This window comes from Lactuca sativa, chromosome 2 (genome assembly GCF_002870075.4).
Source record: "Lactuca sativa cultivar Salinas chromosome 2, Lsat_Salinas_v11, whole genome shotgun sequence".
Taxonomy (NCBI): Eukaryota; Viridiplantae; Streptophyta; class Magnoliopsida; order Asterales; family Asteraceae; genus Lactuca; species Lactuca sativa.
This window is the reverse complement of record NC_056624.2, coordinates 165,356,003-165,428,091: the sequence shown is the minus strand read 5'-3', so window position 1 is coordinate 165,428,091 and position 72,089 is coordinate 165,356,003. Positions and strand designations below refer to the sequence as shown.

The following is a 72,089-nucleotide window of genomic DNA, read 5'->3' as shown; positions in this document are numbered from 1 at the left end:
TATGACATACGTTGCATTAGATACATCATAGAGGCGAATGGATTCATCATCACTAGCAGTCACCAAATAATTTGATGTCCTGTGAAAATCCATTGAACTTATTCTACCATTCTGCAAGAAATGAAGGTTTTGTTTCAGTGTTTTGCTTAAAAGGACATGAAAAAATGTAGTGCAAGTTTATGACCATAAATGAACTTATGTATCGAGAAAGTGTCATGGAAAACAGAAGCTACATACAACAATCATGATAACAAAAATGAAAACCACATTAAGCACACCTCAAAAGCAATAACCAGTTTCCTATATGAGTCTCAGCATGGCAACAGAAAAAAAGAATATGGAAAACAATGCATATAAACTTCAATTGCAATACAAATTCAGGAGGTTGAAAATGCATTCATTGATATGATTATATTGAACACAGTAATATGATAACACAGTTGCTGATATATGATAATATAGATGAAGATATGGTAGGTGTTTTTGCAATAGAAGTTTGACCCCCCCCCCCCCCCCAAACACACACACACAGACACACAATTTTGTGTGAATTTCAACCACATGTTGCAGATGAAATGAAGCAGGCATTGAGCTATATATAGGTCTCAGTTATGGCATTGATTACGAATTGTAAATTAGTAAGGGCTCCAATCTCAACGCTATAATACTACATTCGTCGGAAAAGGCAAATTGCGTGAATTAACCATAGTTTTTTAGTTAGAAATGAAATCTATAGGGAGAGAGGTGTACATAATCACGGAAGGCCATGCCTACTTCCATGCTCTGAATGATTTCTTCTGTGAGCTCCAATGATACCTTGTCTTCTCCATCTGTTTGTCCACCTACACACAATACGAAGACGATCATACAACCCATTCCATCATCATTTCATCAACTAGACACTACTATCATGTTCAAGTTCAAACAAATTCGATTAAATTACTCACCTGCCATGGACAAGCTTCTTATGGAAAAGCGATCGGAATACCTCTATTCTCGACCTGAATTTTTCTCAAAACATATAACGACGTCTTCAATTTTCGAAAACGAGGGCATTAGACGGAACAAGGGTTTTATCCGCCGGATTCCACCGTGTCGCCGTCGTTTGACGTCTCCTCCGTGGTTTGGAAAAAGTAGATGGGTCAAGTCGATAGCTTCATTTCTTGATTCAGATAGTTAAGGCTTCAGCCCATGTAAAATGTAGCCCAATAAGGTCTAAGAATTCACACTCTGTATAATGACCATAAGTGTGACTATTTTTATTGTTATTGACAACAAGATAATAAATGCATGTAAAATTTCTAGCAATGGTATTATATTAATTTTCATAAATTTCCAATACATTACAAAATGGGAATTGACATAGAACTCAAAGAGAATGAAAGAAAACATTCTGGTTGATTGGTTTGATTCGTCTCATTTTCGATTTTGTTTTGTAAATCCCAACATTTTTTATACGAGACATACATATGATAGAAAACAAACCAAACCAAATCGATATTTCAAGTTGAAGTAACAAACTTGGGTGGAAAATCTTAATTTGACAACTTTCTTCTTGATCACCCTCTTTTGGAGAAAATCCCACTAAGTAATGGAATTAGGGTTTTCTTTTTTGCTTTCTTGGTCTTGAAGGAGGAAGGATTTATCTCTTGCATTTTTGGCACTTCAACAATCACTTTGGTTGGTGGAGAATCATCAAACTTAACCAAATTGTTTTGTTTGGATTCAAACAAATGTTGATCATCATGTGGTTCGTTTTTGACATTTGTTAGTGGTTTCATAGGAGTTGGTATTGGGTTTTCCATGAATTTGATTTCTTCTGTTTCAAGGTTAATGGGTGTTTGATAATTTGGATTGGATCCTCTTGTTGACTTTAGTTGGTCGAGTTCTGATTTTGTCTCTTCAAGTTGTTGTTTAAGCGATGTAAGATAACAAGTCATTAAATTTGCCTCGTCTTTTGCCTTTTCTAAGGTTTGTTTTACTTCTCCGAGTCCGACTTTTGTTCGTTGTTGGTTGTTTTCCCTTTCTACACTTTCCATCTATAAAAAAAATTATTATTCACAGCAATTATAACTTCCCAATTCAATGAATCATATAATGATCTGGCCAAGATACATTCCTAATTCAAGTAAAATAAGTTTTGTACTATAAAAACAATTACATATCCAAGGATTAATTGTAATTACAGGTTTGCAAGTTACAATGTCAACCATTTTTTACTTGTTAACTTAACCTTTGGCAGATCAAGAAAATGATTTTATACAAGTCTTGTATTTATATTACACCCATATTTGTTTAAAAATGATATATAAAATGTCGACCTTTTGCTATTATGCAATAGTGAGCACAAAATAATCAAATAAAGTAAAATGACAAAAGATGTTTTTGAAGTACTTCAACAAATTACGTAGTTTAAGAAACATAATGCACAATTAGAATAAAAATACGAGAAAAAAAAAACATATTTTTTTAATTTAGGGAACAAGAGTACCTCTTTGAGTTTGTGGGCGTAAACCTCGCCGACTAAAACCTTTTCTCCAAACAAAGAAACAGCCTCTTTTACTGAATTGAATGGTTTTCGTGTATCAATTTCCACCCTCCCTCTCACCACTAATCCCTCCTTCATGTCCATCTTCTGAAACTCAAGTTTTAGTGTTGTATAAACCTTAAAACAACATGCATGCAAAACACACAATACAAGATGTTTCATAAAATCAATGAGATAGTGAGAGACTTATAAGAGAGAAAAAAGATTAAATTAACTATGAGCATTTCTTGGCTTCCACTACACTAGAATTCTGTTAATTGAAGTTGATGTTTTTGTTTTTGGTTGTTGCACCATCTTATTCTTACTAATCATTTATATAATAATGTGATATAACTAAAATGTAACACATTTGAAAGGGAAATCAGACCCCCCTAATCTGTCCACCAGCTTGGTCCTTGGTCATTTATTTTTAATAATAATTATTATATGATACTTTTATATTAAAATAATCATCAGCGATAAAGTATATTGAAATAATTATTAATAAGAAATTATATTAAAATAATCGAAATAATAGTATATTTTATTTTAATTTTCTGGATTTCAGTTTTTAGCATAAGATTTTTTATTTGTAATACAACGTGTGTTTTTATAGATACTCAACATGGTATATTGCACAACGATAATGAAATGTAAATAGATTTTTATAGGGAAAAATAATACAATACATTATCATTATAAACAAAAATAAAAATATATATTAAATAGTCTATATTTGTTGCAAAATGAGCATATATAGTTATTTATAGCATTTCTAATAGGAACTTTTAATATCTTATTATGTTATAAACTAGTATATTATAACAAATCAAAATAACATAAAAAAAAAGTATTACATTCCTAATGTATTGTTAAATTTTTTAATTCAAATTAATTTCCAAATTTTATTATTCCTTAATGGAAAATTAAAAATTTAAGCTCTTTAAAATATGAGATTTATATCAAATGAAATAATAATAATAATAATAATAATAATAATAAATACTAAGAAAATGACATGTTATGCTTAAAAATTTGACATTTAACATATTTAGGTTTCATGATAGATAGATTATTGTTAACTTTTTATATTAATTAATTATTACCATTTGTATGGTTGTAAATAAACCAAACATTTGATGAACCATTAGACAAAACGTTTGTTTATGTTTGTTTGTTATATAAACAAACAAACATGAACATGACTTTTTGTTTGTTTCGTTAAACAAACAAACATAAACAATGTTCTCGTTCGTTCAGTTATGTCCGTAAACGTTCGTTTATATTTGTTTGTAAACGTTCATTTACTTTTGTTCGAGAATATATTTGGATTAAGATCATATTTCATCTTTATATTTGAGGTCTTTCATTATTTTGGATGTTTTGTATTCTAGGATTTACATATAACTCTTTTAATTATGTATGATTACATGTTTGAATATTTATGTTATTTGTGTTTGTTTATGCTTGTTTGTTTATATTTGTTTGACATCTTAATAAACAAACATAAACAGTATAATTTTTAAACAAACAAATACAAACAAGAAAATATGTTTGTTTATTGTTCGTGTTCGTTTGTTAGTTCGGTTAAATTTAAACAAACAACAAGAAAAAGTTTTGTTTGTGTTCGTTTGGTTTGTTTACATCCCTAACCATTTGAACTTGTATTTATCGATGATAGTTTGAAGAGGAAAGCAATGGAGAATCAAGCATCGGGTTAAAGAGGATGTTCGAAGGGAGTCTGAAAGGCATTAAAAAACATTCTTTCAATAAGGCGAAATCATGACACATGTATGATAAAAAATGATGAAGAAAGAGCAATGATCACCCTCGAGAGAGTCGAAAGAAATATAACTTTGAAAATCCATATAATGGTGCTCGGGTTGGTAAGCCCCATAATTGGTGCCCAAATGTGTGAACCTCCATAGAATGGTGCTTAAGGTGTTATACCCAATGATTGGTGGATAAAGGTATAAACCTCCATATAATTGTTCTTAGGGTGTTATTCTATATGATTGGTGCCTAAAGGTGTAGATCTCCATAAAATTATGATCGGGGTGTTATTCCTTATGATTGGTTCCTAGTGGCATGGAGTTCCTTAAAATGGTGTTTGGAGTGTTATCCCCCATGATTGGTGCCTAGAGGTGTGAACCTCCATAAAATGGTGTATGGGTGTGTACTCCCCAATTGTTTACACTACATGGAAATCTTATGTGTTGCTGATGTTAGGAGAGATATAGGCCGCTGGGAGTAAGGATGACTTCAATGCCAAGAAAAACAGTGAAGATATCCAAGATATTTGATAGAGAAACGAGTGGCACGTGTAGTAAGGAAGTGGGTGAGAAAGGCAAGATTATTGCTAGTGATAACTGTTGGGTTTTGGTCCTAAGAACATCCTATGTGCTTATACAAACCCTAATGCTTGGATCTAGGTTTCTCTATTGTACATGCAAGTTATCCAAGACTATAAACCCTAATTCTAGCATTCAAGTAATCATATTAACATGAGAATAGGTTTAAGATGTTACCTTGATTGTTATATAGCAATAACGATCTCAAATCTCCTTGTATTGACTTTAGAAAGCTTAGAGTCACAAATGTCACTCGTCTAATGGTTCACAAACACCATAAGCAAGAGGATGAAGAGGAGAGAGGATGGAGGCTGCCCAAAAACGTCTACAAACCCTAGAGAAGTCTTGTCCACGTTTTTGGGTCATAAGGGATCCATATATATAGGAGGCAATTAGGGTCATCTAACAAGGAAACCCTAATTGGATGCTTAAGCCCTAAGCAACCCATGGACTCCTTTAATTAGGGCCTTGGACGATTTCCTTATGGGCTTCCCATAGAATTCGTCCACTCCTTAATTTAAGGCAATCCATGGCCCAAATTGCAATTATCTTATAATTACAATTCCAGTCCCTTAATTTTAATTAATCTCTTTTAGTCACAAAACTAATTACCAATTAATTATTGACTAATATTAATTAAACAATATGATTTCTCCTTTAATATATTATTCCCATAATATATTAATAAATCATATTTAATCATTTCTCTCCATAATTCATCCTATCAAGTTGCTTTGGTGAAGGCAACCCAAAAGGACCATGCACCATCGGGTCAAGTACATACCAAAATAGTTATGGACTTAGAAACTAATCCAACAGTCTCCCACTTGGATAAGTCTAATAACTATTCTGCGTATGACTTCAAATCCTGATCTGCAATCGTAGCTTTCCAAAGCCGCTGTCAACTCTGATCCTATCAGATACGCGTGTCCTTAGATAAGGGATCATATATTCCTCCATTCTAGATATCATATGAGACATGATTTCAAATCATTCTCTTTGTATTATATCTCGACTTCCGATTTATGACGACTGACTAATTGAACAAATCAAATTAGCCCTAGCCCGGCCGAGCATTTACGTTTGTCATCACTAAATCATCGAGGGGGCTCAAAGATATCGCTTTTATCCTACCTTGGATAAAAGGAACGGATAAACTTTGATACAATGCTTGCTTGCACTTACTCACCGAATCACACACAACAATACGTTTTATAACACCAAGTTACTAGTGTGTTTACATATTATCAATGTGTAACCGATTTGCAAGATACAACTCACACATCTCGGTTTTAAGAATATAAGATGTTATCGTCTCGCCAATCACTCGTGATACAATTCATGGAGTGATCCAAGTGAGCGTGGGTTTGATCCAATACTCAAATCATATTCATAAGCACTCATGAACATTGCAGCAAACATTTGCTTATGTCTAATACTCTTTTAGACAATCCACACACCAATTCACGACAGTCTTCTTTCATGTCTACTTCCAACATATGAACGACTGTGGCCCGTTCGAATAATTCAATTATTCTTAATAAATTCAATTATTCTGGAAGTCAAAACATGCAAATGTGAAACACAAGAATAATATTAATCCCATATGGCCTCAAACCTTTGAGTATAAATAAAACTCTTTTTATTTATCACCATATCGATTACTCATTATTTGTCATTTCGGGTAATCAACTTCTTACTTGAATTATTACACTTGTCCCATGCTCTTAGCATGCACACAATGTTTACCTATGGTTCTTACTTTTGTGAAATAGATCAAATTGAACACATTTCCAATCATTCTTATTTCACAACTCCAAATCTTTTTTCATAAGTGTGAGAATATCAAATTCTTGTTACTTATAATATATGATAGATTCTAACATTCTATGCAATGATCCTTTCGTAATGTCACTGCACCAAAGTCACAAAGACTATTGCCAATGATATTACAAAGTCCTCTATCGGACATTGTTACAAGACAATTCCTTAGATGTGATGTCTCTCACTCAAAGTACATTCCTTTGAACATCCTTTTGCATAAAAGTTTCTAATCTAGACATAGATTTTCAATATTCAATTCCCAATATGGACACGCTTCCATATTTTCCATATGACAACTCATTCTTAATAGAATCTTATCTATTCGTAAAGATGTCGATATGGTCCATCCAATATGGAAACATTTCCATAATTTCCATATGACAACTCATTCTTAATAGAATCTTTTCTATTAATAATAATGTCAATATGGTCCATTCAATACCATGCTTCCAACTACTCACAAGCAACGAATCCTCGTCGAACTTTGGATTGTCCTTTGATAGTTGTTTAATTATTTTAGTCAAAACCGATTCTAGTCTTTTTTCCCTCTAAATGCGCTAGACATTTGGAAAATTTTAGAATGGTCAAATATTAAAGCATTTGCAATCGATCCTATACCCGAAGCGTATGAGACACGACGCATAATGTTTTATTTGTTATGTTCTCAAAATTCGAATTGTGAAGAGGAATGCCGTAATCATAATCGGAATTTTAAGAACACACTATGTACCCTTGACTAAATTTATTAACATTTCTCAACCTAATCCTTTAGATTTGAAATGAAGCATAATATTTTCTCCCTTAATTATAGCAAAACAACTTTACAACCCTAACGACTTTGCAAGGTATAACTCTTGTTTTCTATAATTAATATTGCCAACTTGCAATACGTGCCTTAATAATCATACAATCATAACATTTATGCTCCCACTATCATGATGATTATTATAAAACATAACACTTATGCTCCCACTAGCTTTGACATGTATTCAGAAACAGCTTAACTTTCAGAAAAACAATGTTTATTGAATTTCTTAAGTTCATGTTTCTAATACTTAGTGCTTTGATAATCTTTTATCAAGGCTTAGTGAACTTATACACCTTTGCCTTAGATAGTTCATATGTGTGTCTAAACAATTAAGACTAATTGCCAAACCTCACAATTCAAATCATGGAAAGGGATACCGTAACCATAATCGAATTCGAGAATGCAATTTTACAATCACTATCTTCTTAAAATCTTTCTTAGTGAAAGCATTTCTTCACAATCATTTTCATGAAGGATGAAATCTTATGACACTTAGATTTAAACGGTGTATTTGTTCCTATCCGTGTGAATTTGTCAAAAGCAAAGTTTACGACAAATTCAAACTCATATGGATCGAACTTTCTTAATCTCGATTTCTTGCCTTATGGTAGCACAGCTGCCCACCATGTCTTCCAAGTAGTTAAGCAGCTCACCTTTTCTTATCAATGTACTTTCCATTGATCAAGGTCCCTGCCTTTTATGCATTCAAATGAGAACTCACATGACTCACATGCATAATTAACTTGATTGGATTGGCACGGAAACAAAATAATGTCAACACGATAGGTTGTAAACCTCAACTCGTGTGCTAGTGATGATCGATAAGGATTATTTTATTTGTTCTTGAAACCTTTCAAGACCATTAAGACTCCCACTTACTCCTTGACATATAAGATTCTCTTGTCAATAACCATTTCTTGACAAACAAATATTCAAGAGTTAGTGTAGTTTTTATCAAAACACTTCATAAATTAGTTCGATTTGGTCTTTGTCTTATCCAAGACATTACAACTTTCCACATTTTGATGAATGTTATAAACCTTTCTAATTCTTATCACTCAATGTCACAATATTAACTCTAAGACTTGTTTTGGAACGAAGTATGATTGACTTCTTGATTTAACCATTTCTTCAATTCTTGATTCCTCTTCTTAAACATACAATTGTACTAATACTCACTTAGAGGATCAATTGAGATATGGTTCTTAATCATTAAGACCTATCATAAAGCATAAAAGGTACTATCCCTTATTCTTAGAATGGAGAAACTTTTATCTTTCTGCCTACTTGATTTTTCTTACTCGTTCTGCTATTGATTTAAAGTTTTTCAATCAATTCATAATTACAATTAATCTTGTAAGTATAATCATATTTACTAAACCTTTAGTAAATCATGACGAATATCATTGTTACTCTTATGGTGGACTTGATCAACACGCAACTTTGTGTGCTCGATCTCCTAGTCCTTCACTTGACACTTTGTCAATGAATTAGTCTAATTTCCAAATATGAAATTTCTCATTCATCGTGCAACCAAGTTGCATGATTCTAAGTTTCTGTCCAATTGAAACTTGGGCGATGAGAAACTCTCCTTATTTGGTAAATTCTCGACATTTCCACAAATAATATAATTAAGAATCAAATCCATTATTGCTAATAATAGAAACATTCAAACATCAATTTTTCATATACGCCATTGCAAGGATAAATAAATAATATAAAATCAAAATTTATTTTATTGCGGAAAAATTTGTCCTTACAATGCAATTCATTGAAAAACTATGCTAATACATCTTTCTTAGCAATCTAATTCTAACTCTAAGTAGCAGCTCGAGAATCTAATCTTCAAGTAATGCGATCGAAATCCATTCCTTCACGGTTAGATTCTGCTCACTTCTTCCTTTAAGCTTCCTCTCTCTTTTTTTGATCCTACAAAACATCAATTGTAATCTTATCACATTGTGTATTAAGAATCTAGAATAGGAGCTTAAAAAAGTTAGTCAATGGATCTCTTAGGTAAATAGGGCAGCTTCGTCTCTAATGCCCCTTCTCTTGGCAATAAAAGCAAATTGACTCTTTTGGAACAGGACATGGAACCAGTTCAGACATTGCCTTTCTCTTATGATCAAACTTTTCGATCATAGCATGTCTTTCTTTGCCATTGTCTATATCCATAGAGGTCTTGAAGGCAGATTCAACAATTAACTTTGCTTTTCTATTACGCCAAACCATTGCTGATTCAGCAGCAATAAGCATATAGGTGAGATCTATAAGGGTCACGTCGTGGTTCATCATATAGTACTCTCTTACGAACTCACTATACGAGTTAGGAAGTGACTGAAGAACCCAGTCAACATCCATCTCCTCACAGACAATGGATCCCAACATTCTTAACCTATCAATGGGTGACTTCATCCCTAGGACGTGTGCACACACCGACTTTCCTTCTCCATTTCGTCTTTTTGTTCTCATTTAACATATAATAATAGTAAAATACTTCTATCTATTTATGTTTACTTGCCAAAAGGGCTTGAGTGAGCTTGAACTTTTCAAGCCTTCGAACTTGTGGGTTAGGGAGAATAATTGGAGGAGGTGGAGGAAGAGAAGCATGATCTCTTGTTCCTCGATCAAATCGTGGAATATCATCTTCATGCGGAATGTTTGTTCCACGAGATTTGGGAAGACCATAGTTGTCATACTTTGACATCTACAAAACGGGAGAAAACAAATTCAAGTTAGTTGATTGATTGAGTCCTTAATAAATCACCCAAATGAGATATTAAGGCTAGGACCCAACACAATACGCTACAACCTAGAAAAGGGATGTCGTAATCTAGTTGCAGAATATTTGAAGGTAAGTGAATGACGATTCACTAATTTCCACCATGAAAAACGAAAAATAAATTTTAATTTTTAAATCTATGAAAACTCCTAGATCCTTTGAGATTCATTGAACTTTTCAATGGCATGTTTAAATCTCGATATGTCCCTCTAGTTTGTGACTGGGATGCCGAGGATCACAAAGCGGGTGTGAGTAACCATGCAAACTTACATGGTGCCCTCACATGTTACAGTCACCTATTCGATGTGCCGATAAACCACACACGCTCCACCGAACTATTACAAACATTGAGTCACCCTTTGCTACCTTTGCTTAGAACCATTTAGTGTGCCGGTTAACCACACATGCTCCACTAACGTCTTCGCAAGGGCACAAAGTGTAATTTCATGGAATTGCATCAATTCACTTTTGCCTAAGTAACTAAGATTGGGAATTTGTAAAACATTTAGTTACTTTTGTACTTCATTATACTTATAATGGAAGGTTTTGTCCTATCCTACCTGTTCGGCTAACGACCCTCCACTAGTCAAGAGTGTAGTGGGTAAGAGTAGATACCCATTCAATCGCCATTTTATAGGCAATTTCCTTAAACACCACTTATAGACCAGCTTCGTGAATGAGGTCTACTAACGGTAAGACTGACTTTTACTCATACATATATATAATGTTAGACTTTTAATGTTATATATAGTATAGGGTGTATTTTACACTTTTAAAATACTAGGATGTCAAATTTAACAATTATACTTTTAATTCAATTAAATTGTAAACCTAAACTTTTATGGATTTATTAAACCTCTTTTAATTATACACCTTAATTAATTAATAAAACCATAAGGGTGTGATTTGAACTTTTCAAAACAATACTAGGGTTTTAGAATTTAACATTCCTAAATTAAACCTTTTAATCAACTTTGAAATTCCAAAACTTGAGGGCAAGTTTTGAAACATTTCAAAACATTTAGGTTTAGAATTTAAATATACATCAAAATTAAACTTTTAATCAAAATTTAAATTCCAAAACTTGAGGGCAAGTTTTGAAACCTTTTCAAAACATTAGGGTTTCAACTATTTAAATTTCAAAACTAAACTTTTGAGTTTAAATTTAAACTATAAAACCTAAAGGAGAAAAATTGAAACTTTTCATAACACAAAGATCAACTAACAAATAATATAAATTAAACAATTAATTTCATCATTATCTATATTTGACCTAAATTTCAATTTCTTGCAAAATAAGTTACCCAATTAATACAAATAATCCAATCTTTATCATATAAGGAAGTTATTATCTAATCAATTGGTAATTATCTTGTGTTTTGGCAAGGATATTCTTTAAGAAACAATAAAATTCGTATTTTATAGGTTTGAAACGAATATGGTAATTATCCTTAAGCAAAACAACAACAAAATCCGAAATTTCCTCTGTCTGACGCTCCGACTCGCCGAGTCACACTTTGGAACTCGCCGAGTCAGGTCGAACAGTAAGTCAGAATTTGATTTTCAGCTACATAATGCATCAATACAATAGAAACCAATCAAGGCTCTGATACCACTGATGGGTTTTGGCTATAAGAACATCCTATGTGCTCATACAAACCCTAATGCTTGGATCTAGGTTTCTCTATTGTACATGCAATTTATCCAAGACTATAAACCCTAGATCTAGCATATGATAATCAATATAACATATAATTAGGGTTTAGATCATACCTTGATTGTTATGTAGCAATAACAATCTCAAATCCTCCTTGTATTGACTTTAGAAAGCTTAGAGTCACAAATGTCACTCCTCTAATGGTTCACAAACACCAAGAGAAAAAGGATGAAGAGGAGAAGAGAAGGAGGCTCTCAAAAACGTGTGGAAACCCTAGACCATTAGTTCACCACGTTTTTGAACATAAGGGTTCTATATATAGTGAGGCTATTAGGGTTATCAAACAAGGAAACCCTAATTTGGATGCTTAAGCCCTAAGCAACCCATGGACTCCTTTCCTTAAAGGCCTTGGACGATTTCCAATGGGTTTCCCCATAGAATTCGTCCAACCTTATAATATAAGGCAATCCATAGCCTAATTGCAATTATCTTATAATTACAATTCCAGTCCCTTAAGTTTAATTAATCTCTTTTAGCCACAAACTTAATTCTTATTAATTCTTGACTAATATTAATTAAAAAAATATGATTTCTCCTTTAGTATATTATTCTCATGATATATTAATAAATCATATTTAATCCTTTCTCTCCATAATTCATCCTATCAAGTTGCTTTGGTGAAGGCAACCCAAAAGGACCATGCACCATCGGGTCAAGTACATACCAAAATAGTTATGGACTTAGACACTAATCCAACAGTAAATGTGCGTCGTCTATAGACGACGCGCAAAAGCGTGTCGCCTCTCATTATGATAGGGCCTTCCTTTACATGCATTTGCTCGTCGTCTGAGCGTTTTACGACACGCATTGCGCGTTGTAAAAGGCTGTTTTTCTAGTAGTTCTCGTCGAGTCCATCCGATAGCATTTGCCACTATAAGAGATAATGACTTGACATGGATATTCCACCATGTCATAGCTCGGTCCACGAAGGTGCAGGCGGCAAATTTTACCTTGCTCCCTTCCAGACAGAAGCAGATCTCAAAGATCGACTCTGTTTTCTTAAACCTTTGTGAGAGGGCAATGATTCCGCTAGTTCCATTAAAGGCCATGGGTTTGCAGCCGGTGAAGTCTTTATACGAGCACTCCCTAACATGTACTGGAGCATCGCCCTGAGCAGACTGGGCAGCTGCAACACCACCACTAGTTCCGCTATTGTTGAATTGCGCTAAGGCCGCCGTAATAGTCGCAGATACTGCCGCTTGGAGGGCTGCAGAATCATATTGTGGAGGAGATGGTGGTTGACTTGAAGTTATTGGAATAATACGCCTCGTTGATCGATGAGGAGGCATCTTGTAGATATAAGATCACAAAGATGAAGATATTGATAATAATTTAATAGAGAGAATGATGAGAGTGACTCATGGACTAACTCTCCATAGCCCAACAACACAATGAAAGTATGATTGAATGTAGATCTAGTACTTGGAAAGATGAAAGCACTTGGATATTAATTTCTATGAGATTAGATATTTGTGAATAATATTGGTATAACAGATGTAGCAAGTTCGGGAAAAATGACCTAGGAGTAGGTCCTACAGCACACCAAGATAGGAAAATTTTGACAGAACTAAGACCTAACAAGACTTAACAAGTTCAAAGTCTTATCATAGATAGGAAACTAAAACTAGAGTTTTTACATCGAATTAAGTTATATCCAAAAGATAAAGTTGAGTAGGCTCTATCTACGACGAGAACCACTGGAATGAGTCCTTGATTCTGACAGACGGCGCTCCATGTCTCTCATGCGCCTTTCATACGTTGCTTGACGAGCTCGAAGTTCCCTGACTGCAGCTTGGGTTGCAGTAAGATCTCTCTGCAGGGCCGTATTCTAGTTCTGAGTCCTTTCATAAGAAGACTCTAGATGGAGAATGCGTATGGTATTGACTCCTGCATCGGCATCAACTTCCATGATTCGGTTGATGGCCACTCTACCCTGCTCATCATTACAAGCAATCCTGCGGACCAGAATAGGCAGGACTCTGTTCGCTGAGCCTCCCCCGCTCAAGTTATAGAAGCTTCGATCCCCGTTGTAAGGTAAGGGTTGACCCTGTTCTTGGCTCCATCTGTTCAAGTTTGTTGCCTACAGAGGTGTGGGGCCTTAAAATGTTGGACGGGGGTTAGGGTTCGGGATTTAAACCACTGGGGGTAGGTTATTGACTTCGGGTTCGGAGTCAGAATCCTCCGAAAAGTTCTCTGCAAAGTCATCATCCAAAGGGATTGGATGATTTTCTTCTGGCTCTGCATCGAGCCATCCTCCGTTACCTTGGTTGGGAAAGTACGAGTCGCCGTGGGGATGGAATCCAACCATTTTATCTACGCGGGAATAGGGATAAAAGAAATAATTAATAGACATACTAATTAAGGTATTTATAGGATGATCTTTATCAGTTACTTCAATACTTGCATCGTGCATACCAGTCACATGAAATCAAAAAAGGATAGACCTTCGAATAAGTGACCCTAACTCCAAATCCACAACCAAAAAAGGAACATGAAATAAAGCAAAGATCACAGATTCTAAGTCTATGACACCTTAATCACATATAACCTTAGCGTATCCACCAAGCAACTATTGACCTACAAATAAAAACCTTTAGTTCTCAAATAAGAATTATAGTAACACAAAATACTCCTATAGTATTTTAAGTTTATGTTATGTTCTAGTGTTTTCATTGTAGTAGTGTTGGTAAGTTTTTAGACTTGTTGCAACATCACAACCATTCCTAGGCACATGCTAATCACTTCTTGGAAAGATATAGTTGATCAGGCTATATCACTCCCATATATGATTATATGTCCCCAATCCTACTTGTGCTTTCCAACAACCATCTCTCTTACGTCGTGGTTCATCATATAGTACTCTCTTACGAACTCACTATACGAGTTAGGAAGTGACTGAAGAACCCAATCAATAGCCATCTCCCCACAGACAACGGATCCCAACATTCTTAACCTATCAATGTGTGACTTCATCCCTAGGACGTGTGCACACACCGACTTTCCTTCTTTTGTTTACTTGCCAAAAGGGCTTGAGTGATCTTGAACTTTTCAAGCCTTCGTACTTGTGGGTTAGGGAGAATAATTGGAGGAGGTGGAGGAAATGAAGCATGATTTCTTGTTCCTCGATCGAATCGTGGAATATCATCTTCATGTGGAATGCTTGTTCCACGGGATTTGAGAAGACCATAGTTGTCAAACTTTGACATTTACAAAACGGGAGAAAATAAATTTAAGTTAGTTGATTGATTGAGTCCTTAGTAAATCACCCAAATGAGATACTAAGGCTAGGACCCAACATAATATTCTACAACTCAGGAGAGGGATGTCGTAACCCAAATTGCAGAACATTTGAAGGTAAGTGAATGACGATTCACTAATTTCCACCATGAAAAACGAAAAAGAAATTTAACTTTTAAATCTATGAAAACGCCTAGATCCTATGAGATTCATTGAACATTTCAATGGCATGTTTAAATCTCGATATGCCCCTCTTGTTTGTGACTGGATGCCGAGGATCACAAAGCGGGTGTGAATAACCATGCAAACTTACATGGTGCCCTCACATGTTACAGTCACCTATTCGATGTGCCGGTAAACCACACACGCTCCACCGAAATATGACAAACATTGAGTCACCCTTTGCTACCTTTGCTTAGAACCATTTAGTGTGTCGGTTAACCACACACGCTCCACTAACGTCTTCGCAAGGGCACAAAGTGTAATTTCATGGAATCGCATCAATTTACTTTTTCCTAAGTAACTAAGATTGAGAATTTGTAAAACATTTAGTTACTTTTATACTTCACTATACATATAATGGAAGGTTTCGTCATATCCTACCCGTTCGGCTAACGACCCTCCACTAGTCAAGAGTGCGGTGGGTAAGAGTGGATACCCATTCAATCGCCATTTTATAGACAATTTCCTTAAACACCCCTTATAGACCAGCTTCGTGAATGAGGTCTGCTAACGGTAAGACTGACTTTTACTCATACATATATATAATGTTAGACTTTTAATGTTATATATATATATATATATATATATATATATATATATATATATATATATATATATATATAGGGTGTATTTTACACTTTTAAAATACTAGGTGGTCTAATTTAACAATTATACTTTTAATTCAATTAAATTGTAAACCTAAACTTTTATGGATTTATTAAACCTCTTTTAATTATACACCTTAATTAATTAATAAAACCATAAGGGTGTGATTTGAACTTTTCAAAACAATACTAGGCTTTTAGAATTTAACACTCCTAATTAAACGTTTAATCAACTTTTAAATTCCAAAACTTGAGGGCAAGTTTTGAAACATTTCAAAACATTAGGGTTTAGAATTTAAATATACATCAAAAATTAAACTATTAATCAAAATTTAAATTCCAAAACTTGAGGGCAAGTTTTGAAACCTTTTTCAAAACATTAGGGTTTCAACTATTTAAATTTCAAAACAACAAAACTTTTGAGGTCAAATTTAAACTATAAACCTAAAGGGGAAAATATGAAACATTTCATAACACAAGGATCAAATAACAAATAATCTAAATTAACAATTAATCACATAATTATCCATATTTGATTTATTTAATGATTTCTTGCAAAACAATTTACCAATTTAATTAAAATAATTAATCAATTATCACATAAGGAAACAAATATTTTATTAATTGATAAATATCTTCAATTAGATCAAGAATATAGTCATATATATCAAAAAATCGGATTTATATTGATCTAATATGATAAGGCAACTATCCTTAAGCAAAAAGAGCAAGAAATCCCGGCTTTCCCTCCTTCTGACCAGCCGACTCGTCGAGTCAGCATGGACTCGTCGAGTTTATCATGAACTCGGCGAGTTCAGCCCCCAGAAACACAAAAATTGAATTTTTTCAACATACAAAGCATCAATACAATAGAAACCAATCTAGGCTCTGATACCACTGTTGGGTTTTGGTCCTAAGAACATCCTATGTGCTTATACAAACCCTAATGCTTGGATCTAGGTTTCTCTATTGTACATGCAAGTTATCCAAGACTATAAACCCTAATTCTAGCATTCAAGTAATCATATTAACATGAGAATAGGTTTAAGATGTTACCTTGATTGTTATATAGCAATAACGATCTCAAATCTCCTTGTATTGACTTTAGAAAGCTTAGAGTCACAAATGTCACTCGTCTAATGGTTCACAAACACCATAAGCAAGAGGATGAAGAGGAGAGAGGATGGAGGCTGCCCAAAAACGTCTACAAACCCTAGAGAAGTCTTGTCCACGTTTTTGGGTCATAAGGGATCCATATATATAGGAGGCAATTAGGGTCATCTAACAAGGAAACCCTAATTGGATGCTTAAGCCCTAAGCAACCCATGGACTCCTTTAATTAGGGCCTTGGACGATTTCCTTATGGGCTTCCCATAGAATTCGTCCACTCCTTAATTTAAGGCAATCCATGGCCCAAATTGCAATTATCTTATAATTACAATTTCAGTCCCTTAATTTTAATTAATCTCTTTTAGTCACAAAACTAATTACCAATTAATTATTGACTAATATTAATTAAACAATATGATTTCTCCTTTAATATATTATTCCCATAATATATTAATAAATCATATTTAATCATTTCTCTCCATAATTCATCCTATCAAGTTGCTTTGGTGAAGGCAACCCAAAAGGACCATGCACCATCGGGTCAAGTACATACCAAAATAGTTATGGACTTAGACACTAATCCAACAATAACAATGTCATCTATATAGACCATGAAGTAACATGTGACATCGTCATGATTGTAGATAAAAAGAGAAGCATCAGCCAGTTACTTACAAAAGCAAAGTTAAGCAGAAAATGTACAAGTTCCATGTACCAAGCTCTGGGATCTTGTTTGAGACCATACAATGATTTTCTGAGTTTGCAAGTGTGATTTGGAAAATGAGGATACACGTAGTCGGGTGGTTGACACATAAATACTTCTTCATGTTGAGTATCATTATAACATCCCGAAAATCAAGGGTAAATTTTTTATTTTTATTATAATCAAACACTAATGTAACTTTATCCAAACGTTTAAAAACATTACAAAATAAAACAATTATCAGTCGGGCCCTTCCCTTTCGAACCGGAAGTACCTGAAACCATAAACCACAAACTATAAGCACAAATTTTAGTGAGTTCCCCAAATACCACATACCAAACATATCAAACGAGCCATACATATCATACATAACCAATCAATCAATAAAAGTGTTATGTGTCAACCATAGTCTTGCCATTATGCCACGAGCCGCCTCGTGGTCTTCCTTGCCAGGCCGGGGGCCAAACCCCTGAGTCTTACAAACAAGTGTCAGGAGCCACTTCCGGGTCTTCCATGCAAGCATCACAAAGACAACTAACATAGAAAGTACACTTAACTAATTAACTGCCAGAGTTCAGACTCTGGTCTTGCATACAATTTGTCAGGAGCCGGCTCCTGGTCTTTCATACAAAATGCCAAGGGATACCCCCCCGAGGTCTTCCTACCATACATAAATCAAATGGGCAGACATTGGTGCCTTAAACCCATACAACAGTGAGGAGACTCACATCTAATGCAGAAGCTCACTGAAAGAAATCCCTAGTTGTTGCCCTGACGACTTCCCGAGCTATCAATACGAAAATAACACATAATTAGCAATTGGGTTCCAAACTATGATCCATAATTCATACTTGGGGTAAAATGACCATTTCATCCCTGGCTCAACTTAAAGCAAAATTAAGGCCCAAAACCCAAAACCAAAAAGGCCCATAACTAAATGTTCCACAAAGGCCCACTAATGGCCCAATTTTCCATATTGGGCTCAACCCCTATATGTGCCTTATCCTAAACCCAATAATTCACTTAGTCCAATAGTTAATCTTAGATGGCCCAAAAGGCCCAAAGTAACAAAGCCCAAAAGACACCACGAGGCTCAAGCCCATTGGGCCTACTAAGGCCTAAAACCACAATCATAGACCCAAAAATGCAAACCCAATAAATCACTTCAGATTTTAATGAAAAACCCCACTTCACGAAATAAGTCCGGACTCAGCCCAAAGATGTGAGGCCCAAAAACACAATAGGCCCAAAGCCCACACCGAACACGGGGCGTATGCTCAGCTACGCTGGGCGTACTCGATGAACCCTGGTCGCGACTTCAAATCAATACGTTAAGCATATGGCCAGTTACAAGGGGAATAACCTGACATAATCCATAATTGATTTTCTGACTTAACCACTTAAGCCCTTTACACCCAAACTTCAGGGAACCTTAAAATAAAGCTTTGAATACATAAAGTCAGCACATTTATGCATTTTCATGACTCTATGGGACCCAACAACCATCTCAATTTATTAAGACCCATTCAAATCCAACTAGAACATGCATGGACCATTCTTAAACATCAAGCAAGCATTTTTATGAACTAGAGACATTAGAAGAGGCAATATCTATCACTCCAAACTCTTGGAGTGGCTCAAACTCACAATAAGAACTTAATACACCATAAAAACCCTTAATCTTGCCCTAAACTCAAACTAGCATAAGAAGAAGTCAAGATAAGAACTTTATACCTTGAATAAGATGGAAATGAAGCCAAAAGTCTAGATCTAAAAGTCTTCCTTTGAACTACAAGCTAGCACCAAACACCTTTTTCTTGAAAATGAGCAAGAACACACCAAAATGCACACTTAGATCTCTCAAACACTCAAAATGAGATTAAGGTTTTTGAATGAGGCTAGAAGGCAATGGAGGCTGAGAAATGAAAGAGCCTTGAGCTCATAAAGGTGTTTAAATAGTGCCCGAACCCTAAAAATTAGGGTTTGGCACTTTGCTCATCACGTTGGGCATGCCCCCAGCTTACGTTGGGCGTACTCACCTAGGCACGTGCCTTTAGCCATGCACGCATGGGACTGAAATGCAAGCCTTTTCCATTAAGGTCAACTTCTGCCAATATCTTCAAATTGCTATACCTTCCTTATATTAGGTCCGTTTCCAACGAGCCTTATATCCACGGAAAGGTGGCAATAAGACCTACACTTGTAACAACACACCCAATCCTTAAAACTTTCCGAACAAAACCCAAAATCCATAAAAGACCGAGTTATCAAATTACGATTATACCCTTGGCCTCCAAAGACATCATTGAACACTTGGATCACTTAAACCATGACACCCACATCTGAACATGGCCAAATCCTTTCTTCCCCAAGGCCCTAAGCCTCATGACAACTGATGATTGGGCCGCAGCCCCGAGTAATGAAGCAAATCCAAAACTGAGTGTTACAATCATGTAAGAAGGCATTGTTTACGTCTAATTATTTGAGTTGCCAGTTTTTGGATAGAGCAATGGATATGATAGTACGAATGGTAATAATTTTAGTAACGGGACTAAATGTCTCAAAGTAGTATTTACCAAATAAGTAAAGAAATCCTTTAGCAACTAGGTGTGCTTTGTATTTGTCAATGGTACCATCTAGGTTTCTTTTGACACAAAAAACCCATTTACAGCCAATAGTTTTTTGATAGGTTTGAGGAACAAGTTCCCAAGTGTCATTTTGCATTAAAGCATTAAATTCATGATCCATGGCTTGATGCCACATGGGATCTTTCATGGCTTGGTTGTGTATGGTAAGTTTAAGAGTGATAGATATAGGATGGAGAGGGGTAGTGTTGACAAAACTAAGGTTAAAATATTTAAGGTATGGTTTGTGAGCTCGTTTTGGAGGTGAATATGGTGGTTTTGGAAAAGGGGAACACATTGGGAGTAGGGGTAGGAAGATGGGCTCCAAGGAGTAGAAAGGAATGAGTAAGGGGAGGAGAAGTATGGTGGTTAGGTGTGATGTCAGATGTTAAAGTGGGAGTGAGAGAATGATATGGAGGAAGAAGATAGGTAGGTGGGTTGGTGTGATGTGGATGGGTAAATATGTAGTCACTGGTGAAGAGGGGGTGGTTGGTGTATACGAAGGCGTCAAAATAGAAGATGTGGGTATGCAATTGGGGTGAAATTAATGAGCCATGGGTAGGGTTAATGAGTGTGAATGGTCATCAAATGGAAATTTGTCTTATATGAATTGGACATGACATGAGTGATATAGGCAACTTGTAGTTAGATCAAGACACTTGCAAGCAGATTCGGATGTGGAGTAGCTAAAGATGCATGGTAAGGAGTGTGGTTGAAGTTTGGAGGTAGTGTATCATTTGAGCCAAACGGTTTACGTTTAGAGTAGGTTGGTTGTTAATGAAAAAGCATTTGATAAGGGCTTTTGTTTTCAAGGGTAGTGGTATGGTAGACGATTTATACAATAAACTGCAATTTGGAAAACATGGGACCACTTTGCAATGGAAGTTGGGCATAATGGAGAAGAGTCATGTCAGTTTCAACCACATGTCTGTGACATCTTTCGGTTATCCCATTTTGCTCAGGAGTATGTAGTGGGGTAGTACAGTGAGAAATACCGTAACATCCCAAAAATCATGGTAAAAAATTTCATTCTTCAAAAACCATTTTTATAAAACCATAAGCCATACAAAACAATATTTCCAACACATGGTCATAAAATCAAATTATCTAGAAACATCTCTCAACATAAATCCAAGGATGATGTGTACGATAACGCATACGCCTTTCCCCGGTCATCTGGTGTACCTAAAACCATGAAACCAAACTGCAAGCCAGAGCTTAGTGGGATCCCCCAATGTACCATACACAATAGAATATAAACAATACATGCTCTCTGGGCCCATAGTATAAGATTGGATTGCCCCTGAGACCATAGTATCCCGAATGGATTACCCCTGGCCTAGGGGTGATCGCGGTTCGCTTTGAAACCGTGAAACCGGCCAAACCGGTCATCAGTTTGGTTTTACGGTTTGTATTTTTCTTAACGGTTTGGTTTGCGGTTTCGAACTTTTCAAACCATAAAGAACGGTTTGGCTTATGGTTTTTACAATTTCAAACCGTATAAAAACCGGACCGGATCGTATCTATATATTAATTAATTTTTTTATATGTAATTGTATTTTGTTGTATTATATATTAATTTTTATATATAAATAATAAAATTTAAAACCCACAAGCCCACAACATTTAATTATCACAGCCCAATCCTAATTTATTCTGTGAAGCCCAATCCCAAGTCCAAGAGGTGTTTCTCTTACCCTAATCCCAAAAGACGCGCTGTCTCAAACTCAGAAAGACAGAAACTCAAATTCCTTTCCCTTTCGGCAGTTTTAATAGGCTAATAGTGCATTTTTTTTTTACTAAATTAGTTTAATGGACTCGACTAAAATGGACCTAAAAATCGCAAACCGTGAAACCAAACCGGAGCCAACCATTAGTAACGGTTTGGTTTGGTTCGGTTTTAAAATTTCAACGGTTCGGCTTTGTTTTTTGCTTGACAAAAACTGTTACTAACGGTTTGACTTCGGTTTGACCTAAAAACTGAACAAAGCGGACCGTGAACACCCTACCCTGGCCCACAGTCTCCCAACTGGGTTACCCTAGTCCACAGCCTCCCGATTGGATTGCCCCGGGTTTGTTAGCCTACATTACAAAGCATTACCGCCTCAACCCAACTGCACTATGTCAACATATGCAACAGATAAACAATAAACTTAAGTACAAGTAATAATACGTATCTACCAATCTAACATATTAATAGGTCATAACAACATCCTTTACATAATGATACATAACACAACGTAGTGGGTCGATATTGGTACCTTCGACCCACGAGTACAGTGAGGATAACGAAGGTGTGGTTGCCTTGACCAAGGAACCGAGGGATCATGACAGATCCAGGCATATTGACAGAAAATATGATTTCATTAGACATCGGGTAGAATAGGGACTCTTCGTAGTAAAGAGGGTACCGTCAGAGGAGAACCTAACAGACCCCCTTACGAAGGGACCAAGTAGGGTTAAGCACTTGCAACACGCTAGGAGCATTGGGTTGAGGGAAGATATTGGTTTTAGTGATTAGATAGCTTTTAGAAACTTGCAATAGATAAATTGTAATTAATAGTTGATGATTAAATAAATGAATTTTATTTATAAGTAAAGTTACTGTCTTGTGTTAATTATCTACTATTGTTTCACTTTGCATGTTTTGACTTCCTAAATAATAAGATTATTTAAAACTATCCATAGTCGATCTTATGTTGGAAGTAAGTATGAAAGAAGATTGTAAAGAATTGGCTTGTAGACTATCTAAAGCGTTTAGACATGGCAAAAGTTTGTTGCAACGTTCATGAGTGCTTTTGAAATATGATTTGAGTATTGGATTAAACTCGCGCTCACATGAATCACTTCATGGAATTTAATCATGAGTGATTGTGAGACGATAATATCATATAGTCTTTAAACCTAGATATATGAGTTGTTGTTTGCGAGTTGGTTGTGCATTGATAATGCGTAAACGCATCAGTAACTTGATGTTATAAAACGTATTGTTGTGTATGAGTTAACGAGTAAATAATATAAGCATATAAGTCGAAGTTTATTTGTTCCTTTTACCCTACGAGGTTAAAAGCGATATCTTGGGCCCCTCGATGATTTTGTTTTGACTTACGTGTCGGGCCCAGTCAGGACTGAATTGATGTGTTCAATTAAGTTATATGTCAGACAAATCAAATATCGAGAAAACAAACTGCTGGACAGTAAGTATGCATATGTTCCATGTATTTGTCCATACGATATCTTGAGAACGGAGGACTATACGATCCCTTATCTAAAGGACGTGTCAGAGTTCGACATCGGCTTTTGAGAGTTGCGATTGCTAATCGGATTTTGAAGTCGTACTTGCATTTATAGTTATTAGAGTTATCCAAGTGGGAGACTGTTGGATTAGGTGTCTAAGCTCATAACTATAATTGGTATGTACTTGAGCCGATGGTAGCATGGTCCGTTTGAGTTGCCTTCACCAAAGCAACTAGATGGATAATGGAGAAAGATGATAGATGTGATTTATTAATATATTATGAGAATAATATATTAAAAGAGAAATCATATTATTTAATTAATATTGGTCAATATTTAATTTAGAATTAATTTTGTGGTCAAAATAGGTTAATTGAACTAAGGGGACTGATATTGTAATTATAAGATAATTACAAAATGGGTTGAGGATCTCTTGGATAAGAGGTGGATGAAATCTTATGGAAGCCCATAAGGATTTTGTCTAAGGCTAGGTGTTCTGGAAGATTCCTATGGGATGCTTAGGGCCTAAGCAACCAAATTATGTATTTGAATGAAACCCTAATTCTTCAGTTATATAAAGGACCCACTGGGCACCTCAAATCGGCTACCTGAAACCCTAGAAAGATCCTAGAGCCGGTTTTGAGCCTCCTCCTCTCTTTCATATTCTCCAACTTGCTTCTTGGTGTTTATAATCGATTAGAGGTATTACATTTGTGATACTAAGCTCTCAAAGGCAAGGATCTTCAAGCTACAATTGAAAGGTAACATTCTTACTTGTTTGATTATGTTGATTTCGATTTCTATATGATAAATTCGGGTTTACAAGCTTTGGATGATTGTTGTATGTACAATTAGAAAAACCTAGATCCAAAGCTTTAGGGTTTGCATGTGCACCATAGGATTGATGTTTTGCTAAAAAACCCAACAATATTAATAGTATATAAGTAAGTTTTGCTTATATAAAACATTCATATGTTTCCATGGTGGTAAATGAATTTTGTAGGATGTGAAGAATGATATAGAAAAAAAAATGAGAATATGAAGCTCTATTTTGGGAAATTTTCAACTTCTAACTAATTGGTTATTTCTTTATATCTTAAGCTTATTTACAATTTTTCTAGGACATGTTAAATGCTATATAGAAAAAGAAAAAAAATTGAGAATATGAAGCTCTACTTTGGAAAATTTCAAATTCCAACTAATCGATTATTTCTTTACATTGTAAGCTTATTTTTTAAGTTTAATATTAGTAACAAAATATAGTACATGTATTGATGGTGTTTCATTTTATTTATATTATATATTTGAAGTATATAATGCATATATATATATATATATATATATATATATATATATATATATATATATATATATATATATTATTAGATATGTCGTTGATGTCGATTATACTACTGTGCTGCAAACATTAGAAAAATATTGAAACTAAAGATATAATCGACCTCAAAAACATGATTATGATATTTTGTTAACGTTTTGTGACTTTATTATTGATAAATAATGTATATTATTCTGATGATATACTTCAATTTGCATTTAAATTATATCCAAAATCTATAGGTTCATATTTCATTTATAAATGTTTTTCTTTATCAAATTATATTAATCCAACGTAACGTACGGGTATACGTCTAGTTGACTATAATGAGACGAAAATGACCATATAAGCAACTACATATTTAATTTTCCGTCATAAATTTATCGAAATAAAAGGTTTGTTGATTTTTGGTAGATTAAAAATGCATAAAAGGACGACTTTTTTTTTTCAAAATAACAGTCGAAATTTCTTTTGTAACTATTAACCCAACATAAACGGTAATACAATAAAACAAAAATATTAACTATTAACTCACCATAAACTAGTAACATAAAAAACAAGAGTATTGCTAAGGTTTTGTTTAAGAAAGAGAGAATGACGCAACGACTCTACTATATATTTTGATTTTATTCTTTTAGTCCCTAAAGTTTTTTTCGTGCCCTTTAAGAGAACACAGTTGATGTCGACCTGCTTTTTTGGTCACCGTGACCTAATATATCAGGTTAAAGCTGATATGGGTTATGATTTGGAGTTTTTTAATAAAAAAATTAGGTCCACACACACACACACATATATATATATACATATATATATATATATATATATATATATATATATATATATATATATATATCCCTATACTAATAAAAGAGTAGTCATTTTGCCATGTGTCATTATATTAGACCTCTTAATTAATATGATGCCACTTGTCAATCTATTAGTTCTTCATTTTAAATTTATTAGACCTCCTAATTAATGTGATGTTATTTGTCAATGTATTTATTCTTCATTTTAAATTTTAAATTTTATATTATTGTTTTCATTAATTCACCAATAAAAAATGTCTAATATATATTAAAAATTAATTATATATATTTATTTAAATCAACGATTATAATTTCACAAAACTAATAAAAATATATCGTAATTAATAATTTATTTAAAATAATTAATTATTAATTTTGAGGTTTTACTATAAAATTTCAATTAATTTTATAACCATGGTTTCCACGAGTTATAAACTAATATATATATATATATATATATATATATATATATATATATATATATATATATATATATATATATATATATCTCCTTGAAAGTCAACTGGGTAAATGAAGAAACCTGCTAAAATTTTCCCCTTCCTAATCAAATGGTGATATACACGAAAATGTGAAAAACTTGTTTCTTCCTTTTTGAATCTATCCACCACAAACTCCACCTTATATCCCCACACTACTTAGATTAATCAAACACCTAAAAACACCACCGCCACAACCTCCCTCTCATTCTTGGACTTGTGCCACCATAGAGCCACCGTTGCCACCATCTTGTTCCCCACCAGAACTCACCTACACCCACCATAATTGTCGCTGTCAGAGCTCCTTTATCAGCAACTTACAACCCCTTTTTCCCTCACCATCGAGAGGCACCACCCTCTCCATTCCCCTTCGTTTTTTTTTCTGTTAATCGGAGCAAAATCTAAGTGTCAACCACCGCCTCCAGCCACCTGTTGTTGTTGTTTGCTTTGCTTAAGATCAACTGCTTGTCCATCCTTTCCCTTTCGTGTCGAGCTCACCGAAAACGAAGCAACGGAAGCCGCCAGAGCAGCCCCTGCCAACACGTTGCCGTTGCTGTGAACCATCGCCAACACCAACTGCTGCTTCCGTCGACCCTATCTGGCCAACTATCACTCTCGCTCAAGGGTATTTTCTCCTCCTCCATTTTTGTTTCGTTCATTCAAGATCAGGAAGTGGGTCTCCAATTTCGTTCAAGCAATCTGTAAATACGATTTACGAATGAAGAAGATACATTGTACAAACTTAATTACATTAAAATTAAATATAACCCTAAAGTTTCTGACTTGTACGACTTTGGCCCCTCCTTCGAAATCAGTCAGATGTCTATGTGGCAAAGGGGTAACTCGGTTACCCCTTCATTTTGTCAAAAGTGACCAAATCGACCCGACAAAAAATAGTTTGTTCTCTTAAAAGGTATGAAAAAAACTTTAGGAACTATAAGGATAATATTGAAATACATAATAGGGTTGCGTCATTTTCCCTTGAAGAAAAGTGCCCGAGTTACAAAAGTAATAAGTTTAAGGTACAAACTTAGAAAGCCTTCAAAAAGAAAGGACCTCTTATGCAAATTCCTCCCGAAATTTCAATACTATTTACAACCCCGTCGAAATCTAAACTTAGTTCGTTCTATAAATTTCGCGAGTGCATATGAAGTGTGTACGAGGTGGGCGAGAGCGAGACCTGCTTGAATGATCACGTAAATCAAGCCTCGGTTTCTAACCCAGCTCTTCTGATCAGTAGAATCAAGTTTCTAATTCCTTAAATTCACCCAGCAAAGCCCTAAATTTTGTACAGTTCTAATAAGTAGCAAGTAGAGAAGCAAAATTTCGCAGAAATTTAGCCCTAGAATCAGCAGGTTCAAGTTCAAGTTCAACTAGAAACGTTGTTTGGCGTTCGCTTCGAAATTTAATCAGAGCAAAACTAGGGTTCATCCAGTCATGAGTCCTATTCAGAATTTCGAGCAGCATTCTCGCCATCTCATGGAACCCGACATCCGTATGCATTCTACTTTACTTCTACACGCGCACACGAACACGAACACATTTTCGTTGTTGATATCAGTGAACTCTTTGTAAATTCTCTATTTTCGAACATCAGTTCTGTATGTGTATGGTAATTTTCGCTGATCATATCAAGCAGGGGTTCTCTCCACAACAAATTTATCGAGATAGCTTTTGTTTTGATGATTTTCTAGTGTAATAGCGCAACACTAGGAAGGATGAGATTAAATGAATATTTATTATCATAGTCTTGCTAAGAGGTTGAATTGCTATATAGGATAATCGTCATATGAACTCTATTGGTGGTCTTTAGAACTGTATTTGTTGGCAAGAAGATACTCTAGAAATCGATACCCAGTCTTTCACCCCAGCCAACCACATTTATGATTTTTGAACTAGAACACAACAAATTTTGTGTCATTATAGGTCTTCCTTCTAGATTTTTTTTACCTGTAATAAACTAGGATGCTGAAATATCAAAGCTTTTTGTTGTTTGGTCATTGATTACTGCTTTTCTTTCTGGGACAGCTATTCAAAACAGGCTTCAAATGGCGATGGAGGTCCGGGATAGTTTAGAGATAACACACACAGGGGAATACTTGAACTTCTTGAAGTGTTACTTCCGCCCCTTTTCTGGGATTCTCTATCAGATAACAAAGCCACAGTTTACTGACAACCCTGAGCATAAGCTGCGAAACATTATCATTGAAATCCTCAATCGCCTTCCTCACAGTGAGGTCCTTAGGCCTTTTGTTCAAGAGCTATTAAAAGTTGCAATGCATGTCCTTACCACTGACAATGAGGAAAACGGCTTGATTTGCATTCGCATCATTTTCGATCTTTTGAGGAACTTCAGACCAACCCAAGAAACTGAAGTGCAGCCTTTCCTTGACTTTGTGTGCAAAATTTACCAAAACTTTAGACTCACAGTTAGCCATTTTTTTGAAAGTGGGGCAGTTGTAGCTCCAGCAATGCCACCACCATCATCAATGTCAGCATTACCTTCCCTTGGCAATGAAGATGTTAAGCCCATGGAGATTTCTGATCAAGTTGGATCTTCCAGTGCCACAAGCACGGGGGCTGGGCAGCTTAATCCAAGTACTAGATCTTTCAAGATTGTGACAGAGAGTCCTTTGGTGGTTATGTTTCTGTTTCAGTTGTATAACCGCCTTGTCCAGACTAATATACCTCAGTTGTTGCCTTTGATGGTGGCTGCTATCTCAGTCCCAGGTCCTGAAAAGGTTCCACCTCATTTGAAGACCCACTTCACTGAGCTAAAAGGGGCTCAAGTTAAGGTAATTTTTATCAAGATCATTCTTTTATCATCCTTTTAAGTTTTAAATCATATTTGAAGATTATACATTTATACCCTATCTTGTTCTTGCAGACTGTCTCTTTCCTGACTTACCTTTTGAAGAGCTTTGCTGATTATATTAGGCCACATGAAGAAAGCATTTGTAAAAGCATTGTGAACCTGCTTGTTACTTGTTCAGACTCCGTTTCCATTAGAAAGGTGATAGATACTATGATACTAGATTTGTATATCCTTAGTTACCTATTCTGCCCATGTATGTAAAGTGGCTTATATAATTTACTTATTATGTGCAGGAATTGTTGATAGCATTAAAACATGTTCTTGGAACGGATTTTAAACGGGGTTTATTTCCTCTGATTGATACACTATTGGAAGAGAGGTAACATTGATATTATCTACATGGTTATCTTGCTAACTTCAATATAATGTCAAAAAAATCATTTGAGAATTTGTGAACTATGTTAGGGTTCTTGTGGGAATTGGCCGGGCTTGTTTTGAGACACTAAGGCCATTGGCTTATAGTCTCTTGGCAGAAATCGTTCATCATGTTCGTGGAGATCTCTCATTGTCACAGGTTTGAAAAGCTTTCTCTGAATTTCATCCCATACTTAGATATCTATTATTAGATATTCTATCAAGTGTCGTCTTTCAAATATCATAGATTACTTTTACTTCTATCAGCAAACTCAGACTTAAATCTCTCCTAACCTTCTTTTTGATATGTTCTCTTATCATCTTGATGCCAGCTGTCACGGATTATCTACCTATTCTCGAGTAATATGCATGACGCTTCATTATCTCTCAGCATCCACACCACATGTGCACGCTTAATGTTGAATCTGGTACAACTTTGATCTCTCTGTTTAAAGTGTCAAGAAAATTCCATCCCCTTATTCTCTGTGCTCTTTTTGTTAGGTGGAGCCAATTTTTGAGAAAGGTGTTGATCTGCCATCCATGGATGAAGCCAGGATTTTGTTGGTAAGTTTTTATGTGGCTTCTTTACTTCTTTCTGGAGATGCAACTACTTTCATTGGCAATTTGAAGATTGTACTCTTCCTTTCAGAATAAGGATAACCAATTGTTATTTCATGTGTAGGGGAGGATATTGGATGCTTTCGTTGGGAAATTTAGCACCTTTAAGCGTAGTATTCCTCAGGTATATGGCTACTTAACAAAAAAATAAATGAAAAAAAAGATAACACTCATGTGAGACATCTATATCAGTTGATTTTTCCCTTTTATATAACTCTTTCATCTTTCCACTAATTGCTTCGAATTTTTTTATAACAGCTCCTGGAAGATGGAGACGAAGGAAAGGATCGGTCCACCTTAAAGTCAAAACTTGAGCTGCCAGTGCAGGTTATTATCTCAGTTAACTCAACCTTAAAAATCTGACTACTGATTTTATACTTTTTGGCATATTGTGTTATATAAATATGGGACTTATGATACATATATATATATATATATATATATATATATATATATTTAGCATACTGACACTAGAGTAAACATATAAACTATTTGGCAGGCTGTTTTAAACATTCAGGTTCCTGTAGAACATTCCAAAGAAGTCAGTGACTGTAAACATCTGATCAAGACCTTGGTTATGGGTAAATATATTTTTTTTCCATAATGTCTTTTAATAATTTTCTCTAATGATATCATACCAGTAAAATTCTTAATTTCTTATTTTGTTTTATTACCAGGAATGAAAACAATAATCTGGAGCATCACACATGCACATCTACCTCGATCACAGGTTTCACCTTCCACTCATGGGACACCACCACAGATGCTTCCAACAACCCCACCTAATTCATCCACAGGCCAACCATTCAAAGGTCTGAGAGAAGAAGAGGTATGGAGAGCTTCTGGTGTCTTGAAGAGTGGGGTCCGCTGCTTGGCTCTCTTCAGAGAAAAAGACGAAGAGAGAGAAATGATCCATCTCTTCTCCCAAATCTTAGCCATCATGGAGCCTCGAGACCTGATGGACATGTTCTCCTTATGCATGCCAGAACTTTTCGAATGCATGATATCCAACACACAGCTCGTGCATATCTTTTCAACTCTCTTACAAGCACCTAAAGTATTCAGACCATTTGCAGATGTCTTGGTTAACTTCCTTGTAAGCAGCAAACTCGATGTCTTAAAGCATCCAGACTCCCCTGCTGCAAAACTCGTTTTACATCTTTTCCGGTTTCTATTTGGTGCTGTAGCCAAAGCTCCTGCAGATTGTGAACGTATTTTACAGCCTCATGTCCCTGTTATTGTAGATGCATGCATGCGAAATGCAAGTGAAGTTGAACGTCCACTTGGCTACTTACAACTTCTTCGCACAATGTTTCGTGCCTTAGGCGGGGGTAAATTTGAACTTTTGTTACGAGACTTGATTCCTACATTACAACCGTGTTTAAACATGCTGTTAGCAATGCTTGAGGGGCCCACAGCTGAAGAAATGAAAGACCTTTTGTTGGAGCTTTGCTTAACACTCCCTGCTCGGTTAAGCTCATTGTTACCTCACCTTCCTAGATTGATGAAACCGCTTGTAATGTGTCTTAATGGAAGCGATGAGTTAGTGAGTTTAGGGTTGAGAACACTTGAGTTTTGGATTGATAGCTTAAATCCTGACTTTTTGGAACCAAGTATGGCAAATGTGATGTCTGAAGTGATTTTAGCATTATGGTCTCACTTAAGGCCTGCACCTTACCCATGGGGTGGTAAATCGTTACAACTACTTGGAAAGTTAGGTGGGAGGAATAGACGGTTTCTCAAAGAGCCTTTAGCACTTGAGTGTAAGGAGAATCCTGAACATGGACTTCGTTTGATTCTTACTTTTGAGCCTGAAACCCCGTTTTTGGTACCTCTGGATCGATGTATTAATCTTGCTATAGCAGCTGTTATGAACAAGAACAGTTCCATGGATGCTTTTTATCGGAAACAAGCTTTGAAGTTTCTAAGGGTTTGCTTGTCATCACAGCTTGATTTGCCAGGTCGTGTGAATGATGATGGATTAATATCTAGACACTTATCGACTGTTTTGGTCTCATCGGTTGACCCATCTTGGAGAAGATCTGAGGCATCTGATGTAAAGGTTAGTTTAGTTGCAAATTCCATTTTCATTTGTGTATAAAAACACTTTCATTTCGATACTTATAAAATTTCCTTGCAGACTGACTTGGGGGTGAAGACCAAAACACAACTCATGGCTGAAAAATCCGTATTCAAGATTCTTCTGATGACAATCATTGCTGCTAGTTCAGAGCCTGATTTAGTCGACCCAAAGGACGAATACGTCTCAAATGTTTGTCGACATTTCGCCATCATATTCCACTTAGAAAGTTCTTCCCAAAACGCCCCTGTTTCCGCCATTCCTCTCGGTGGTCCTTTACTCTCATCAAACACAAGTAACAGTCTAAAACCAAGAAACGGAAACAGTTCCAATCTAAAAGAGCTCGACCCTCTGATCTTCCTAGATGCCCTAGTGGAAGTGCTAGCAGATGAAAACAGACTCCATGCAAAAGCTGCTCTTAACGCGCTAAACGTGTTCTCAGAAACCCTTCTCTTACTAGCCCGCTCCAAACACGCTGATGTCATCATGTCAAGAACGGGTCCCGGTACTCCTATGATTGTCTCTAGTCCTTCCATGAGTCCAGTTTATTCACCTCCTCCTAGTGTCAGAGTCCCGATATTTGATCAGTTACTACCTCGTTTACTACACTGTTGTTATGGAAGTTCATGGCAAGCTCAAATGGGTGGTGTTATTGGTCTTGGTGCTTTAGTGGGAAAGGTGACAGTTGAAACTTTATGTGTTTTTCAAGTGCGTGTAGTACGTGGACTTGTGTTTGTTCTCAAAAGACTCCCGATTTATGCTGCAAAAGAATTGGAGGAAACTAGTCAGGTACTCACTCAAGTGCTTAGAGTGGTGAATAATGTTGATGAAGCAAACAGTGAAGCGCGGAGACAAAGTTTTCAAGGAGTGGTTGAGTTTCTTGCCTCAGAGTTATTAAGTACAAATGCAACTGTGAAAGTCAGTAAAATAGTACAATCATGTTTGGCTCTTTTAGCTAGTAGAACCGGTAGTGAAGTGTCCGAGTTGCTTGAACCGTTGTATCAGAATTTGCTTCAGTCTCTTCTAATGCGTCCTTTGAGGTCAAAAAACGTTGACCAACAAGTTGGGACTGTGACAGCTTTGAATTTTTGTCTTGCCTTGAGACCACCTCTTCTTAAGTTGACTCCTGAATTAGTCAACTTTCTTCAAGAGACATTACAGATTGCTGAAGCTGATGAGACTGTGTGGGTTGCTAAGTTTATGAACCCGAAAGTTGCCATGTCATTGACTAAACTCCGTACAGCTTGCATTGAACTGCTGTGTACAGCAATGGCATGGGCAGATTTCAAGACTCAAAATCACTCTGAGCTAAGGGCAAAAATCATTTCCATGTTTTTTAAGTCCTTAACAAGCAGGACCTCTGAAATTGTAGCTGTTGCTAAAGAGGGTTTGCGACAGGTTCTTTTCTTTTCTTTCACTTGACAATTGACATCTTAATTTTATAAAAAAAAAGACTAAACAATTCACTTTTACCTTCTGTTTGGTGTGGGCGATTAGGTAATTTTGCAGCAACGAATGCCTAAAGAGCTTCTACAGAGCAGCCTGAGGCCTATACTAGTTAACCTAGCACATACCAAGAACCTCAGTATGCCTCTTTTGCAAGGTCTGGCCCGTTTACTGGAGCTTTTATCCAATTGGTTTAATGTGGCATTGGGAGGCAAACTTTTGGAGCATCTAAAAAGATGGTTGGAACCAGAAAAGCTTCAACAGATTCAAAAATCTTGGAAAAGTGGCGAAGAACCAAAAATAGCAGCTGGTGGGTTATGTTTTTTTTAATACTGAAGCTCTCTTTTGAAATAAAACAAAAAATGAATACTAATACATAAATACTGAATTCACTTCTATTAACTTTAATGCAGCTATCATCGAGCTTTTTCACTTACTACCGAATGCAGCTGGGAAGTTCCTTGATGAACTTGTAACCTTGACTATTGATTTAGAAGGAGCCCTGCCACCTGGCCAGTTTTATAGTGAGATCAACAGTCCTTATCGTCTCCCACTTACAAAGTTCTTAAATCGTTACCCACAAGCTGCTGTTGATTATTTTCTTGCCCGATTATGCGAACCAAAATATTTCCGCAGGTAATTTTCATATAGTTTTTTCTTTGCGTATCTGTTGAATTCTTATTTAACTTTGTATCTTTTTGAGAATGATTCAGGTTAATGTACATCATAAGATCGGATGGTGGCCAGCCCTTAAGAGAAGAGCTTGCCAAGTCACCAGAAAAGATACTCTCAAGTGCATTCCCTGAGTTCATTCCCAAAACTGAGGCATCAGAAACTCCATTAGGGGGTGATGACAACAACACTCAACCTCAAGCTGCCCCAAGTGTACTACCAGATGCTTATTTCCAGGGTCTTGCTCTTATAAAAACATTGGTCAAACTCATGCCTGGCTGGTTACAGAGTAACCGTATTGTGTTTGATTCATTGGTTCTTTTGTGGAAGTCACCTGCAAGGATAACTCGCCTTCAGAATAAGCAGGAACAAAGTTTGGTGCAGGTGAGTATGATGGGCATTTTGGTAACTTACTATAAACCAAACTTCTTCTACCTTGTTTTCTAGCTGTCATTTAATGTGTGAGATTCTGCTTTCTTCTTTATCATAAAAAAATACAGGTGAAAGAGAGCAAATGGCTGGTCAAATGTTTCTTGAACTATTTACGCCATGATAAGACAGAAGTCAATGTGCTGTTTGAAATCTTATCGATCTTTTTGTATCATACGCGCATTGATTTTACCTTTCTGAAGGAGTTTTATATCATTGAGGTAATGTTTAATCACTTTATGAACACAAAATTTTATGCTTGCAAATTGTCAACTTTTAATTGGTGTCATTTTGGTTTAGGTGGCTGAGGGGTATCAACCGAGTATGAAGAAGACCCTCCTTTTGCACTTCTTAAACATCTTCCAATCAAAACAAATGGGTCATGATCATGTGGTTGTCATCATGCAAATGCTGATTCTTCCAATGCTTGCTCATGCATTTCAGAATGAACAAACATGGGAGGTTATAGATACTGCTATCATCAAAACAATTGTTGACAAGCTTCTCGACCCTCCAGAAGAGGTGAACTATATTTTCCTTCATACATTATCGTTGCTAAATATTGTCTATGCTTTTAATTTTCTGATACAAATGATGGTATGCATAGGTCTCTGCTGAGTATGATGAGCCTCTGAGAATCGAGCTACTACAACTTGCTACATTACTTCTCAAGCATCTCCAGACCGACCTTGTTCATCATAGGAAAGAACTCATTAAATTTGGGTGGAATCACCTCAAACGTGAAGATAGTGCTAGTAAGCAGTGGGCCTTTGTGAACGTGTGCCACTTCTTGGAGGCCTATCAAGCTCCAGAAAAGATTATACTGCAGGTGTTTGTTGCCCTTCTCAGAACTTGCCAGCCAGAGAACAAAATGTTGGTCAAACAAGCCCTTGACATATTAATGCCAGCTCTTCCTCGAAGATTGCCACTTGGCGATAATTCCCGTATGCCAATCTGGATACGCTACACAAAAAAGATTCTCGTGGAAGAAGGCCACTCAATTCCAAATCTTATCCACATTTTCCAGCTCATCGTTCGCCATTCAGATCTTTTCTACAGTTGTAGGGCCCAGTTTGTACCTCAAATGGTCAACTCTCTCAGTCGCCTTGGTTTACCATACAACACCACTTCAGAAAACCGGCGTCTTGCAATTGAACTTGCAGGGTTGGTAGTCAACTGGGAGAGACAAAGACAAAATGAGATGAAAATAGTCAATGATGAAGGCACAAGTCAGAATAATGATGGATCAAACCTTGGCAACACTAATGCTGACACCAAGCGTCCAATGGATGGACCTGGAACAGCTGGACCGGGACCCGCATTTCCTGACGATCCAACTAAGCGATTAAAAGTCGAGCCTGGTCTTCAATCTCTCGGTGTCATGTCGCCAGGTGGCCCCTCTTCAATTCCAAATATAGAAACACCTGGATCCGCTGGACAACCAGATGAGGAGTTTAAACCTAATGCTGCAATGGAGGAAATGATAATCAATTTTCTAATAAGAGTAAGCATTATTAGTTTTTATAACTCAGATAACATAAAGTTTTGCAAACAGTTCTGTTGAATATGGTTTTTGTTAACAGGTGGCATTGGTGATAGAGCCGAAAGACAAGGAAACAAGTCTCATGTATAAGCAAGCTCTAGAGCTTTTATCACAAGCTCTAGAGGTGTGGCCGAATGCTAATGTTAAATTCAATTACTTAGAGAAGCTTCTAAGCAGCATTCCACCAACTCAATCAAAAGACCCTTCAACAGCTCTAGCACAGGGTTTGGATGTCATGAATAAAGTCTTGGAAAAACAACCACATTTGTTCATCCGTAACAATATCATTCATATTTCTCAAATTCTCGAACCCTGTTTCAAGTACAAAATGCTAGATGCTGGAAAGTCATTGTGTTCTTTGTTGAAGATGGTTTTTGTAGCTTTCCCTTCAGAAGCTTCTAGCACCCCACAGGATGTGAAAGCATTGTACCAAAAAGTTGAGGAGCTTATACAGAAGCATCTTGCATCTGTTGCAGCTCCTCAGACAGCTGGTGAAGATAACTCTGCTTCAATGATTAGCTTTGTGTTGTACATCATACAAACATTAGCAGAAGTACAAAAGAATGTAATCGATCCATTCAATTTGGGTCGTGTTCTTCAACGTCTAGCACGTGATCTAGCATCTGCACCTGGGTCTTATTCAAGACAGGGACAAAGAACAGATCCAGATTCTGCAGTGAGTTCTTCTCGTCAAGGTGCTGATGTTGGAGTGGTGGTTGCCAACCTTAAATCTGTTTTAAAACTCATTGGTGAAAGGGTCATGCTTGTACCTGACTTCAAAAAGTCCATAACTCAGATTCTAAATTCTTTGCTGTCTGAGAAAGGAACTGAACATACAGTGTTGTTATGCATCCTTGATGTGATTAAAGGATGGATTGACAAAGATTTTGGCATGTCTGGAATGGCTTCGAATTCTGTTTCTTTTCTTTCTCCAAAGGAAGTCGTATCTTTTCTTCAAAAGCTTTCACAGGTTGATAAACAGAACTTTTCTCCAACCTCTCTTGAAGAATGGGACAAGAAGTATCTCGACCTTCTCTATGGGCTTTGTGCTGATGCAAATAAGTAAGCATGGATTTTGGATTTAAATAAGTACAACATCTTTGTGATTTGCTTTTTTTATTTATATATAAAGTCAAGTTTAAATCATGATCTCACTGATTCACAGGTATCCAATTTCCTTGCGACAAGAAGTGTTTCAGAAGGTGGAGAGACAGTTTTTACTAGGTTTAAGAGCGAAAGATCCTGAAATGAGGATGAAGTTTTTCTCCCTTTACCACGAATCTCTTCAGAAGACACTCTTCACCCGTTTGCAATATATTATTCAAGTTCAAGACTGGGAAGCTTTGAGTGATGTCTTCTGGCTAAAACAAGGCCTTGATCTTCTTCTTGCCATTTTAGTCGAGAATAAACCTATTACACTTCCTCCAAATTCTGCCAAGGTTACTTCTCTTCTGGCTGCAGGCTCTCTTCCAGAACATTCTGGACCACAACCTATGGTTACTGACACATCCGAGGTGTCAGAAGATAACACTCCGTTAACTGTAGATGCCCTTGTTTCAAAACATGCCAAGTTTATGAGTGAAATGAGCCGACTTCAGGTAGGTGATCTTGTGATTCCATTAAGAGAGCTTGCTCATACGGATGCAAATGTCGCATATCATTTATGGGTGTTGGTGTTTCCGATTGTTTGGGTAACTTTATGCAAAGATGAACAAGTAAAACTTGCAAAACCAATAATCTCTCTTTTATCAAAAGACTACCATAAGAAGCAACAAGGTAACAGGCCAAATGTTGTGCAAGCTCTTCTAGAAGGACTCCAGTTAAGCCACCCGCAACCTCGAATGCCTAGCGAACTCATCAAATACATCGGTAAAACCTACAACGCATGGCACATCGCGCTAAACCTTCTAGAAAGTCACGTGATGTTGTTCCTTAATGAAACAAAATGCTCTGAATCTCTCGCTGAACTTTACCGTTTGTTAAATGAAGAAGATATGAGATACGGATTATGGAAGAAACGTTCAATCACAGCTGAAACTAGGGTTGGGTTGTCACTTGTTCAACATGGTTACTGGCAACGTGCACAAAGTCTATTTTACCAAGCTATGGTTAAGGCAACCCAAGGTACTTACAACAACACTGTACCCAAAGCTGAAATGTGTTTGTGGGAAGAACAATGGTTGTACTGTGCGAGTCAACTCAGTCAATGGGATGTGTTGGCGGATTTCGGTAAACTCGTTGATAATTACGATATCTTACTCGATAGTCTCTGGAAGCAACCGGATTGGGCGTATTTAAAAGATCATGTAATCCCAAAAGCTCAAGTTGAAGAAACACCAAAGCTTCGTATAATCCAAGCGTATTTTTCCCTACATGAGAAAAATTCAAACGGTGTTGGTGATGCTGAGAACATTGTAGGAAAAGGTGTCGACCTTGCTTTGGAACAATGGTGGCAGTTACCCGAGATGTCAATTCATGCGAGAATCCCTCTTTTACAACAATTCCAACAATTAGTCGAGGTTCAAGAATCGGCTAGGGTTCTAGTGGATATAGCAAATGGGAACAAACTTTCTGCAAGCTCTTCTGTTGGTGTACACGGAAGTCTATATGCTGATTTAAAGGACATTCTAGAAACATGGCGACTCAGAACTCCAAACGAATGGGATAATTTGTCTGTTTGGTATGACTTGCTTCAATGGAGAAACGAAATGTATAATTCAGTGATTGAAGCGTTTAAAGAGTTTGCAACCACAAATTCTCAACTTCATCATCTCGGGTATCGTGACAAGGCATGGAATGTGAACAAACTTGCCCATATTGCCCGTAAGCAGAGTCTTCATGATGTTTGCGTGTCTGTTTTGGAAAAAATGTATGGGCATTCCACTATGGAAGTACAAGAAGCTTTTGTGAAAATCAGGGAACAGGCGAAAGCGTATTTGGAAATGAAGGGGGAGCTTACAAGTGGTTTGAATCTAATCAACAGTACTAATCTCGAATACTTTCCTGTGAAACACAAAGCGGAAATCTTCCGTATCAAAGGAGATTTTTTGTTGAAACTACACGATTGTGAAGGGGCGAATCTTTCGTATTCGAATGCGATTAGTCTTTTCAAAAACCTCCCGAAAGGGTGGATAAGCTGGGGGAACTACTGTGACATGGCGTTCAAGGAGACACATGATGAGATTTGGTTGGAATACGCAGTGAGTTGTTTTCTTCAAGGAATCAAATTCGGAATCCCCAATTCCAGAAGCCATTTAGCTCGTGTACTCTACCTTCTCAGTTTCGACACTCCAAATGAACCTGTGGGAAGAGCTTTTGACAAATACGTTGACCAAATCCCACATTGGGTCTGGCTTTCTTGGATCCCACAGCTTTTACTCTCTTTACAAAGATCCGAAGCCCCACATTGCAAACTCGTGTTACTAAAAGTTGCTACCGTATACCCTCAGGTACATATAAAACTCATTCTACTGATCTACTCTATTATAATTTATATCAATTAAACTAATTCTTTCTCTTACCTTTTTGAACTTTTTAGGCTTTGTATTACTGGCTGCGAACGTATTTACTCGAAAGGCGTGATGTGGCGAACAAATCTGAATTTGGTAGAATGGCAATGCAACAGCAACAGCAAAGAATGCAACAAAACATGGCTGGACCTTCTTCAAACTCAGAAAACCAGATTCCTCAAGGAAGTCAGTCAGCAGGTGGTGGTGGTGTTCAATCCCATGATGGAGGAGGCAACTCTCAAGGTCAAGAACCTGAAAGAACATCAGTTCCTGAAGGCAATGTCTTAGGAGGAAACGAACAAAATCTCCAACAAAACCCTTCAGCCATGACTGAAGGTGGTCAGAATGCTATAAGGCGGAACTATGCCATGGGGTTGGTTGCTTCTGCCGCCAGTGCATTCGATGCTGCAAAAGATATCATGGAGGCACTCAGAAGCAAGCACACAAACTTAGCCAGTGAACTCGAGGTAAAAACAAAAAAAAAACAAAAACGAATCTCTTCTACTTTTGTATTTGAATTTGATGTTAATTCTCATTATTACCCTTGTAATATCACAGAGTTTGCTAACGGAGATTGGTTCGAGATTTGTGACACTACCTGAAGAGCGATTACTAGCTGTTGTTAATGCTCTGTTACATCGTTGCTACAAGTATCCTACTGCTACAACAGCAGAGGTTCCTCAGTCTCTTAAAAAGGAGCTTTCGGGTGTTTGTAGGGCTTGTTTTTCAGCAGATGCTGTTAACAAACATGTTGAGTTTGTGAGAGAATACAAGCAGGATTTTGAACGCGATCTTGATCCAGAAAGCACTGCTACATTTCCAGCTACTTTATCTGATCTGACTGAAAGGTTAAAGCACTGGAAAAACATTCTTCAGAGTAATGTCGAAGATCGGTTCCCTGCTGTTTTGAAATTGGAAGAAGAGAGCAGAGTGTTGCGTGACTTCCATGTTGTTGAAGTCGAGGTTCCAGGACAGTACTTCACAGATCAAGTAAGTAAAAATATAATAAAAAATGTGAAATTTGCATCTTTTTACAGTTGATAATTGTGTCAATTTTTGTGTACAGGAAGTTGCACCTGATCACACTGTGAAGCTAGACAGGGTCGGAGCCGATATTCCAATCGTACGCAGACACGGAAGCAGTTTCCGTCGTTTGACTCTCATAGGCTCAGACGGGTCCCAGCGCCACTTCATCGTCCAAACATCTCTCACTCCAAACGCACGAAGCGACGAAAGAATCTTACAGCTTTTCCGTGTCATGAACCGCATGTTCGACAAACACAAAGAATCCCGCCGTCGCCACATCAGCATCCACACCCCAATCATCATCCCTGTCTGGTCTCAGGTTCGAATGGTGGAAGATGACTTGACATACAGCACCTTTCTAGAGGTCTATGAAAACCACTGTTCTAGAAACAACAAAGAAGCCGACCAACCAATTGCGTACTTTAAGGAACAGTTAAACCAAGCGATCTCGGGTCAAATATCACCGGAAGCTGTAGTGGATCTCCGTCTCCAAGCGTACACCCACATCACAAAAGACTATGTTTTTGACAATATATTCTCGCAGTACATGTACAAAACGCTTCTGAGTGGGAATCACATGTGGGCTTTCAAGAAACAGTTTGCGATACAGCTGGCACTCTCGAGTTTCATTTCTTTCATGTTGCAAATAGGCGGAAGGTCTCCTAACAAGATTCTATTTGCGAAAAACACCGGGAAAATCTTTCAAACGGATTTCCATCCGGCTTATGACGCCAACGGTATGATCGAGTTCAACGAACCGGTTCCTTTCCGGTTGACAAGAAATTTGCAGATGTTTTTCTCTCATTTTGGTGTTGAAGGGTTGATCGTGTCTGCCATGTGTGCAGCTGCTCAAGCTGTTGTTTCCCCCAAGGTTAGTTAAAGCCTGAACCATAAACAGACTGTGATTGTGATTGTGAGTGTGAGGTTTGACTTTTATAATAATAATGCAGCAAAGTCAACATCTGTGGCATCATTTAGCCATGTTTTTCCGTGATGAATTGCTGTCATGGTCATGGAGGAGGCCACTTGGAATGCCATTGGCACCGGTTGTTGGTGGGGGGAGTTTGAACCCTGTTGAGTTTAGACAAAAGATTACTACAAATGTGGAGCATGTGATTCAGCGGATCAATGGAATTGCACCTCAGTTCATTTCAGAAGAGGTATGTTAATGTTTCTACCCTTTTTTGTATTTTTATTGGAGGGATTTTTGATTTTTGATGTTTGATGTTTAGGAGGAGAATTCGGTGGACCCACCGCAGTCGGTGCAAAGAGGTGTGACTGAACTTGTGGAAGCTGCACTTACTCCAAGAAACTTGTGCATGATGGATCCAACGTGGCATCCATGGTTTTGAATTTAGGATGGAGGGCTGTAATCTAATCTCGTATATAATAAAGCCTTCTGTACATATGCAACTAAAAACCCTTTGTTAGGGCTCATCTTACTTAACTCTATTATGATTGACTGGGAAATCATGGACTAATCTCAACAACACAATAGTTTTCAACATTCATGAGCATGCTATGTCGTTACTTACCTTATTATAGTTTCATGATAAAGTGATAAACTATGCTTACAGATTTTCCAAAATATGGTTAATTATTTATGCTATAGAATTGGTTTATGAAGTGCTACTTTGCTCAAGATTTGAGTTTAGGTTTGCAAACTAGTTGGTTAGGCTCGAACTTAAATTGATTACTTGAAAAAAAATGTTATAATGCAAGTAAAAAGCCCTTATAACACCACAATTGGAATTTGAATCATTTATGGTGGATGGAATCATGAATTGAATGGTTGGCTTAGACGTAATATTGTTTTTAACTTGTCAAATTAATTTCATTGATGTTTTTAAGGTCGTTAGAATCAATCTAGTTGAGTTAATTTGTGATTATGTCTCAATTGTTGCTTCTTTTAAGTTTGTTGAGTTCCTAGTCATCTAATCTTCAATAGATTGATGTGAATAATCATGTTTACCTATCTTTATCTATTCTAGAAGTTTCGTAATCATTATCAAGTGTTTAAGAGTCTATTGAAACCATTCTTAAAACATTAAGACCCTACACAAAGTATAATGGCCAAATGGGTAAAAATCAACATTTTTGGCATTCTAAGTTGTACAGGGTTGGGCCGAGCAGGCTTGAGCTTTAGAAAACTTTGTAATTTGAGTTGGTACCTATATATGAGTATTTTGGTCATCTTGTGACCTTTAATCCATACTTATTAGGTGATGTAAAGGAGGTATAAATAAAGAAAATTGAACCTTAAAGAATTGGGTATCATAGCATTTGGCTAAGGTGAGTTTTTTGAGAGTAAAAGTGGAATATACTTACTTTGATAATTGATTCTCAATTTTGATGTATTAATATTATATGATGGTTTTTGGTTTTATATAATATATTATGATCATGCTTGCTTTGTGTGTACCAATGGTACTTGTTTGCATTCATGAAACTCTTTTTGTGATATTTATTGTTTTAAGAAATTCTATGCATAGTTAGAAATGATTTTTTGAGCACCCTTCTATGTGCATTCATATTAGGATTGGGTTGATTTGAGTGGACAAATAACTTTGAGATCCCTTATTTGTAGAATACCCATCTAAAGAGTCATGGGCATGATTCTAGAAAATCCTCATGTGCACAAGCATGGTGTGCTATCCCTTGTGACATTATCTGATGGCATACATTGCCTAATTTGTAGAATGGATAAAATATGAGAGTGTGTGCTATGTGCTCACTATTCATGAGTCCAATTTTGGATGCCATAAATCGTTGAGACTTTAGTCTGTGAGATTGATTCGGGTTGGGGTATATGTATATGCATCATCATTTTTGTTTGTTTGCAGAGTTATCCCATTTTATCCTATTGAATCTTTTTTTGAAACGACAAATATAACCTAAACTACATCTTAAAACCACCTAGGTTCATGACGAGACTTGAACCCTCAACCTCAAGGAGGGAGAATAATGCTCATCTTAGGGAGGAGGGAGTCCTTCCCTCTCAACCCACTTCCACATCAAATTTTACCTTTTCTTTCTCTTCCATCTTTTCCAACCTACAACATATGAAAACCCTATTTTTTCTCAACCCACCTAACTCATTCAATTTTTAATTTTAAAATAAACATAAACTAATAAAAATTATTCAAATTAATTCATAAAATTGAAAATTTATTTATAAAAACAAAATATTAGTTATATTTGATATTATTATACTTTTTTAAATTAAAAAAAATGTTTTATATATATATATATATATATATATATATATATATATATATAGAGAGAGAGAGAGAGAGAGAGAGAGAGAGAGAGAGAGAGAGAGAGAGAATGAAAAAAAAGCACATGTTATCATCACATGCATGAAGACAATTGAAGACAAACTTAAACTCGTAAATTCAGGGGTTGGTAAGCTTGTTGAGATGATGAAATGCAACAAACCGGTGGAATCCAGTTTTGAAGGGGACGTAAGCTAGCGGTACCGTCGGTACCTCCCTAAACCGCCGCCAAACTTAACTTGGACTCCGCCCTCCCTTAGAGATGAGAGAGTCATTCCTTCTCAACCCATTGCCATATCAGTTTTTATCTTTTCTCTCTTCCATCTTTATGGAAACCCTATCTTTCTCACCCATCAAACCCATTCAATATTTAATTTTAAAATAAACATAAACTAATAAAAATTATTCAAATTAATTCATAAAATTGAAAATTTATTTGTAAAAACAAAATATTAGTTATGTTTGATATTATTATACTTTTGTAAAATAAAAAAATGTTATATATATATATATATATACATATATATATATATATATATATATATATATATATATATAGAGAGAGAGAGAGAGAGAGAGAGAGAGAGAGAGAGAGAGAGAGAGAGAGAGAGAGAGAGAGAGAGAGAGAGAGAGAGAGAGAGAGAGAGAGAGAGAGAGAGAGAGAGAGAAAAAGGCTCGTGTTATCATCATATGCATGAAGACAAACTTAAACTTTATAAGTTCATGGGTTGGTAAGCCTCTTGAGATAATGAAATGCAACAAACCGTTAGAACCTATTTTTGAAGGGGACGTAAGCCGACGGTACCGCCGGTACCTCCCTAAACTGCCGTCAAACTTAACTTGGACTCCGCCCACCCTTAGTAGCTAAGTTCACTAACTACAATTCTCCGTCAAGCTGCATGCTCTTGTTCTTTATTTCCCTATCAAATACATAATTAATAAGGCAACAATTGTGTTGGATTCCACGTTTCCACCAAATTGGTATCAATAAAACATGGATTATATTTCTTGTATCGGGTCCTTTCAATATACTATCCCCCATTAACTTGGATTGTATTTAATCATCTAATTTATACTAATAAATTAATTAGATGTAAAGTAATCAAAAATTACCTAATACATGTGCCTTAGTAAAGAAAACCCCAATATTTTCACCTTGATTAATTGGACTCCATATTTTTGACTTATATGTGTGTATTACTATTACACGCGTATAAGGCTTGTATATATATTTGAAAGCATTCTTAGGTTTATAAAGCTGGTGAATGTATGTATACGTCTTTGTTTCTTTAATGCTTCCAATCTCAATTTACACGTTATAGACTTCAATCATGGAAGATCAAATTATGGACTCGTTTGCGACCTCAAGACCTTGAATTCAAAAGGTGGGCCCCAACACCAACTAGAAGCATCTTTGGCTTATGAAAGTGTTCTTGGATTGTATTCATTAAACTCTTATTTTATGTTCAAATTATATAATTACAAACAGTTGTAGTAGATTAATACCCAATTGGCATATATCTTGGCATATGAGATTGGTAAATGACTTAAGAGGGTAAACAATTCCAAATTTTGTTCATATTTGATATTTTTTTTATACAGCCATTAAAATCTTATTTTGTACAGCACATGAAATTATTTGGATTATCATTAATACTTGTTGAAATGGAGTTTGGCTCTTAAAAGTAGGGTGAGGTGTTGATCAAGATGACAAAAATACACAACCCTAAATGAGATTGAGACGAATTCGATTTCATGTTTATGTCTTATCAAGTATAAAAACACGTCGTTTGTATCGTGTTCATATTAAAACTTCAACACAAATTGAAATAGTATTAATATGTGTTTGTTGAATTTTATAAGATTAACTATGAACTAATTTGAAATAGTATTAAAACTATAAAAAGATAGCCTAATATTCTAAAATGTTTTAGAAAACCCGGCGACAAAAAATCAAAACCAACAATTATTTACACCGGGTTTCTTCCTTAAAAAGTTATGGCTGATGTGGCTAAATGAGTCCGGATAGGATGCTGAGTAGGATCTAATTTATGTAATAAACTAATAAAGACGGTAAAAATCAGTCTTTTATCATTTGTACTGTGCGAAAGGTAAAAAACCCTAGTTCGTGTTTTCTCTTGAGAATGGGACGACGCAGTGTGGAACGCGGGAAGCACTGAAATCAAAACGAGAACGTAATCGATCAGAAGGTGTTGAAAGCCGAACGACTTCCTTAATCTACGATAAGTATTTCGTTTTTCTTTTTGGGTTTCAATCGGGATGAAGAACGATTTCAGAAGCTGTTTTCGGGTTCCAAATCGCGATTTTCTTTGTATTTAAACCATTTTCCTGTGCACATTTTAACACATTGCGTTTTTCTTAGTTATTTAACCATTTCATGTGTAAAAAACAGAACAACTGGATATAATAAGAAGTAATTGTCTAGTTCCTGATGAAAATGACTAGTTATTTGTTCCTGGTAGCAGCCAACAAGATCCAGTTACTTTGGATTGAATTGAATGTGTATTAGGGGGATATATTTTGTAACAACTATGGTCTGGTTTTTGTTTTGTTTGATGTAAATCCTAGGGAAAACTATTACACTCATTTGTGGTTCCTTAATAGCATTGAACTTGATAATTTGTTGAATGGAGGTTTTTCTAAGATGCAATCTGAGTTCACAATGAATTGTTGATAGCGTTTTGCACATTTTTTGGCATTGCAAATGAAACAGTGATGGATTTTAACATATATGTTGCCATTGGAAATGGAATGTTAGCAGACTCTTGCACATTCATCAACGAGATTAGAAGATGGCAGAAGGAGGTGAAAAAGTGAAAGGGGAAAACCCTAACTCCAAAGATGGTGATATGGAAGCTGAAATACAGCGTTTAAAAGATGAAGGTTTTTTCAGAATGGGCAAAGCATGCACGGGGTGTTTGCTCTATTCCTCATTCCTAAGAAGATTCAATTCCGGTAACCCTGTTTGCCTCGGCTTCTCCCGTACTGAAATTGGTACTCTCTTTCTCTCTCCCTTCCTCTCTCTCATCGTGAATGCTTTGGAATTCAGATTATTGGTCTGTAAATCATAGAATTGTGAATGATTTCAAAGTTGAACATACATTTAATGAATTAATTTGAACTTTTATGATTAGTTCCTGGCAATTACTATGGAAAACCAGAGATGGACGCTACAGAAGGCTTTCATTTCATATACGCTTGTCTTGGTGAGTCCCTGTTTGTAGATGATATGCAGCATCAAAGGGAGGCGCCAATCTTTATTGCTGGATACCGGGTTCTCTCTCTCTCTCTCTCTCTCTCTCTATCTCACACACACACACACACAAATTGGATATGGATAAGTGGATAACAAGTTCTCTTACAACACAATCAAATGTTTAATTTTCAGGCTTACTATGTTAGAGAAAAAGCCACTGATTCTGATGCCTTTAGCAGGCAAGTTTTTGTGTTATGTATCTATTTATTCAATAAATGTTGCATTTTAAATTTAATAAAGAAGATAGATTACATTTTTGGTCTCTGAGTTTCTTCAAAACTTTCTGTTTTGGTCGAAAGTACTTTTCTTCTTCAGTTTTGGTGTGGTGTGAGTCCCTGATCTCTGAAGGCACCACAATTGCAAAAGAAGTAACTGTTTTTGAGCAAACTCAGAGACCAAAACTGAAGTTTTGAATAAACCTAAGGGACCAAAAATGCAAATTACTCGTTTTATGAGAAACCCATATCAGGTTATCTCGATGAAAAGTGATGGGTTCTTTTTGATTTTTTTTAATAAATAAAAAACAGGTTTAAAAGAAATGCAAATGTAGCTGCATCAGAGGTAGCGCAGAATGTGCGGAAAGTTGGGAAACGAATCAAGGAAAAAATTGATGATATTTTGCGTCCACCAACAAAGTAAAAAAAATGGACAAATGATGTAAAAAGTTACATTGGTTTTGTTAATATGCAACATCCTAGTGCTACTACTATTTTTGTACATCTACTGGCTACTCATATTAAAAAACCAAAAGTAGGATTGAGTCGCTATAAAATTTGAAAATAATGGTTTTCCTTGGTTTTATCATTGCGAAGATAGTCTCATTTCAAAGAGTTTCTCGCTGGGCCTTTTACGATCCATTTGCAAATAGAGGGCTTTGACCCCACTCACTCACCAATGGTTCCGTGTTATCATTTAATAAATTTATATGTAAGAACCATGAACTACCATATAATAATAATTACCAATGTTCGTAATCGAATATATATATATATATATATATATATATATATATATATATATATATATATATATATATATATATATATATATATATATAACCGAACATTATTATTATTATTTTTATGTGATTCTATGGTTCTAGATTGATCATCACTTTTTTTTTTTCTCTCTCTCTCTCTCTCTCTCTCTATATATATATATATATATATATATATATATATATATATATATATATATATATATATATATATATATATATATGTGTGTGTGTGTGTGTGTGTGTGTGTGTGATTCTATGGTTCTAGATTGATCTTCATACATTTTTTATATAGTCCATGCAAAGTAAGGCATTTTGATTAAAATATTTTAAAATATTTCTAGCATTTAGAAGCATAGGAGATAAAGCATAGAGGTTGACAAGCAACCCCATACTTTAATATTCTTGGCCATAACTCTTGAAAAGATGATGATTTTTTAAATTTATAAACTCTAAGTTTATAAAATATAAACTTTGTTTTTAGGTAAAAGACTAAAGAATTCAATTAGTCCAAAATATTGTGCATGACTTATTAATTCATACCACATTAAATAATAACTAGTTATATTCTCTTATAATTATTATTTTTACAAAACAATAATTATTCCCTAATTAAAATACAAGAATTGATATTATTTATTAATAATCATATTTATAATAAATATACAAAATGTGCCAACTTGATAAAGGTGTGACCCTATATGATCATATATTATTAGCAATATCACTCCATAATGATTTTTGGGCATATAGATTCAACATGTTTACCAATCGTTGCCAATTGATCACATAGGGCATGAAATTTTCAACCAAACTCTACAACAGAGGATGAACCCTTGATGATCTGTCGAAGTTGATCACGTAGATTCTAAATGCGCTCGACGTAGGAGTTGCTGTAAGCATCTTCTAAGGCCAACCAGATGTTGCGTGTAGAGGACATACCAACAATTTCGGAGAAAACTTCTTTAGATTGGGAGGCTTGAAGGAGAATAACAACCCTTTGATTAGCGGATTTCCAAGCAGCAAAATCAGGGCTTGGAGTCGATTTGCCATCAATGATTAATGTAGGTGACGACGCATAGGAGGTGCCATCAACGAAGGGCAACAAGTTCTGATAAAAGAGAAGGGGAAGAATTTGATTCTTCCACAACAGGTAGTTTGAAGGTGTGAGACGATTGGAGATGAGATGTAGAACTGTATTCATGGAGATGAGGGAATCAGAAGATGAACTAGCCATGAAGAAGATGAAGATGAGAAAAAAAGAACGGAAGAGGGGAAGAGGATCGGTTAACGCTCTGATACCATATGAGCGTAACTCACAAAAACTATCTTATGCCCAATTAGGCAGGGAGAAATTGAATAAATAGAATAAAAAATTACAAATACACCCTTGGATAAATACAAAAAGACACAACTAGCTAATATTTTCTAATAAATTCCACGTAAGTTTCAACTCTACATATATACAAACTAGGAAAGGGAGGAAGATCTGGTGAAAGAAAGAAGCAGACGAGGAACAATGGTGATGGCGTGGTGCATGGTCATCGGGAACCAATAAAGAGAAGAAGGTAGGCGACATAGGTAAGGGGTGGCAACGGATGTGGGTTCCGACAACGGATTGTGGTGACTTGGTCGTTGAAACTGTTGTCGTCGTTGAAGTTATTGTCGACAATGGAGGGAAAACATCAAATGAGCTGTTGTCAATGGAGAGACAAAGAAACATGAAGCTCCATGAAGGAGCCATGGCTTTAGAACATTTTCTTAATAGTTTATAGAAAGGATCCCTCAAATATTAAAAAAAAGAGGCATTTTTGTCATTTTACACCCATTTAATGGATTTCCATTGACATAACTACTTTAGAACATACGGTATGGGCAACGAGAAGTGATGTTTTTGCTGATGTGACATCTCATAACATGGTCATAAAAACATGAACACCATTTCCCCCTCGGTGTTATGGCATATTTTGTTGGCGTTATGACATATTGAAATAGAAACATTGATTGACTGCACATTTATTCTCTCTCTATTTTTCTCCTCTTAACCTCTTCATAACATGGTAATAACATCATAAACACCATTTCTCCCTTGGTGTTATAACACCACCTCAACAGTCCTATACCTAATGCTCTTAGAGACCACAAATGCAACTTTTGTAAACCATAATGCCAGCCATATAAAAAATTAGACTAAAAATTAAGATAGGCGTAAACCACAAGGACCAAAACTGTAATTTTCTATTGTATTTATAGTTTGGTCGATGCATAATGAAAAAGATACATGAAAAATCTTTTGCTAATCATAATAAGGTTTTGCATTATCAAGGAGATTAGGGAGTGAAACAGATGTCAGAAGTAGGCGAACAAGTAAAAGGGGCAAACGAAGGAAACCCTAACTCCCAAAGATGTGATGTTCAAGCTGAAATATAGCGTTTACAAGAGGAAATCTTTTTAAGAATCGACAAATCATGCGTAGGATATTTGCTCTATTCATCATTGCTTAGTAGATTCAATTCCGGTAACCATGATTTGTGTCGGCTTCTCCACTCCCGAAATAAGTTCTCTCTCTCTCTCTCTCTCATACATACACAAATTGGATATGGATAACAACCAACAAGTTCTCTTACAACACAATCAACTATTTAATTTGCAGGCTTGCTATGTTAGAGAAAAAGTCACCAATGCTAACTCAGATGGTTCCTTTAGGGCATCTCCAACCCACCCCCAAACTCTATTTATTCCCCCATTCTTCTCCAACCCTACCCTATTTTTACCTCCATTTTTGGAGATATAAATAGTATTCCCCCATATATGGGGGAATACTATTCATATCTCCAAAAATGGAGGTGAAGTTTGGTTGTCAATTTTAGTCTCTCTCATTTTTATTTTATACATTTCTAGTTTATTTTATCTACTAATAATAATTTAAATAATGGGGGAATACTATTCATATCTCCAAAAATGAAGGTGAAGTTTGGTTGTCAATTTTAGTCCCTTTTATTTTTATTTTATACATTTCTAGTTTATTTTATCTACTAATAATAATTTAAATACATTATTTAATATTTATAATATAATGTTATATACTAATTTATATTAATTAATCATAAATATAGAGTTTAATTAGTAGATGGGTGTATTTGACAATATATATAAGTTATAAAAATGGAATATTCCAAGAATATACTTTTTGAGGTAAAAAATGGGGTAGAAAATGGAGTAAGGTTGGAGATGAAACACTGTTTACTCCATTTTTTACTCTATTTATGGGGAAAAAAATAAAGATGGATTGGAAATGGTCTTAGCAGGCAAGTTTTTGTGTCTATTTCATGCATTGAGTAAATTGCATTTTTGGTCTATGAGTTTGTTCAAAAGTTTCTGGTTTGGTCCAAAATAGTTTTCTTCTTCGGTTTTGGTGCCTATTTTCAACTGTTGTAAGGATCAATCAGGGCATCAGGCACCGCAATTACAAAAGAAGTAACTTTAACGAATACTGTTTTTTGAGCAAACTCATGGACAAAAGTTCAAAATAGGCATCAAAACTGAAAAAGGAAACTATTTGGGTCCAGAACTGTAATTTTTGAATAAACTAAGGGACCAAAAATGTAATTTTCTCATTTGATGTGAAACACATTTCAAATTATCTCAAGTGATGGGTTTGATTATCTTTCTACTAATTTATTGTTTTCTTAAAAAAAAACAGATTTAAAAGAAATGCAAATGTAGCTAAATCAGGTGTTGCAAAGAATGTGCGCGAAGTTGGGAAACAAATGAAGGAAATAATTGATGATATTTTGCATCCTTCTCGAAGACCGCCAAAGTAAAAAAAATGGACATATTATTTTTACCATGATAATTACAAAAATTAGTTCCATATGCTTACTTTTGTAGATGCAAAAAATTTAGAATTGCAGAAATTAGTTCCATGTTTACTTTTGTAGATATTTTGAATCTGGATGAGAATTTAGAATTTTGTTGTTAAACCAAGATACATGAACGACAACTGAACAAACCAATTTTGGCTGTTATTCTCATGCTGCTTTTGAAGTAAATTTCACTTTGATATCATATGTCACGTAATGCTTTTGTGGATCAAAATCAACCTGTCACAATTTAAAGTTTCTACTCCATAAGGTCGATGACTTGATATAACACGAGAGGTGCACAAAACCCGAATCTGATCCGATCCGGTTTCGCTTCCGTCATCATCAATCTGGTTTGCCTTAATCCGATCCTGTTTCAAACCGGTTTTGACTGGTTTCCAATGGAAGATACAAATCGGTTTGATCTGGTTTTTGTTGGGTTAGAACTAGGGATGAGCAATAGGCCAGACCCAGACCGGCTCGTAGACCGAAAACCCGAAGACCAAATATCATTAATTGCCTTACCCGAAAACCAGATCGTTTTTTGGTGTATCGGGTTCGGGTTTGGTTTGGTCCTGTTTCAGGTAGTAAACTGGGTTTCGGGTTTTGGACCGAATTAGACTTTAACAATGTTGTTTACGGTTTCTGTCCGGTCTTGTGTCGGGTACCAAATTGGATTTCATATCTTTCTTGTTTATGTTTTCGAGTTTTGTTTGTCGTGTTATTCTCTAGTCTCTAGTAGGGGTGTGCAACAAACCGCATAAACCGCACACACCGCACCGCATAATACGGTTTTCAATGTTCGCGGTGCGGTTTGTAGTTTTTGTAAACTGCAATATATAGTGCAGTTTGCGGTTTATGATATATATATATATATATATATATATATATATATATATATATATATATATATATATATATATATATATATATATATATATATATATATATATATAATTAATTTTAAGAACCATTCGGTCATTAGAATATCAAGTTATATTTCAAAAACGTTTTGTGATTCATCATAAATTTTATACTTAAAAATGGCATCATTGCAATTTTATAATTAAGAATGTATTAGTTCGCATGTATAAACATTCTAAACTCTTTTTTGAATTAAAACCATTCTAATTTCTTGAATCAAAAACATTATATGTAATATTAACAAATGTATTCTATGAATTTTTTCATTTCACTTCACGATTGGTACATAAAGAAAAAATAATTGTAGATTTTAAACATCATGTGTCCTTGATTAAGCACTACATGGACCAAAAAAATTAGTTTTTCTAATTATGTTTTTTTAGATAGTAAGCAACACATAAATATAAAAAAAACTAAAAAAATATTCTCCAACCGCGAACCGCATTAAAACCGTCCGCACCGCACCAAACCGCAAAACGCGGTTTAGAACATTCGCGGTGCGGTTTGCGGTTTTCGTAAATCTCAAACCGCACATGTGGTGCAGTTTGCGGTTTTCACTCTAAACCGCACCAAACCGCACCGCGCACACCCCTAGACTCTCTAGTATATTATTTTAAATTATAATTTTACTATGTAACATCTATTATTCGTATCTTTGTTGTACGTACAATTCAACTAAAAAAATACATAAAATATAAGTATTATTTGTGGCTTTTGTTCGAAAACATCCGGTAACAATTTTTTTTAATCGTAGGTGTATGTATAATTTTTACTTTTTGAGGAATGTTTGAATTCAATTAAATTGTTCCATTCTTAAAGTATGGAGGATTTAAACACGTTGTTTTCATAAAAAGTCATTTATGAGCTTGATATGGTATAATAATAACATTTTGATTAGTTTTTAACGAGATGAAATATTTTGAAGATTACATGTCTATAAGCTTTTCATGTAAGATAGTAAAGTAAAATGTAGAGATTTTAACTACGAATTTATAATGAAAACATGATATAAATGTATGTAATGTTAAATGAATTTCAAACATAATTTGATTGGATTATTAAAACATGTAACATTTTAGAAATCTTGCAATATAACATGAATTAATAATTCAATATTTAAATCTATATATTTTAAAATTATGATGATATTTATAAAAGAAATTAAGGTGAAAATGTTTTATGGTCTTGTCCGGGTTAAATCCCGTATTTCGGGTACGGTCCGGTCCAAACCCGAAACCCGATTATTGGTAAAAACAAAACCCGAAAACCGGTCACTAATATGAATACTCAGTCCGGTCCCAATTTTTTTCGGTCCGGTCCGGACCAACGGGTCGTATGCTCATCCCTGGTTTGAATGGATTTTTGAGCGGTTTTCAAACCGGTTTTTGGAAAATCCAGTTTACGATTCCTGGTATTAAATCCGATTTATAATGTAGGATTATGATCTGATTTACAATTTGGTTTTAAATATGATCCGATCCGATTTTGACAAAACTGGTTTTGACCCAATCCGGTTTCGGATTGGATCCAGTTTTTGAATAGTGAAATCGGTTTTTGTATGCATCTCTATATAACAGACAATTTAAGTAAAAATATTGGTGTTAACTACATAAAAGAGAAAAATGGTTCTTATAACAAAAATGACAGACTTTTACTAATTCAAATAAGTGACATCAATATCATAAATGTTACAATGAAAAAATGTTATCTTAATTTAATACTTCTAATATTTAAAACTAATGATCTTTACCAGTGTATCATGTAATCATATATATGACTATGACATTCAAATTATGTAATAGTAAGTTTTTTTAAAGGAAAAATGGAGTCTTTAATTTACTGATGAATTATACCACTGACATAAACAAACTTGAATCCTAAGCCATATAGCTGAGGGCATCATGTCAACACTAGGGGTGTTGATCGGATAATATTTTCAGGTTTTGGATAATTCGAGTTTTTTATGTTAAAAAAAATTACCCGTTACCCGACCCAAATTAAGTTCGTGTAATTCGGGTAGTGGGTCGGGTTTGGATAATTCGGGTATTAACCGAAATATATAATTTTTTTAAATGACACCTAAAAATAAATTTAATGAAATAAATATATCGTGCTCTATTAGTCTTGTTTATATAAACAAACGAGACATAAACGAAGTTACTCAAACTTTAAACATTGATATTTTTTAGTCAATAATAATTGAGATATCAAGTAATCTTTTAACAGTTTAATCTAATCTAATAAGATGTTAAAAAAATAAATAATTAAAGATCTTAGTTTAAAAGTTTAAAATGTTTAAGGTAATTGTAGCCAAAATTTTGCCATGTTATGAAGTTTTGTCAACATAATGAGTTTGTTAGTTGTAATAAAAACTATAATCTACAAAATAATTAAAAAAAATGTTTTTAATATTGTTGGTGCCATACTTCCATAATAAAGAGATTCATCTTTTACAATAATGATAGTTAGTTTAAGCATGAGCAAATACCTGCTATAAAGTACAAACTACGAAAGAAAAAAAAAAGAATTTTTAAAATAATTTGGGTATACCCGAAACCTAACAAACGTACCCTATACCCGGCCTGAAAAAAATCAGGTTACCCGAATACCTGAAAAAATTTACCCGATACTCGATATACCCGATACCCAAAAAAATCGGGCGGATAATTCAGGTAACAGGTATTTCGACAGGGCTAGTCAACACTAGCTAACATATATGTCATTTGGTATGAAAATCATGACTTTTAACCTCAAACTAATTAATGAAAAAAAAACGAAACATTCAAGTTTTATATGTTATTCAAGTATTTCAATACCAAAAGGCTTGTAACCTAGAGATATTATATGTATTGAAAAGGCACCCATCCCCTAAGTGGTCCACTTCTTATATGAATAAATGGTGTTGAATTAGGAGTATGACCAGTGGATATGTGTGTTGTTCTAAAATCATTCAAGTATTTTAATACAATTAAATGTGTTTTCAAAGTTAACCTTTGAAAGAAAAGAGACCCCAAACGTTACATCCTTTAAATGAGTTGCAACACCCGTCCTCCTCCATCGTCTCTAATCTTTACAAATAATTTTTTTTTCTTTTGCCTAATCTTTTTAGGTTTTGATTTGGTTTAGAAATCAGAAATGTTATATGAGAAGTTGAAATCGGCAAGGTTTGGCTTTTAAGCATCTCAAGAACACCATTTGCCTAATCTTGATAGTAGGGTTTTAGGTTTGATTTTGGTTGATTGTGGGTTTTGATTTGATTCCGTTTGTAGGTTTCGATTTGATTTGGTTTTAGTTTCTTTTGACTTGGTTAATTGGTCATGGTTTTCGAAGGTGACTGATTGTGGTTGTTGGGACAAACTCATCATAGTTGTGAGAGTTGAAGAGTTACAAGAAACTCCATAATCGATTCCATTTTTATTATTTTAATTTATAAAAAGCAAAAAGTTAATAAATAAATTATAAAATAAGAGAAATTAAATATCCTTTTACTTTTTGTTCCTAAAAATCTTCCTATCCAATTAAATGATAACATATGTTACATTTAATATTTATTTATAATAATTTTGTTTGAGAGATCAAACCAAACCATAGTAAAAAAAAATTATAAATCATTTACGTAGATTACATTAAACGATAATTTATGTAATTTACTTTAACTTTAAATTTTAACTAAACACCAACACCAATGAATGTTAATAAAAAGAAGTTTACAAACGTGAGTGTCACATTCAAAATCATTTTTATTTCCTCGAGTAATTTTCATTGCAAAACAGATGATATCAAAAAAAATAGATGGACCAGATCAAGATGGGTCCCAATCTCAGTCTCCTTTTTTTTTTTTTCGTGGGAAAGGTCTCCTTTGACCACCATCATCTCTCCTCCTTCCACCCGTTTACTTCACATTTTCTTAATAATTGTCCTATTCTCACTGTATATTCTCCACCTTATATGTATGCATTTAATAATCAACCTCAATGAATTTAATCTTTATTCCGACAAAACCCTTGTCAAATATGCGATTTTGATTCACTTTGGTTGAGTTCCAAGACATGGGTGCCTGTTTGTCAACCACCAAGATCAGTGGCTCCAACAGCACCACCCCCTCCAACGCCGATCACCGCCGGACAGCAACAGCCACCGGCAAGCATAATGAAGGTGGGTCTAATGTCAAATCCCATACACCCACAGAGATCCACAGGAATCAAAAACAAAAACAGAAGACCCAGCAGCAGAATAATCATAAAAACAAGAGGAAAGAAAAGTCTACTTCAAGAAAAGGGGTGATTCCATGTGGGAAAACAACAGATTTTGGGTATCTTAAAGATTTTGATAGTCACTATTCAACTGGGAAATTGTTGGGTCATGGTCAATTTGGGTACACCTACGTTGCTATAGATAAATCTAATGGAGATCGTGTAGCTGTCAAGAAAATTGACAAAAATAAGGTAAAATTTGACGTTTTTCTTGTTTTCCGAAGGTGTCTTCAGTTCCTAAAATGAACAGATGTGTGTGATCAAAAGATCGGAGATCTTGAATTTGATAATTCGATTATTCTCGATGCAAGAGTTGACCAATTGTTTGACTCATGACTCTTTGGTATTCCATTTTTCCACAGATGATCCTTCCGATTGCTGTGGAAGATGTTAAGAGAGAAGTGAAGATATTGCAAGCCTTAAGTGGTCACGAAAATGTGGTTCAGTTTCATAACGCATATGAAGATAGCTCCTACGTATACATAGTTATGGAGTATGTCTTTTCAGTGCTTCAATTCCAATTGAATTCCGATTTAAATTACGCAACTTTGGTTCTTGCTAATTTGCTGAAACTTGACCTTATGATTACCCTTTTCAGGTTATGTGAGGGTGGGGAGTTGCTGGACAGAATTTTAGGAAAGTAAGAACTCGTCACTATTCCCATCTCGTTAAAAGATGTTGACTTTTATGGTCAAGTCTACTAATCTTTAACTTTAAAAGTTATTTAGAATGTGTGATGAATTCGATACCCCCATTATGTGCATATTAGAAACACATCTCTTAGATGATAAGTAGGCATCGAGTTTTCAGTATAAAACTTAAAGGATTTCTATCAAATTATTAAGTTGAATGCTTAGTCCTTTTGACCACAAAAGTCAAAGCATGGTTTTTCTTTTATCCAGGAAAGATAGTCGTTACTCTGAGAAAGATGCAGCAATTGTTGTAAGGCAAATGCTTAAAGTTGCTGCTGAATGCCATTTACACGGTTTAGTACACCGTGACATGAAACCAGAGGTATAAAAACACAAATCCATTCTATCTTATATCAATGTTCAAAAAGACAATTTTAACCTTTTGTATTTTATAGAATTTTCTTTTCAAGTCGAAGAAAGACGATTCACACTTAAAGGCTACAGATTTCGGTCTATCCGACTTCATAAGGCCAGGTCAGTTTAATATCCTTTTTTTTTTTGTACAAAAACAACTTTAAACTTTTTAAGAATGAGTGATTTTGGACATAATATAATATAATGTAATCTTTGTGTTTTTTTGTAGGAAGGAAGTTTACTGATATTGTTGGAAGTGCATACTATGTTGCACCTGAAGTATTGAAACGAAAATCAGGGCCTGAATCCGATGTTTGGAGTATAGGTGTGATCACATACATTTTACTTTGTGGGCGTCGCCCCTTTTGGGATAAAACTGAAGATGGGATTTTTAAAGAGGTATTTTTATTCAAAAATTTACATATTTTGTGATACATTTGTTAGTAATTTCCTAGATTATTACGAATTTATAGGTTTTAAAAAACAAACCTGATTTTAAACGCAAACCATGGCCAAACATAAGCGCGAGTGCTAAAGATTTGATCAAGAAATTGCTCGTCAAAGATCCTCGTGCAAGATTTACTGCTGCTCAAGCCCTATGTAAGCTTCTTTCTCGTTTTTTCTTATTTATTTATGGATAGAAAATCATCGGTTGTGTTTTATTTGTGAATTATATTTATATTTGGGTATATGGTGAACTTTTATAGCACACCCATGGGTTCGAGAAGATGGAAATGCTTCTGAAATTCCTCTTGACATTTCCGTTTTATCCAACATGCGCAAATTTGTGAAATACAGTCGCCTAAAACAGTTTGCTCTAAGAGTAAGTGTTTATCTTGCATTTAGTCGTTAGTGATCCCAAATAATTTCTTTTAAGAATCGATGTTTTTACACAGGCTTTAGCTAGCACGCTTGATGAAGAGGAGATATCGGATCTTAGAGATCAGTTTCATGCGATTGATATAGATAAAAATGGTGCTATTAGTCTCGAGGAAATGAGAGAGGTAACTTTGACCTCAAAAAGTCAAACTATATATTCTACTTGCTAACTCTTTACTGAAAGTGAAAAATCACTCTTTTTGTAACAGGCCCTTGCTAAAGATCTTCCATGGAAGATGAAAGACTCACGTGTTTCAGAGATTCTAGAAGCTGTAAGCCTGTCCTTTTTTTGTAAATATAGTAGCGTCAATTGACGAAGTTTGTTCGTTTGACCTCAAAAGTCAAAGTTTAGTTTAAATTTTCATGATTTGTAAATGTTGTGATATGCAGATAGATGGTAACACAGATGGGCTTGTAAATTTCACGGAATTTGTTGCAGCCACTCTCCATGTTCATCAATTGGAAGAACACAACTCTGAAAAATGGCAACATTTGTCAAAGGCTGCGTTTGAGAAATTTGATGTTGATAAAGACGGATATATAACTCCAGAAGAACTCAGAATGGTAAGCCATTGCATTTCAAAAATTAGATGCAAATTTTGACTTTTTAGTCAAAAGTCAAACTTAAAAAAACCACCTTGTTATCCGCTTTTGTAGCATACGGGCTTAAAGGGTTCAGTTGATCCACTTTTGGAAGAGGCTGATATCGATAAAGATGGTAAAATTAGTTTGTTGGAGTTTCGTAGACTTTTAAGAACCGCAAGCATTAGTCCACGCCCACGGCCCAACCACCACCACCACAACAACAACAACAACAACAACAACAACAACAGTATCCAAATCCCATCAAGTCATGGGGTAGGGGTGAGGGTAGATGTAGACAGTCATACCAGTACCCAAGGGTAGTTCCATAAGCAATGTTACAAACATTTGCTAAGTAATATTTGCATAAGGTCAAGAGTTTCGGTTTTTCACTTTTGTCTATTTTATTTATAATAACAAATAGTTGGACTCGTGTTCGCACGAGAATTTGTATTTGTATGTAAAAAAACATAGGTCGTGTTGGTGTACAACTTTTTAAGTTTGTATAGTTTTCCTTTAGTTGTATAAAATAATGTTTTGAATAAGATGGATTATATGTAGTGTATGTTCTTATAAGAAGTTTGATATGAATCCATTTGACTCGTTTAAATCTTGTCACCAAGGAAAATAATGTTTTATAAATTATGATACTAGCTTCAACTTGTAGTAAATAGCATTAACAGGAAGGGTGATAAGGCTGCACGGTGTGGGTGCGGTTCCAGACCGCACCTTGTGCCACATAGACTTGGAACACCGCCCCCAGACAGCGGTCTGGTGCGGTCTTGGCCGCAGTGCGGCTAGGGAATACCGCGAATTTTGATTGGTCCTTGGGTGTTGACTGGCTTTTTGACCGTTGAATGGTCTTTGTGGTTAATTTTTTTTTTTAACTTTAGTACACACACACACACACACACACACACATATATATATATATATATATATATATATATATATATATATATATATATATATATATATATATATATATATATATATATATATATATATATATTACCATTCTACACAACATTTTTACACAACTTTTTATCATATCTTTATTCTTTTTTTCTATTTTTTATTGAAAAATGTGATCTTCCAAACGACCCAGCAAAGAAAAACACCAGTCAGAAATATCAACACCTCACTACCTTCATTTGATCAACCGATTTTCTCACCTCCGTATTACTACTACGGCGGTATGTTTCCGTATTTTTAAAATTATGTTTTTTTTACTAAAAAAATAAGTTTTATTAAATTAAAATAGGTAACAAAAAAACAAAAAAAATAAAAATAAAAACTAAAAGTGTGGCACCACTCCTTTGGTGTGGCAAGAAACCACACTTGAGTGGTAAAAAATAACATGACGCTTATGTGGCGGGGAGGGAGTACGGTTTCGGTGTCACCACACCCTCCAGCCTAATGGTGAAAATATTATTTCATGTTGTTCCAAAATATTTGTTTTATATAATGATTTTTGTGTGTAAAAGCCAATCACTTTTTTTTTCTTCTAAAAAATGGATTCTTGAACTCTGTTTGTTGATGATATCTGGTCTTAATTTAAAACCTAAATCAACCCAATTTTTTTTACTGAAATTGTTCTCAATCAACCCAATTTTCTTTTTACTGAAAATTGAAATTTCATCTTTGTTCCGGACAGAATTTGAACCTACAAACTCATGATGGAAGGTATCTCATTATATTGCTACGACAAAGGTCTTTTGATACACATCTTGATATGTTAATGAATGTTATTTTAATATCAAATCATCAAATGTTTCAAGGACAATAAAATATGTTTACAACCAAATAATAATTTGAATACAATCAATTCATTATATTATAGGTAATGAAATCCATTTTTATAAATATATAATACCTTTGATGTTGACTTTGAAAAAAAGGATATCTTAAAATAAAATGGTGTGGACACTTGACATTATGGACTCTTTAAACCACTGAACCAATATTTGGAGGCCAATAACTTATAGTGTAATGTATATGTTTTCTTTATCTCCATTGAATTTTCTTTTCAAGTCTTCAAACACTTAAAGGCTACAAATTTTTGTCTATCTATTTAATATTTGCAAGGCCATGTCAGTTTAACTTTTCTAACCATCCTATGAAATATGAATCAACATTTAAGTGAATACAAAAATAACATTAAAATGAATGAGCGATTTTGGACAAAAGGAGCCAAGTTAAGTAGAATATTTATTTTTTGTATTTTTACTTCCATAATATATCGTAAAGCATTCTTTCTTACAAAATAGGTTGGTTTTATTTTCATTTTTTGCAAGAATAGTTAATAAATTAGTTTTCAGTCATATGAAAAGTTATCATAATTAAATCTTCGTCCTTTCTTTAGGACAAAGAAAACATCTTTAGAAACCTTTTTGATTATTCTTCTTTTTTCAAAGTTAATAGTCCCTTTGACTTAAAAAGCAACCAACAAATAACCTTGTTATCGGCTTTTGTAGCATACTAGGTTGAAGGGTTCGATTGATCCACTTTTGGAAGAGACTAGTGTTGACAAATATGGTAAGGTTAGCATACCATAGCTTCTTAGATTGTTAAGAACCGCAAGCATCAGCCCATGGACAATCACGTACAAATTAACAGTAAAACAAGGTCAAAAGTTTGGGTTTTTTTTTTCAATGTAGTCTATTTCTTTACAACGACGAGAAGTTTCACTCATTTTTACAAGGAAAAGAGAGGAACCTGTATTGTATGTAAATCATAGTTAGCAACTCATGGACACAATCCATCATTCAATCATTTTATGGTGATAATTTTGATAATTCTCGTGTTTCTATGGATGGTCATACGTTTATAAACAAAAATATACCTAAATGGTGTTTGGATAAATTAGATTATAGCTTATTAACTTATTTGCAGTGAGAATAAACAATAAACAATAAACAAGGAGGAAGATGCTTATTAAAATCAGTTTATTTAGCTTATCTCTATCATAATAAGCTGATTTTTAAGGATTCATATCCAAACACTTAAACTTAGCTTATTGTGGTGAGAATAAGCAATAAGCAATAAATACCCTATTTTCTCTATCCAAACACCCCTAGTTCTAAGCAGAGTGACGAAGTAGATTATCATTAAGCTATATCATTACTTGGTAATCATAATGAATAGTGATAACTTAGATATTGATAATATATTCACGTTGTTATATTCTCCTATTGTTTAGTTCGTTTGTTAGTTTCCTTATTTAAACCCTTGTTCTATTGTTTTTTTTTTCTCAAGCTATCAATAAAACTGAACTACTTCCGTGATACCATTGGAATTCTAGATGGTATCAGAGCAGGTTTCAAAACTCTGATTCACAACCTTCCTTTATCGATCTTGAAGAATGATAGGAAACGGCAAACCAAAACACAAAAGCGATGTAGGGGAAGGTTCCAGTATAGCAATCGATCACAGTTCCCCTTACTATCTCCACCCTTCTGATTTTCCGAAACAACTCTATGTTAACGAGGTTCTCATAGACAACAATTATGTCAATTAGTCACAAGAGATGGAAAATTTTCTCTTTGCCAAGAACAAATCTCAGTTCATCAACAGGACCATCAAGAAACCTGAGAAGGGATCTTCGAACTACATACCATGGATGCGATCTGATGCAGTGGTAAAAGGGTGGTTTACCACCTCCATGGAGAAGAACATTCGTAATAGTGTGAAGTAGGCAAGCACTACATCACATATGTGGTCGGATCTGCTCGATAGATTCAACAAGGAAAGCTCACCTATAGCATACGAACTGAAACAAAAAATTGCACCCACTCGACAAGATAGAGCCTCCATATTAACGTATTTCACAAACCTCGTATCATTATGGGATGAGACTTCATCATTTCATCCTTTCCCTCACTACCCGTGTGAAAATTGTTCCTGTGACATTGGTAAAAGGTTGAACGAGTTCAAGAAAAGGAACCACTATACCAGTTCCTCATGGGTTTAGAGCCCGAATTTAATGTTGTCAAAACCCAAGTTGTAGAAACCAAACCCACTTTGTGTACCAGTTCCATATGCATCACACTTAGGTCACATTGCTTATAATAGTTTTAGGAATGGAAGCATAGTTCAGCATTATAGTTCATTTATGTAACATCTTAGGAGAATGAAAAAAATTCTAAAAGTACTTTTGATAAGAATGGTTTGTTCACCTCATCAAATAAAGATATATTAAACTATTATAATATGTTAATAAACAATTTGTAAGAAGACTGCTACTACAAAATCATTCAAAAGGGTTCTACCTTCCGAAATTGACACCACTAATAACAATTATCAAAACACTAAGGATAAGTTTAGTTACGTAAAATATGTTATATTATAGTTCATTTATGTAACATCTTAGGAGAATGAAAATATTCTAAAAATACTTTTGATAAAAATGGTTTGTTCACTTCATCAAATGAAGATATATTATACTAGTAATATGTAAAAAACCAATTTCTAAGAAGACTATTACTATAAAATCATTTAAAAAGGTTCTACCTTATGAAATTGACATCGTTAATAACAATTATCAAAACACTGAGGATAAGCTTAGTTACGTAAAAAAATGTTTCCTGTTTTCCATTTTTAGAAAAATGAAATGACTTTTTCTTTTTAGTTTTCAGTAGAAAATTTAAAAAACAAATTTGAATGTGTTGGGGGTCGGATATGATAAACTGAATTCGTGGGTAGTAGGATTGGCTAGGGATAACTATGTGTGTGTTTTAGAAATTTTTTGGAGTTAGAAACATTATGAAAAACAATATTGATTAGTTTTTCAAAAAACTTCAAGTTCTTTTATAATTTTGAAAAATGAAAAAGCAAGTTTTCAAAATTTTTATTTTTCTTAACTTTAATTTTTCCAAAAAACATTATTTTTATGTAAGTAAACCAAACTTAGTATTCTAATTACGATATTTGTCCATGTGTAACATTTGCAAGTATAAAACAAGAGAGAATTACAAATATAGCCAAAACCATTAATTACTTTGTAGAAAATAGCTAAAAAACCCCAAATTATAAAAATAGTCATCAAAATCGCAGATGTATAAAGCTCATCTGCGATTTCACCAAATCATCTGCGAACGTACAAGTCGCTAAAGCACATTCATGATTTAGCGACTTGTATGTTTGCAGATGATATATATATATATATATATATATATATATATATATATATATATATATATATATATATATATATATATATATTGATTTTTTCTGGAATAAATAGGGGGTACAAGTGACTGAAATCGCAGACGACTAAGTTCATCTGCGACTTCATTTTTTATTTTATTTTATTTTATATTTTGACTACGGAATTGATATTTGACTATGTGTAATTCCCTGATTATCAGGTATTAATATTATAGCTTTAATTTTCAAGTTTCAAGGTCTACTCGACGAGTTGGGTGCCCTGACTCATCGAGTAGCAACAGGTTTGGGGCCATGTGTTTAAGTGACCAACTCGCCGAGTCAGAAGAGTGACTCGACGAGTTGGAGCTGGAGGGTGAAACCCTAATTTCTGGGGTTTTGCACCCAATTTAAGGAATCATATGCCTCCCCTAGTCCCTTACAGCCTCTAGAGAGTCCATCAAACCCTATTTTGTTTGAGAGCTTCATTTGAGTGTGTTTGTTTTGAGCTTTGGAAGGTGGAACTTGTGAAGGGAGCTTGAAGGTCAAGTAGCTAGCAGCAAGGGACTCGTGTGGATCTACAAATCTATCTCAGTTAGCTTCATTTGAGGTATCAATTCATGATCTTGGCCTCATTTCTTGGTAGATATCTTTGGATGAAGTTTAGGGCTTTTTGGCTTGGTTATGAAGCTATTGTTGAGTATGAGCTGGATCTAAAGTTGCAACTTCAGATCTGAACCCTCCTTGGGATCTAGGTTCATAAAGTTTCTAGCCTTGTCATGTATGAAGCCTTCCATTTGAGTTAAACCCCATTTCAAGTTTGGATTTAGCATTTTGAGTCATTAGAACCTTGCATGCACGTAAAGTTTGCAACTTTACGTGATAAGCATGCCTTAGGAATTTGGATCTGCAGTTTGGAACCTTCACATGGCTTAAAAAGCATCTGTATGGATGAAGGACCGAAGGGACTTGACGAGTGGCATGATTGACTCGGCGAGTCCGATGAAGATTGTTGTAGACTCGGCGAGTCCGTAGAATGACTCGGCGAGTCCGATGAAGATTGCCTTGGGCTCGGCGTGTTAGTCGAGTGACTCGGCAAGTTGGCAAGTTATGCAAGAAACTCGGCGAGTAACTGAGGGTACTCGACGAGCTGAGGTCAACATGGACTGTTGACCTTGGCAGTTGACTTTGACTTTGACTTTAACTTTGACCAAGGGTTGACTGTTGGGCTTCTGGGGTATTTTGGGAAATTATGAGCATGGTGGGGACATTGAGTCAAAAAGGTCATGATGGGTACTAATTTATTATTTATGGTGTGATAGTGTGGAATTCCCAGGGAGACAACAGTCAGAGATTTGCAGTACTTCAGCACTACTTGCGAGGTGAGTTATCCTCACTATATCAACCGGGTCTAAGGCACCAAGGTCAGCCCCTTATGGATTCTATTCAGTTATGGCATGATATGTTTATCGGTTTGCATCCCGGTAGTTAGGATGATGATATGCTTATGCTTAGTGACCTGATTAGGTAAGTGTCATGGTTATAGGATGATGCTATGCTTAGTGACCTGGTTAGGTCTGTATCCCGGTTATTGGGATGTTGTTATGATTAGTGATCTGTTAGATCGGTTTGACTGTTAGATGATATGGGTTAGCATATGATATTTATGTGCACATGTTTGTTTGATTGGGGGTTGGGTTGAGGTGGTCCTGCTTTGAGCTGAAGGCCAACATACCCGGTGAGCGGTCCGGATAAACTGTAGGCCCTACGAGGCGGTCCAGTCATGCCGAAGGCTCGGGAGCAGTCCAGATAGGTTGTAGGCCCTACGAGGCAGTCCAGTCAGGCTGAAGGCTCATTATGCATGTTGATTTGTATTTATGGATGTGGTATGATTATGGTTATATGAGATTGGTATTTTGGGGGAACTCACTAAACTTTCGGGCTTACAGTTTCAGTTTATTGTTTCAGGTACATCAGAGGATCGCGGCAAGGCGAATGCATGATCCAATGATCGTACAACTCCTCGTGACTTATTTATGTTTTTGGGAAAACTCTTATAAGATACACTTTTAAAACAAAGTTGTAATGATTTTAATGGTTTGAAGTGTTTTAAAAAGTTCAAATCTGGCTTGAAATTTTTAGGTGTTACACTATGAAACAACCATATTATATATAGCGTTTTGCAAAAAATTATCACTTTTATTGTTATTTCTTTGTAAAATTTGTCTAAAATCTTGCTCTAATAAATGAAGGTTTTTTTTGTCAGTTGTCACATTCTTATTTAATTTGTCAAATGTTATTTTGTAGTTATTTTGAATTATTTTTTTTTCCACATGTCATTTTATAAGATTTTCTATTTTTTGATTCTACCTAATATTTTAATGTAATAATTACAATAAATGTAATAATAAATGGATATCAATGTCATTAATGAACTTAACTTTAAATTTAAAATTCTCAAAATTAAAGCTCATTAGTTTATTTATTAAAATTATTTGTTTAAATTTTGAAGATAAAAAACATTTCAATTATAATAATTCATTATTTTTGTTATTTTCTTATAAATTCAAAGTTTCCAAATATTTAGATCTTTATATTTAATTTTTAAAAAAAATTAACTTATGTAATATATGAATCTCACAACTAGTCTTTCTAATAGAATGAATGAAAATTTGTTTTTTCAAATCGTCCATAGTGCTTCCAGAGAGAGAGAGAGAGTTCTCTAACGAAAAGTATAAAAAATGAAACAAAAATATTACGTTTTTATACCTACGAGAAAAGTGAAATCATAGATGGAATGTGAAATAGCAGACAGACTAATCCATCTGCGAACGTACAAATCGCTAAAACATGGATGTGCTTTAGCGACTTGTACGTTTGCAGAAGGCCTTGTCAAATCGCATATGAGCTTAATCCATCTTGCAGACTATTTTTGTAATTGTTTTTTTTTTTTTTCCTACAAAGTAATTAATGTTTTTTTTTGTTATATTTAAAACAATAACAAATTGCGTTATCAGTGTAACCTCAACTTCTGTGAGTGGTGGAATTCAGTAATGCCAAATTCTCGATTCTTAGTAGCCCAATTTCAAGGAATAAGCATTTGTATAAAAAAATATAGTAAAAGACAACAAGCAGGGAACTTATCAATTCAACATGTCAGAGATTTGTGAGCAGGAAACAAACATGAATTATAATTTGTGAGCAGTGAGCCATCTGGTGAACTTAAGAAGCAAGTTGATAAGTCTATTTTTGATTAATTTAACTATGGTAAACAAATTGTTCCTTTTAGTCTTTTATAAAAATTATTAATAATAATAATAGTATATAATAAAAAAAAACTTTGAAAAATCAATTGTTATTACTTCACCTGTTTCAAAAAGTCCTGCTACAAGTCCCAAAGACAATTAGAATAACTTTTAAAGTCTCAAGTCCACTAACAGTCCTAACATATTGCTTACCCAAAGAAAAAATATATCCATGGAGTGACTTGAGAGTTGAGACCATGAAGAACGGTGATAAAAATCAGGGTTTAAGTATTACTCAAGTAAAGTGTCTCACACAATTGTCTAGATATCCGAGTTCTTAATTATCATATACCCTATATTTTTTTGTCCGAAAGTTTCCAACATAGATAGTTTAACACACTTATTAGATTTATATTAAAAAAATTAAATAATAATAAAATAAAAGGATTGATATGTAATGAAAACGACACAGCTTCTTCGTTTCGAAATAGCAAACGGCCAAGTTAGAAGCAAAAGTGTTGTTTTACGGCCTTTTCAAAAATTCAAAACGACCTCTATTTCTATTATTAAATAAATAAAAAAATAAAATCATATTTTTGGCTTGATATGTAGTCGATGCCGACATCGATATGGTACGTTGGCCCGACGATAAGCCCAAAAGCCCGTTAATTATTTAAACATGACAAAATTATATAAATGGTCCCTGATTTATCAAAAGTTATCACTATAATCCTTACTTAATTTTTATATACAAATGACCTATGTAGTTTCTAAACTTCCATGTATGATTTTTATGTAGTTTCTAAGCTAATTTTTTTTTGTTCTTTTTTTAATTTCTTTTATCCTTTTTAAACTAAACTAGGTGGGGAACCCCCGCGTTACGGGAGTCGGATGCGACGGGTCTTTCAGCAAAATTGAAATATGAACAAAATAACTTTACATTTTAAGAATGACTTTTAAAAACAATTAAATTCATATTTTTTACATATTCATTTCACTATAGGATGTAAAAAGTTTGTTTTTTTTATATATTTGTTTTAAAAAACAAAAATTGCACCTTAAGACGGATTTGAACACAAAATGACCGGGAAACCGGAACTATTCCCAACACGTGTCCGCACAAAATATGGGTACTGACATAAAATGGCCTAAAGATGGATTTGAACACAAACACATAAACAGAAGACCATTCTTGACAAAAGCCACATAAATTTACTATTCCTAAAAAGTGTCATCCTTTAATTATATATATATATATATATATATATATATATATATATATATATATATATATATATATATATATATATATATATATATATATAAGAATTTAATTACTAAAAGTAAGAAAATAAATAAACCCCTATCCACCCCTCTCCCCCTCCTCTTAGTACTATTTTCCTTATATTCTTTCTCCTCTTCCTTACTCCTCTTTCCATCACCGATAACCATCATCATCGTTGGAAACCACAACCATGAAAGAGAGAATAGAGACCGCATAATTGATCGACAAATAATGAGTGAAAACAAGAGCGAATTGAGAGGATGAGATAGAGAGTGACATCGATTGTGTGAAAAATTAAAAGAGGAACATGATGAAAGATATATATATATATATATATATATATATATATATAGTGAATGAAAGTTGTAGGGAAGAAAGAACAACGTTAAATCGACATTATGGTAATGGATGATAGCAACGCTGATGGCGACGATGATAATGATGGGAAAAGAGGACATTGATATTGGTTATGGCTATTGATGAACCTCGACTCCTAGTCTTGAATACCTCATACCCATCCTACAAAATCATAACATCAATATGATATCCCTTCCTGATATACCAACAAAACCTATGATCTTGGTTATGACTTTGCATCTTCACCTTCGCAGACCCAATTTCACCACTTTATTTATCTTGGTTATGACTATTGATGAAGCTCTTGAGGCCAAAACCAGGTTTAAGGGTTTTTTTGTGTGTGTGTGTTTGTTGGGATCAAAATCGTGAAAGCTCCATTTGTTTAAAGGTTTTTTGTGTTAGTTTTCAAAGAATCGTGGGATCGGAAGCTAGAAACAAGTTTAAGGTTTATTGGGGTTGGTTTTCAAATTAATGCCACAATAGTCCTACATCTACAACACCAGATGTTTCAATAGAGTATGAATTTGTTCTTAATGGAGGTGTGTATTACCTTGTTCTGAGAGTGTGAGAGAGAGAGAGAGAGAGATGGGGAGGGGTAGGGAGAAAGAGAAGTAGAGGGAGAGAGAGAGAGAGAGAGAAAAGAGAGAGAGAGAGAGAGAGAGAGAGAGAGAGAGAAAGAAAGAAAGAAAAAAGAAAGAAAGAAAGATGATAGTGTTGAGGGATTGTAGCGTCCCAAAAACCAAGATTAAAATTTTTCATTTTTAAAGGCATTTTCATAAAATCCATAAGATAATCATACATTGTTTTTAAGACAAAACCATAAAAATCAAAGTATCAAAATAATCTCTTAAGACATAAATGTAACATCCTAAAAATCAAGACAATTATCATTTTTAAAACCATTCCAAAATCCACAAATTACTCAAAACATTTTTTTGAAACCATAATCATGAATTAGAGTATCCCAAAATCACAAGTCAAATAAAAAATCTAGAATGATGTGCACAATCAAGCCTTCGCCTTGCCCCTATCCTCTGATGTACCCGAAACCATAAAATAAAACTGTAAGCGAAAGCTTAGTGAATTTCCCTAAAGTACTGAACTCGACATAACATATACAAACATTACATGCTAGGTTCTCAGCCTCTCGACTGGATTACCCCTGACCCATAGTCTCTCGACTGGATTTCCCCTAGCTATAGTCTCCTGACTGGATTTTCCCTGGAACACAGTCTCCCGATTGTATTTACCTATGTGTGTTGGCCTACAACACAAAGCAGTACCGCCTCAACCCACCCATACTATGCTGGCATATGCAACAGATAAACACATAACCAACAAGTATAGGTAATCATACAGATCTACCAACCTAACATATAACCATCATAGTAACACCCTATATACCAGGATACATAACCTAGTGGGATGGATTTGGTGCCTTCTACCTATGAGTAGAGTGAGGAAAACTCACCTCACAATCTAAACTATAGTTGAATTGATCACTGCTCCAAACATTGTCTCCACAGGTCACCTATATAATAAACAAGGACCCAGTCTCAATCTACTATTCCAATTACCCCAAATGACCTAAAGTCAAACTTGGTCAAAGTCAACAATCAACGGTCTTAAGTCAAAGGTCAACATCAGACCGAGTACACCCTACGTACTCCATCTCTATGCATGGCATAAGCCTTATTCCAAAAATACGGGGTTTATCTAGGCTACGTGTTACGTAACCTTAAGTACGCCTTGTATACTCATGCTAAATCCAAAACTCTCCATTAAGTGCTTAATACATAAAGACATTACATCGAACTCTCAGATATGGTCTAAATAAATGTCTTGAATGATAAAGTTCCAAGGTTTGGAATTAAATGAAAACAGTATAAGGGTTGAATTTTAAACTTTTAAAATTCTAAGGTTTGGAATTAAATGTTTCATAAGTGAGACTTTACAAATTCCAAAACTTGAGGGCAAGTTTTGTAACTCTTTAAAACTTTTGGTTTCCATAACTTATGAGTTT

The 72,089-nt window shown here is 35.0% G+C and overlaps 5 protein-coding genes across 6 annotated transcripts in view; 3 read left to right on the top strand and 2 right to left on the bottom strand.

Moving 5' to 3' along the window:
- LOC111913355 (protein ANTHESIS POMOTING FACTOR 1) overlaps nucleotides 1-1,153 on the bottom strand; it is a 4,357-nt gene extending 3,204 nt beyond the window's left edge. The window contains exons 1-3 of the mRNA XM_023909077.3: nucleotides 948-1,153; nucleotides 751-842; nucleotides 11-111 (exon numbers count right to left, since the gene is read on the bottom strand). Of these exons, the coding sequence (XP_023764845.1) occupies nucleotides 11-111; nucleotides 751-842; nucleotides 948-954 (200 nt within the window). The 5' untranslated portion in view covers nucleotides 955-1,153. The remainder of the gene's footprint in view (nucleotides 1-10; nucleotides 112-750; nucleotides 843-947) is intronic.
- A 134-nt stretch (nucleotides 1,154-1,287) lies between these two features.
- LOC111913356 (WEB family protein At1g75720) lies at nucleotides 1,288-2,711 on the bottom strand. The gene is made up of 2 exons (XM_023909078.2): nucleotides 2,492-2,711; nucleotides 1,288-2,039 (listed from the first exon to the last, which is right to left on the bottom strand). The coding sequence occupies exons 1-2, from the start codon at nucleotides 2,708-2,710 to the stop codon at nucleotides 1,560-1,562; spliced, it is 699 nt and encodes a 232-aa protein (XP_023764846.2). The 5' UTR covers nucleotide 2,711; the 3' UTR covers nucleotides 1,288-1,559.
- A 24,810-nt stretch (nucleotides 2,712-27,521) lies between these two features.
- LOC111913357 (transcription-associated protein 1) lies at nucleotides 27,522-42,445 on the top strand. Its single transcript, XM_023909079.3, has 25 exons — nucleotides 27,522-27,881; nucleotides 28,415-29,181; nucleotides 29,274-29,399; nucleotides 29,495-29,580; nucleotides 29,667-29,775; nucleotides 29,948-30,043; nucleotides 30,117-30,179; nucleotides 30,298-30,357; nucleotides 30,492-30,560; nucleotides 30,733-30,814; nucleotides 30,911-32,295; nucleotides 32,374-33,711; nucleotides 33,811-34,069; nucleotides 34,173-34,395; nucleotides 34,473-34,815; nucleotides 34,932-35,081; nucleotides 35,161-35,382; nucleotides 35,468-36,364; nucleotides 36,444-37,465; nucleotides 37,569-39,852; nucleotides 39,942-40,379; nucleotides 40,471-40,902; nucleotides 40,979-41,809; nucleotides 41,889-42,098; nucleotides 42,171-42,445. Exons 1-25 carry the CDS (start codon nucleotides 27,824-27,826, stop codon nucleotides 42,288-42,290), a joined length of 11,670 nt encoding a protein of 3,889 aa, XP_023764847.1. The 5' UTR covers nucleotides 27,522-27,823; the 3' UTR covers nucleotides 42,291-42,445.
- A 3,872-nt stretch (nucleotides 42,446-46,317) lies between these two features.
- On the top strand, nucleotides 46,318-48,289 carry LOC111913325 (uncharacterized). 2 transcript variants are annotated; one of them, XM_023909042.2, is made up of 5 exons: nucleotides 46,318-46,423; nucleotides 46,996-47,228; nucleotides 47,369-47,508; nucleotides 47,623-47,669; nucleotides 48,018-48,289. In XM_023909042.2, exons 2-5 carry the CDS (start codon nucleotides 47,027-47,029, stop codon nucleotides 48,127-48,129), a joined length of 501 nt encoding a protein of 166 aa, XP_023764810.1. In that variant the 5' UTR covers nucleotides 46,318-46,423; nucleotides 46,996-47,026; the 3' UTR covers nucleotides 48,130-48,289. The 2 variants fall into 2 exon arrangements, with proteins under 2 accessions (XP_023764810.1, XP_023764809.1); XM_023909041.3 differs by having other exon boundaries at nucleotides 46,358-47,228.
- Nucleotides 48,290-57,135: 8,846 nt separating this feature from the next.
- On the top strand, nucleotides 57,136-60,594 carry LOC111913358 (calcium-dependent protein kinase 28). The gene is made up of 12 exons (XM_023909081.3): nucleotides 57,136-57,719; nucleotides 57,890-58,020; nucleotides 58,126-58,167; nucleotides 58,430-58,541; nucleotides 58,615-58,693; nucleotides 58,803-58,972; nucleotides 59,047-59,173; nucleotides 59,281-59,396; nucleotides 59,470-59,577; nucleotides 59,662-59,724; nucleotides 59,843-60,016; nucleotides 60,110-60,594. The coding sequence occupies exons 1-12, from the start codon at nucleotides 57,324-57,326 to the stop codon at nucleotides 60,356-60,358; spliced, it is 1,767 nt and encodes a 588-aa protein (XP_023764849.1). The 5' UTR covers nucleotides 57,136-57,323; the 3' UTR covers nucleotides 60,359-60,594.
- The last annotated feature ends 11,495 nt before the right edge of the window (nucleotides 60,595-72,089 follow it).

Coding starts and splice junctions, on each gene's coding strand:
- LOC111913356 (XM_023909078.2), bottom strand. CDS start 2,710: ATGAAACATCTTGTATTGTGTGTTTTGCATGCATGTTGTTTTAAGGTT. Junction 2,040..2,491: donor ACGCCCACAAACTCAAAGAG/GTACTCTTGTTC, acceptor TTTTTTTTATAG/ATGGAAAGTGTAGAAAGGGA.
- LOC111913357 (XM_023909079.3), top strand. CDS start 27,824: ATGAGTCCTATTCAGAATTTCGAGCAGCATTCTCGCCATCTCATGGAA. Junction 29,581..29,666: donor GATACACTATTGGAAGAGAG/GTAACATTGATA, acceptor GAACTATGTTAG/GGTTCTTGTGGGAATTGGCC. Junction 30,044..30,116: donor CACGCTTAATGTTGAATCTG/GTACAACTTTGA, acceptor TCTTTTTGTTAG/GTGGAGCCAATTTTTGAGAA.
- LOC111913325 (XM_023909042.2), top strand. CDS start 47,027: ATGGCAGAAGGAGGTGAAAAAGTGAAAGGGGAAAACCCTAACTCCAAA. Junction 47,509..47,622: donor TCTTTATTGCTGGATACCGG/GTTCTCTCTCTC, acceptor TTTAATTTTCAG/GCTTACTATGTTAGAGAAAA. Junction 47,670..48,017: donor GATTCTGATGCCTTTAGCAG/GCAAGTTTTTGT, acceptor AATAAAAAACAG/GTTTAAAAGAAATGCAAATG.
- LOC111913358 (XM_023909081.3), top strand. CDS start 57,324: ATGGGTGCCTGTTTGTCAACCACCAAGATCAGTGGCTCCAACAGCACC. Junction 58,694..58,802: donor ATCCGACTTCATAAGGCCAG/GTCAGTTTAATA, acceptor GTTTTTTTGTAG/GAAGGAAGTTTACTGATATT. Junction 58,973..59,046: donor AAGATGGGATTTTTAAAGAG/GTATTTTTATTC, acceptor ACGAATTTATAG/GTTTTAAAAAACAAACCTGA.